Here is a 65,867-nt window from a genome sequence, read left to right as displayed (position 1 = left end):
CTTACTATCTATTTAAATAAAGAAATTTAGTTAGTTTAAATTATATATAAATATTATATAAACAAGTAATAATAGAATTAAATAAATAGCTTATAACTTACTATCTATTTAAATAAAGAAATTTAATTAGTTTAAATTAAGTAACAATAGAATTAAATAAATAACATATAACTTACCAACTAAAAGAAATTCCAAAATAATTTTAATTTAATTAATTTAAATTATATAAATAACAGAAATATAGGTATATATAACTTACACCCTAGTATTATTAATTAACTATTTAGTTGGATATAAATGTAATACAAAATATTTACTGCAAATTAAATATATTACTTACAATCTGGTCATTTAAATTAAGAATATAATTAGTTGGATTATATAAAATATTAAACAAATAAATATGATATTGTAACTTACCAACTGTAATACAATTAATTAATCAAATAGTTATTAAACAAAGAATTTAGTTATTTTGAATATTATGTAAAATAAAATAAAGTAAAAAACCAAATATTTAAATAACTAATAACTTACTGACTATAGTATTATTAATTATTAAATAAGTTATTTAATTACATGAAATATAACAAAAATGATAAGTAATTCCATTATTATTCAATTGTAATATAACCTATTAACTTACGAGCTAAATTATTTAATATAATTTTTTGTATAATAGTTAGTTTGCTTAAATTATTATGTAAGGTACAATTATAGATAGTATGCAAACAAAAATTTAATATTTCAGCCTGTTCAATATACCTTCAGATTCCTTGGTACTAGTACTTCCTTCAAATTCTTCGGAAACTAATTTTATTACATTGCAAATTTGTTTAAAAATTTTATTCTAATTATACGCTATATATATTACATATAATTATTACCCTTATCATTACTGTGAGCCATTACTATATAATTATCTCAAGATAATGTAAATATTCTTTAATATGGGTATATATGGTAATATTTATACAAAATGCATTATATGCAAAAGCCGTTGATCACAAGTACAAGCATTGCATATGTTACGAAATCGCAGTAACTGGTTGATCATTTCGTTTTAGGCAATTACTATTTATTTTTTTGGTGTTTCTTATTCGTCTTACACTGCATCTTATCACATGATTTGTAATTTCAAAGCTCCTAATTACAATTGATTATATTGTTAGGGTATTTATTATTATATCATTTTAGTTAGAATTCTATATGTTTCGACATTTCGTTTACAATTAACTAGGGAGGTGTAAATAGTTCATCACCACCACCATTACCATCACTACTACTTTTATCCTCATATTGCCTCTATTAACATGATTGTTTTATGCTGTGAAAAAAATCAAATTAACATTTTATTCATTAATTTATAAACTATTTGAGCAAATTTAATAATATGTATATTATTATTCAATAGGTGCAATAGACGTTAGATTGGCAAGAGGTTATTGGCTATTCTTTCAAGTCATTCATATTCTCTAATTGCTTCAGGAACAGTTATAAAATCACTTCTTTTAAGTGTTACAATTTCAAGATTATTCCAGCTGAATATTAAAATTCTGATGACCTATTATTTTGAATATTTTTACATTCAAGAGTTATTTAACATTAATTTTAATATATGTAGTTTTTATAAATAACTGTTTTTTGTAATTTTGAATAATTTTAATTTATAATATAATATCAAGTAGCATTGTTTTATTTAGTAAAAATACTTTTTAATTATTGTAAAATTATTATAAAAGAATATACAGTATATATGTACATACAGTTATTAACTAGTTAATTAATTTTCGAAGGTACATTAACTGGTTAATTTTTTTTTTTTTTTGACTAATACTTTATTAGTGCTGGAGTCAATTAACATCTTAATCAGACCCATATTCACCATATATACATACAGTGTGTCAATAAAGTATCTATTTTCTACAAATTTATATTGAAACCTACACCAAAAAAGACCATGCTAGTTTAAAACTTGTCTAATCTAGCGTATGTCCATTATGGCAAGCGGTAGTGGTCAAAAGTGCGTAGCAAAACATAGCGTGTACACGCTACAAAACATAGCGTATACACGTTATATTTCACGGCGGGTTACCCCTGTTCTGTTGGGTTAACCTGTCAATTTCAGGGGTAACCTGCTGAGATCCCCCAATTCCCTCTGTCATCAATTTACAGAGTTGCCACATCGAACGGGCATTCTCATGGTCGAACGAACAAATAAACAAACGAACGAGCAATTAAACGAACAAGCAAATAATTAACGACATAATCAAACAACATAATCAACGAACAACATACAACAACATATAACAACAACATTCTTGGTTCATGACATAAATAGCGTTAGTAATATAAAACATTAAACGATATAAAATAAAAATTAACTTCTCTAAATTTTCCCCAAATTATATCCACTTTTACCTTTAATTTCAAACTTCGATAGCTCTCGCTACGAATTATTACCTTCCAAAAGTATATATTTAATTCATCTTAAATTTCCATTTTATTCAATCAAAATTAATTAAGCGAACATTAATTAAAGTTTAGGGCGAACCTATTACCTCTAATTAATATTAAACTTCATTAACAAATAATTAAATGAAACTTATATTTTTATTGAGTTCTGTGGATGAGAACTGTGGAATTACTTTGAATTCCGTTCTCTATTTATACAAATTTTACGCTACTTTCTATTCTATCTATATACTATCTTTTATGTTCTTTTTACATATTATCTTTGAACTATCTTTCTAATATACTATCTATATTTTAAATACGCTATCTTTTAATATGCTATCTTTTATATATATATTATCTTTTATAATATCTTTGTATTATCTATATTTTAAATACGCTATCTTTTTATATATGTTCTTTTTAATATGTCATCTTTTATGTTCCATCTTTATACTATCTTTTTATATTATCTTTTATATTATTTTATGTTCTTTAATCTTTCTGACATTATTTTATATGTTCTTTCAATTCGCTTTATGTGTTTTGCTTATAATCTATCTTTTGTGGCTTATAATTATTCTTTCTAATCGTTCTCATTGTTAAAGATTGCTAAGCCCCAATTGATCGACTCTATTTATCCTATTGGTTCTTTGTCAATCATTTGATAAATATTACATCATGTAGATCATATCTCTTCCTAAATGTTTATCCTTTTCGGCTAATTATTTATCCGTCTACGCCAATTCACAATTAATTTGTTCGTTCTTGATATTTGGCAATTACATTTGGTGGTTGAATTTTATCATATTTTCATGCTTGATATTTGACTGTTTACACCGCCATAAAAAGCAACGTGTATACGCTACATAATTTAACGCGTATGCGCTTTATATTATAATGGTTTATTAATTTATTTTGGACCAAATTTTAAATTATTAAGGGATCGAATACCTGCCGTTTCAAATATCAGGTACCCGCCGTTCTACATATCAGGTACCCGCCGCTTCACATATTGGGTACCTGCCGCTTCACATATCGGGTACCCGCCATTTCACATATCGGGTACCTGCCATTTAATTTTTTTTAAAAAAAAATTTTTTTTTTTTATTGGCTTTTTTTTATAAACAAATTTTGTAGAGAATTTTTATTTTTAATATAGGCAAAGGCTTTGTTTGATAGAATTTCATTGGGAATTTTTTTAATAAGAAGATTTTTTTTGATAAAAAATTTCGTTAGAAAATTTTTTTCATTGATAGGAACATTTCTGAGTTTTTTTTTGATGGATAATTTTGTTAAAAACTTTTAATTGATAGAAATTTCATTGGAGAATTTTTTTTAATGAGATTTTTTTTTTTTGATGTATACTTAATTTGTTGGAGCAATTTTTTTTAACAGGAGAGATTTTTTTGATAGAGAATTATTTAATAGAGAAGATTTTTTTTTGATAGATAATTTCGTTAGAAAATTTTTTAACAAGTGAAATTTTTTTTGATAGAGAATTTCGTTACGAATTTTTTTTTAATTGAGGGAGTTTTCCTTGATAAAGAATTTCTTTTGAGAATTTTTTTAATGGGTGAAAGTAGGGATGGCAACGGTCGGTTATGGTCGGTTATGGTCGGTTATAATCAGTTATAGAAATTTAAACAGTCGGTTATGGTCGGTTAAAAAATTGGTTAAACGGTCGGTTAAATGGTCGGTTATACTATTTTACTTAAATAATTAGTCAAATGGTCGGTTAAACGGTTAAAAATGGTCGGTCAAATGTTTAAATGGTCGGTCAAACGGTCAGTTAAATGTGGTTAAACGGTCAGTTAAACGGTTATGATTATAACCGTTGCCATCCCTAGGTGAAAGTATTTTTTGACGGAGAATTTTATTAGAGAATTTTTTTTAATAGGGGGATTGTTTTTGATAGAGAATTTCATTAAAGAATTTCGCTGAGAATTTTTTTTTTTTTTGATAGAAATTTCATCATAGAATTTTTTTTTGATAGATAATTTCGTTAGTGTAAATTTTTTTAACAGGGAAGACTTTTTTTTGATAGAGAATTTCGGTAAAGATTTTTTTTTTAATAGGAGAGTTTTTTTTTGATATAGAAATTCTTTGAGAATTTTTTTTAATAGGTGGTAAGAATCTTTTTAATCAGGAATATTTTTTTTGATTGAGAATTTCATTAGAGAATTGTTTGTTGAAAATTTTTTTTATTTTTTTGATGGAGAATTTTGTTTAGAAATCTTAATAGAAAATTTTATTGATAATAGTTTTTTTTTAATAAGTGTATTGAGAATTTTGGCTTGAAATTTTTTTTTAATTTTTTTTATAAAAATTGATTGAAAATTTATTGGAAAATTTTTTATTAAATTTACAATTTTAATAAATTTTTACTTCTCTTCATCTTCCCATCACTTCTTTTCATCTCCCATCGCTCCTTTTCGTCTTCCACCACTCCTCTTCGTCTACCATCACTCTTTTTCGTTCTTTTCGTCTCCCATCACTTCTTTTTGTTCCTCTTCATCTTCTTTTTGTCTCCCATAACTCCTTTTTATTGCTTATCACTCCTCTTTGTCTCCCATCACTTCTTTTCGTCTCCCATCACTCCTTTTCATCTCTCATTATGTCCTATTTCTCCTTTTTGTTTCCTATCACTTCTCATTACTCTTTTTTACTACCTTTCATCTTCTATTACTTTCCATTACTCCCACTGTTATTTCATTTTTTTATTAGCATCTTTCTCCTTGATTATTGTAATTTACTTATCCTTTTATTTATTGTTATTGTTTCTTTTATTTTTACACTTAAATAAAAATAAATATATGGTGATTTTTTTCTTTAAAATCGTAAATGGGTGACTTAAATTTTAATATTTGCAAATAAAATTTCATTAAATAAATAATTATCATTATTGATATCAAAAGTTAATATGCTGACTGCCAGTTCTTATAACGGGACCCGCCGTTTCTTATAGCGGGTACCTGTTGTTTCTTATAACGGGTACCCGCCGTTTCTTATAGCGGGTACCCGCCGTTCCTTATAACAGGTACCTGCCGTTTCTTATAACGGGTACCCGTCATAACATATAATGTATATAACGCTATGAAATATAGCGTATTAAACGCTATTTTTTGCAACAGGTTACCCCTGAAACAGACAGAACAGGGGTAACCCGCCGTGAAATATAACGTATACGCGCTACAAAACATAGCGTATACACGCTATGTTTTGCTACGCACTTTTGACCATGGCGGCTTTCCATAGTCCATCACTATCACTACTTTTACTATTGATATCATTATACCCTCTAGAAGCTTGAGTTTCAGCAGCACATTTCCTATTTACATTGATAATACCTACATTTTCTTTCTCTTTAGTACTTACTTTACCTGTTGATACATCTTTATTTTCGCCATTAGAAACCTTCAGATCTGCTAAACTATCAGCTACATCATAATATTGTTCGTCTTTTGATGCTCTAAATGTGTGATTGTTTGACTTAATCCGCGCCCGTGGTCTCAAATCCCGTTTTCACCTACTGTCAGTTCATCCTGACTTTTTAATTGTAATAATCCTTTTCCTAATTTTTTTTTTTTAGTTAGTAACGCATTTATTTAGTTTATTATATAAAATATAACGTATAAACTTTCTAAATATCTAGAACCATTAATGACAGACCATTAATGACTCTATAACTAACTTTAATATAATTTAAACTTAAACTGTAGATTCTAACTTGTCGAATTCTAGAAATTGTTCATCCAGTTACTAAAGAAATTTTTTAAAAAATTTGATTTCTTTAGTATATAATCTAATGTGATAAAGATTAGTGCTTCGATCCGGGTAGAAACCGTTATCCAGATAAATTAAAAAAATTATCCGGGTTTTATCTGGATTATTCGGTTCGGATATAAATCCGGATATATCCGGATAGAAACTGAAACCCGGATAAGATTATATATAAATAATTTTTTTCATTGATCGATCTTAACAAATAATATCAGTGGCATTAACTTAATTAAATTTTGACTTAATATTTTTAACGAAATTAGTGACATTTTATTAATTTTAAACAAAATAAAATTTTAATTTCGGCCAGCACTACGAATTTTGCCTGAATTATGTCAATTTTTTGAAAATTTGAGAAACGTAAAATTTTGCAATAAATACATTATTATAAATATAAAAAGCACATTAAAATCGCAAAATAATGGAAGATTAGGCATAAACTAATTATTTTTATTATATTTATATACCATTTTGTAACATAAAATTAATCAATTCAGCCTAACTATTAGAAAAAATTTTTTTTTTAAATCATGGATCAACAGTAATTTGGGCCAAACATATAATGGCGGCCAAAATTACAAAAATCCCAAATTTTATTAAGCTGGGCCGGATACTGCTGCCTCTTGACAAATATCAATTTCACAAAATTCGGGCTGGCATTATAGATGGCCTGAATTATTGAATATTCTAATAGTAATTTTAGTAAGATAGATTATGATTTTAACAAATGGTAATTTAATAGATAATAATTTCAATAAATAAGGTAATTTAAATGATTAAAAAAAATATTTTATAATTTTTTTTATCCGGATAACGGTTCAAACCAGATATTTTCTCTCCGGATATTTTATCTGGATAAAACCGCGGTATCCGGATAGCTATTTTTTTTTTGGATATCCGGATACCGCGGTTTTATCCATGCATGGATCGAAGCACTAATAAAGATACAGATGTAAATTTTCTAATTTAGGAGGATTGGTTTGTCCTAAATTTTGTAATAGAATTGTACTACATTCATCTATAATGATTGAAAGATGATTAAGATTTTGTTTAATATTTTCAATTAAATTGAATACATGATATATCTTCTACTGATTATTATTTATAATCTGATTAAGAAATTTGATATTTTTACATGTTATAATTATTGACCTACTAGGGATTGACACTGATTTTTTAATCTCAGGATTATGAAATTCAATTGCAGCATAATCCACAATTAAGCTCTCTTAATATTAAGAAAAAAAAATTGCATGAATTTTTCTTCAGTGATTGTCAAAATTCAAAATACAAAAAACCAATTTATTAACAAAAAATTATTATTAATATATTGCATGTGACCTTATGGTTAATTATTTTCAATACTATCAATTCTTTCATTATTAGTGATTAATTATAACGCTACACTTTGCGAATTATTTGGATTTATCGGACACCCTATATTTTGGTAGTTATTTGATTATGAATATTGAACAATGTAAAGGTTTGATTTCTCATAATCAAACATAACACGGATTTGTTCAATTAAAATTGATTATATTTTCCATATTCACATAATAAAAGCTCCCTTTACCTATGCCTTAAAAATTAAAGATTTATTAATAAAATCACTTAAAAAAGCTGCATCCTTTGTCTCTTAATGACTTTAGAATTATAATAATAATAAATTATATGCTTTATTAAATGAGAATGAAACAAAATTATAATTTAGTTACAGAAAAAGTTTCTAATTCCGTAATATAAAAAATTTTTTCTGTAGGTAAAATCCTTTCATAAATATCATGATTAACAATATTTAAATTAGTATTAATCATTGATAATGAACTCCAACCAAAATTAAAACCACAAGTTTCAATATCTTGAATAGCTTTATCATTATTTATTATACGACCTATTTTTATATTATGTATATCTTCACTATTTTCAAATGAAAAAATAAAATTATCTGATGAATCATAAAATATTCCATCATATTTATTCCAAAGATTATTTCCTAAAGCACTAAATCCAATAGAACTATATCCACCAAAGATTCTATTCGATCCTGAAACTTTGATTAAAACTAAACTTGCTACCCTTCCATTACACTTATTTTTAAATGATTTATTATTAATTCCATCACGACTACCACGATAAATAAGATTAAATTTATATAAAGGATCATTACCAGTACGAGTAATCATAATATCTTTTTTGTCAATCCAATTAACTATTATTAAATTTATAAGTTCTGATTTGATAATATTTGATTCAATTTTTCTCGTTCTGAGAGGTAAAGTTGGTAAGATATTATTATAACAAAATTCTTCAATTTCTTTTAAAAGATTATTGGGAATAATAGCCTTATAAGGTTGAACTTTATCAATTAATTCTTCATGAGAAATTCCCACAAACCGAATAAGAGGAATAAATTGATTTAAAGTTTTCTCCAATGTTTCGTAATTCTCATTATTCCAATTATTTCTATCACTTCGCAAATCAGGAGTTTGTTCAATACCCCATTCGATTAAAAAGTTCCAAATTATAATCTCTCTAACTTGTAAATCATCTCTTTTAAGCAAGCTAAAAACGACATTATCATCTAATAACAGACAAGATTTTGAAGTAATAAATGGAAGTGGATCCTTACAGATAGACTCAAGACAATAATTTTGTAGCTTCTTACAACTGTCGAGTCTAAACACATCATTAAGAACGAGAACGAAATTTTGATAAATCCAACTAGTTCGTTTTTCAATTAAATAATTTTGAACATATTCAAATAATTCTTCAAGGAGTAATTCATCAGATGCAATTAACAATCCAAGAATATTTTCACCCGGTTGTTTAGTTAAATCAAGCTCTCCGGTATAAATATATCTTAAATTAAAATTTATTAAAACAAATATAATGTAATAAAATAATAATATTATTATCCTTACTTTATAATTATGTCAAAAATGGCTGGAGTAATATTTGGTTTATTAAATATAATCATATTATTTTTCTTTGTAATCCAATTAGTAGAAAGTGCACTCTTGAAATAAGAAGAACGAGCACGTAAAATAACTGAGTGCGCATAAAATTCTTTTTTATTGTCGTTTTCACCAACATGGATAATGACATTGTAATCGTCAGCATTATTTAATATTAAGGAGAGGTCTTTTGAAAGATTGGAATAAAAAAGTGATGTCATTTTTTTTTCTTTTTTTAAAAACCAAGTGGTGTACGCTTACAGCATATTAACTGGTAATGATTTTTTTTTTTTAATTTTAAAAATAAATAGGTTGCACAAAGCTAATTTGTATCACATCCTTATAAGTTGATGATCAAATGATCAACATGGATGGGAAATTATTAGTCCGGGCTTCACAAGGTTTAGGCGATTCACTAGTTTGTATTACTTAATGGCATATCTTCGAATGTATATCATGAAAATCATGTAAATAAAATAAAATGAAGATTTAATATCGCTTAAGAAATGACGAATGGTAACATTACTTGCATATTACTAGACGTTATTATGCTTTTTTTTTCATAAATAAATTTTTTTGTACATACAAAGAGTATTTAATTAAGAAACAAAACATAAGAAAATAAAAATAAAAATTAGTTATAAAATCATTTACTCATATTTTATTTTCTTATTTGGTTAATTAGAAAAATTCGCCATTTTGATTCATTTAATTGGCGGTAAATTTTATTGTGCATTTTGAAGAAAATATAAAAATATTTTTAAATCGGGATATTAGTTAATTTTATTAATTTTGTTAATTTCAGAAAATAATTTGGATATACAGTACTTCTACCACTTTAAAAAAGTAAGAAGTAGACTTTTTTGGATTCATTATAAAGTTTGATGCCCGAAACATTTCGCTCAAGTTCAAGTGATAATCCATATTTTAAATGCAATACAGAAAAACATAGCAAAAATAATTATACACCTCCTTTACTTTGTCCTCATTAATAATTTACGATTTTACGGATGACTGGTTTAAAATAATTATTTACATCAAATTCTCACATTTTCAAATTATCAATTGTAAATTTCAACGTGGCGCAATACCATAGAGAAACGCGGCAAAAATACTCCTTTACTTCGCCTTCATTGATAATAATTTGAAATAATGTAATTACGAAATAATTTGGAATACGTATTACTATAGAAAATTTTTCTTATCACTTTCCATTGGTGATCAGGTGGCAACAATTTAATTAAAGGCTTGCCAAGAATGCAAAATACAAGAACGAAATGATAAATTATGATAACAATGTTCTACAAGAATTTGATTGGATTACTACTGTTGAAATTTATCAACAATCAAAATAATTACAAAAAATATAGTGGATAGTAACGATAGAATGTACAAAATAATAAAAATTTTTTTGAAAGATTTGCCCACGTATAGTGTTTATTTTAACAAAAATAGTAATGATTATTTCTGGAATGTAACCTCGATGCAATTAAGAGGAGGAATCATGGGAACACGTTTGAGAATATGACGAAATGAAGCCACTATGTTAGAAATCATTGACGAAATTAGAAGAATTCATAAATTTGAATCAATATATATATTTTATATATATATATATAGAGAGAAATGTCAAATAATAAGATCCATTAATATATATTTTATCAAAATAATGCGCAAAAATTCAAAAATTTTTTATGGAAAATTCAAAGCTTGGAAATTAGTACAAGCAATAAATTTAACACGATAAAGATACTAAAGGGTTGTACTCAAATTATGGGAAAGGTGCTTTAACATACGTATTAGTCGTTGTCAAAGGACCTTAATATATCGACGACTCGACGAGACTATATTATTAATGATGATGGAAATTTACAGAAAAACAAAGATTAAAAAAAATTGAGATGTAAAAATATTAAAAAGAGGTAACGCTGAATAAGATATAGGTAATATTGTGACAAATATTTCTTTAGATCAAACATAACACACTACACAGAAAATTACTTTAGTATAGTTAAATTTATTTTTATATAGTAGAAAATTTAGTTATGAACGTTTAGATTAGCCTGTATAAATTAATTTTGAATTGTTAAGAGCCGCTTGATCGGCTTTTTTTTTTGGTTTTTTCCAACCGATCGGTAAATTTTTTCGTTTCCCCTTTTTTTAATTTTCTTTTTTTTTCTTGAACCGATCCTTTACAAATAGTTCTTTCTTTTTTTTCAAACTTTTTTTTCAAATTTCTTTCGAAACACCTTTTTCTTTTCCTTTTTCTTATCTTTTTCAAAAATTTTTCGTTTTTTTTCCTTTTTCTCTTTTTTTTTGTTTTTTTTTTCATTCTTTTCCCGTCTAGATTTGGTTTTTTTCCAAAACCGAAAAATTATTACTTTTTTTTTATTAAATAATCTTTTAAGACTTATATTATTTTTTTCGGTCTTTTTGTTGACCATATTATTAATTTTTATTTTGAATTTTTTTTTGGTCTTTTTTTTGACCGAATTATTGTCCTTTTTTTCGGTACTTGTTTTTTTTAAATCCCATTTCTTTCTTTATCCTTTTTCTTTTCCCCAAATTTTTTTTTCTTTCTTCTATTGCATCCATTAAATAATAATATACATACTGTATTTAGTGTATTATTAAATTTACCCAAATAGTTTATAAATTAAAAAAAATGTTAACAGAAAGGCAATATGAGGATAAAAGTAGCAGTGATGGTAGTGGTGGTGAATTGGTGATGGTGAACTATAAAAGAAACGTATAGAAATCCTAACTAAAATAATATAATAACTAGGGTGGCGTCAGGAATCAAGTTGGCACGCCCTTTAATATTTTTTCAGTTAATATGTTATTTATTGTGAGTTGTGTATTTATGTTTTGTTTGTAATAATGTAGAATATATTAAGAAAAATCTGTTTATGGATTCAAGCTTTTCGGCATTCTTATCTTCAAGTTAATAAAGACTCTAACAATATAATCAATTGTAACACAAAAAAATAAAATAAAGGTGATTAGTAATTACCTATTAAAGACGATAAAGACGAAATGATCAACCAGTTACTGCGATTTCGCAATTAATTATAGAGCGCAGTATTATATTTAGTTTAAGTGTATAAATTCTTAAAGTATTTTATTAGTGTAACGACCGTAATTTACGTTAAACTATTCTTGTGTAAATATTTTTTTGTGTAAATATTATTTTGTGCGATTTTAATTTTTGTGTAATTTTATTTAATTTGTTCTTGCAATAGGCGATACTTGAAAGGTATCTGGGAAGAGTTGTGAAATATTATAAATACGAAAGGAATTCGTTCAGGAAAAAGAGTGAACCCTTTATTGACGTGCGTTATTATAGTATATGTGTAACTTGGGATATATTAATATTTTGTTGTTATAAATAAAGGACGATCTTTTGTAGCTTTGAGGTGGCAAACGTGTATTACACGGGCTCAAGTTCTACAATGCTTGGCATAAATATTATTACCATATATACCCATATTAATAAAAGCGTTTAACAATAAAAAAAAGAAAAAAATATTTACATTATCTTTTCCAGTCAGAGATAATTATATAATAATGGCTGAAAGTAATAATAAAGGTAATAATTATATAGTATATAATTAGAACTCTAAAATTTTTAACAAACTTGCAATGTAATAAATTAGTTTCTGAAGAATTTAAAGAAAGTAGCATCAGGGAATCTAAAGGTATATTAAACATGCTAAAATATTAAATTTTTATTTGTAAATACATTTAAATACTACCTATAATTATTTATACCTTACATAATATATAAATATAATTTAAATTAACTATATTATACAAAAAATTATATTAAATATTTTTAGCTCGTAAGTTAATAAGTTATATTACAATTGAATAATAATAGAATTACTTATCATTTTTGTTATATTTCATGTAATCAATATAGTCAGTAAGTTGATAGTTATTAGATTTTTTTTTTACTTTATTTATTTTGCATAATATTCAAAATAACTAAATTCTTTATTTAAATAACTATTTAATAATTAATTGTATTACAGATAGTAAGTTACAATATTATATTTATTTGTTTTAATATTTTATATAATTCAACTAATTATATTCTTAATTTAAATAACCAGATTGTAAGTGATATATTTAATATGCAGTAAAATATTTGTATTACATTTATATTTAACTAATAATTAATTAATTAATACTAGGGTGTAAGTTATAAATACCTATATTTCTATTATTTATATAATTTTAAGCTAACTAAATTCTTTAAAATTATTTTGTAATGTCTTTTAGTTGGTAAGTTATATGTTATTTATTTAATTTTATTATAATTTATTTAAACTAAATTCTTTTATTTAAAAAATTATTTATAGATGGTATGTTAATTATTTAATTCTATTATATCATAGTATTTACATATAATTTAAACTAACTAAATTCTTTATTTAAAAATTATTTTGTATTTCTTTAGTTGGTAAGTTATGAGTTATTTATTTAATTTTATTATGATTTTTACTTCAAATCACCAGGGTGATCATCACCGTTGGCCAGAATTATCAATTATACCGGCACTATATTTTTTAATGCTGGTCGATCGTCATAATTTCAGCCACCGGTGATCATCACCCCGTCTTACATATAATTTAAACTACTGTTATTTATTTTATTCTATTATTACTAACAAATTCTTTATTAAATAGTTTGTAAGTTATTTATTAATTCTATTATTACTTGTTTATATAATATAATATTTAATTATAATTTAAACTAACTAAATTCTTTTATTTTACTTTATATATAACTTGTGTTTATGATAATGTAATTGTTGTTGTAAATAAATCATTAGATTAATAAAATTTGTTAGTTAATTAATTTTAATAATTTAGACTAGAACATTCCCTTATTAATATTCTAACAATTATTTTCTTTAAAAAGACAAAACAATTTTAAATAGAAAATTAATCATTTATTATACTAGGTTTGAATCATAATCTACTGTATATAACTAAAAAAATACAAGTGTAACCGTAACCTTTAAACTAGCATGTATAAATAGTTTAAATTGTGTAACTTGAAATCCCATGCCATATAATTAAAGCCCGTGATATGCCTCCCCTGATGCAAAAATTACGTTCTTGACCCACTTCGTATTAATATTATTTTTTTCAATTAATCTCTTTGTGTGATTGTGTCTATAAAAGAAAAATAACAATACGTCAGTGTTTTTTTTGCAGGTCAAGAAAATAAATTTTTGTCATACATGATCATGCCTATTTTGACCGGGTCAAGAAAGTAATATGAGGAGGGTCGAGAACGTGTAATTTTTGCCCCTGTATGATTTTAAAATTTCGCATCCTATAACAAAAAAAGAAAATCTTAATATACAAACTTTTTAATAAATGTTTACTATGTGTATTTTCCCCTGCTCTGCAAGTTTACTTAAAGCAACAAAGATGGTTTCTAATATTATTTTTGACTTATTGAATTTTCGGGAAGGGGGGTTTCATTAAATCAGACGTATTTAATTCTGGTCAGAATTAAATGATCGGCATAAAAATATCCTTTTTTGAAATAAAGGCGAGATTTAAACATCACGCAAAGGGACGAGATCTAAATTTACACTTATAATTCAATACATATTATTTTATTAATTTTTGTCAACTAATTATTACTTATATTGAATTCCTAATTATAAGCAATTTACTTAGTATTACAAAAATTTTCTATTTAAACAAACTCATTGGTCCCGGTGCGAAGCAACGGGTAACTGCTAGTTTGTTATAAAAAAAAATAAATAAATATTAAATAATTTATATAAATCAGAAAGGTTAAATTTACGTATATATATGTATGTAATAAAATGAAATTACTTATTAAAAAAAATTTTATATAAATCCATCTAACTTATTTCGAGCATCTTTATCTCCTTGCTTAGCAGATTTTTCATACCAATAAATTGCTTTATCTAAATCTTTTTCAACTACGTCACCTATTTCATACATCATAGCAAGATTATATTGAGCCACCTTATGTCCTAAATTTGCTGCTTTTTCATACAACTCAACTGCCTTTTGCTTATCATTATCAATTCCAATACCAAGATCATAACAATATCCTAACATCATTATTCCACCTGAATATTTTCCTTCAGTTGATTTTTTAAATAATTCAAAAGCTTTATGATGATTCATTTCAACACCGACCCCACGTCTATAGAAATTTCCAAGATTATGCATAGCTAACAAATGTCCATTATTTGCAGCTTTTTCATAAAATTGAGCTGCTAATTTAAAATCTTTTTTAACGCCTAATCCATTTTCATAAAACCAGCCTAATTTAAATTGACCCATTGCATACCCTATATCGGACAATTCTTCATAATATTCAAAAGCTAGATTTTCATTCTTTGTAACACCATTTCCATTTTCATAACATTCTCCAACAAAAAATTGTATTAATAGGCTATCCTTATCTAGTGCATTAATAAATAAATCGAAAGCTTTCTCATAATTCTTAGTTGTTTCAATCCCCACATAATTAAAATATCCAAGTAAAAAAATAAAACTTGTATTACTAGATTCATTAGATAATAACCAATCATAAATTTCTTTTGAATTCACATTATGATTATTAAGATAATTGAGAACATGACGTCGCTTTGCAACATTTCTTTCATTAATCTCTTTAAAAATGAGATCAACTACTTCATTAACTAATATGCTTATTTTCTCAGATGAAATTTTATCTCTGAATTTATCTGCAAACATCATATCTAGTTCATTTGAATTCGTATTACCAAAATTTTTGATCACTTGAGAAAATTCCCCAGATAACGAATTTCCACTATTAACTGAACCTAGATTATCATTTGGCTTGATATTAGTTTGATTAGACATATCATTCTGTTGATAAATTGTTATTCTGTTTGAATTTATAACAAATTTTCTTAACCTATCAACAACTTCATGTATGGATGGTCGTTTACTTGGTTCACCATTCCAACAATCTAATAATTAAAATATGTATCTGATTAAACAATTATTTCGATAAATAATAAAGAAACGTTATATTTAATATATTGAAATCATATTTACCAGTATAGAGATTAGAATAATCAATAGGAGTATCAGGAATAATCTCTTCTCTTTTACCTTGCAAAATACTATAGATTAAACTAACCTTATTTGTCTTTTCATGAAATGGTGAATTTCCACTTGATATTTCCCATAATAATACTCCAATACTGTATACATCGCTCTTTTCATTTAACTTTAAATTTTCATCCACTAATACTTTTGGGTCAATATAAGGAATCATACCAAGCAATTTTGATTGTGTTTTTGTTGCATCATCAATCCTTTTCGATAACCCAAAGTCTGCCAACTTGATGGAATTCTGATGAACCAACACATTACGAGAATGCTATTATAATGTACAAACAAAAGTAAGCTAACTTTATGGAATATTATTATTATCGTTTAATAATAAAAAATTACCAAATCTCGATGAACGATTCCTTCATCATGTAGACATGATATAGAACAAGCTAATTGATAAGCCAAGTTATATTTTTCGATCCAAGTAAGTCTACTAAAGTTATACTTTAAATAGTCTCGAAGAGTACCACCGTCCGCGTACTCCATTACCAACAAATAATTTTTTGATTGGTCGAATTTATTTTCTAAAAAAAAAATTAAAAAATTAATAATAATTATTTATTTATTGAATTTACGCAAAAAAAACATTTTTAAAAATAAATATACGTAATTGTAAAAATTATCAATACCTGATTCAAATTTTGTAATTCCGCAAAAGCGAATAATATTATTATGAAAGCTTACGTCAAGTTGAAGTTTGAGCTAAAATAATAAATGTATAATCATTTAAAAGTTTTTTTTTTAAAAAAAAAAATTTGAATTACACTTCTTTAAATTTACAAAGAATATGCAAAAATAAATAATATATATATACATAGTATATATATTTTTATAAAATTACCTCATTAACAATTTCTTTTATGGTGACGTTATTAAGATTAAAAAAAGATTTTAACGCTAAATAATCTTCAAAATGTTTCCAATTTGCACGATAAACTTTTCCGAATGCTCCGGATCCAATTTCTTGAATATTTTTAAAATTTTCATACTCATAATATTTTAAATATTCTTTATCAATCGCTTCTTCAATCCAATTTATCCATTCATCTGTATTCCCGTTATTTTTCATTTCGTTATTATTATTATTATTAATATTAGACATAGTGAATGAAGTAAGTGAAAAAATTTATTGACAAAACAGGACGAAAAAAAACTTATGGGACCTTGTGATAGAGTTTACTTTTTTAGTAACAAACATTGAAGTCCATCCGCGGCAGGGATAGCGTTACATAGGCGTTATTCAAAGTAACACCCGAAAAAAATCCCGTAATATCACTTCCCGTGATGATCAGATGTGACATTTCACTAAAGTACAAAGATACGTTTTTCCGCTCCTTTCAGCCCTTTTACCATAAATATCGTCTACAGTTTTTCCATTTGCTATATATAAATATTATTTTATCTTATTCATTGTATAGTTGATAATATTAAAATACATACTAAAATACCGTTTTTATTGAAAACTTGGAACGAAAAACTTTCGACAAGAATATATAATAAAGGATATATTTTACCTTATTTACATTAAAATAATGTATTTATTTAATTTTAGTATCTCACAAGAAAACCAGTTGTTATTAAACATGACTTTGAAGTATAAATTTTCTTTTTTAAAAAAAACAATTTTTTAATACTAAATCTTTTTTAAAACTAAATTTTTTAAAAATAATAAATAAGATATCCCTAAAAAAAATTAATAGTAAATTTTGTAAACGAAACGAAACATTTTACAAGAATTGCATTGTAAATATTCTTTTGACCTTTTAATTGTTCTTTTTTTAAAAAAAATCGTGGAAATTTCCAATATAAATGGTACACAAACAAATATGACCCAATAAAATTTATTGGATCATCACGGGAAGACGGGAAGTGATGTTGCGGAATTTTTACGGGGGTTGTAGCACATGATCATCACCAACTGTGTGATCTGAACAACAATTTGTCAGCCAGAATGTTAAATAACTTTTATATGTATCATTTTTTAAAAAAAAAATTAAAATTATTTTTTCTTTAGGTACTTCATTTGTTTAAAATGATTGTCAACCGGTCGGTCAGTTCAAAAGACACATCAATTTTAAATGTTTTAGTAGAAAATTACATACCAATATTTTAAATAATCTGAGAAGTTACGTAAGAGAACAATTTATAAATATTTTTTAATTAGTTTTACATGAATTATTTCTAATTTTAAATATATTAATCGATTTTTAGCATATTGATACCTTGTTTAGCAGATTGTTCATACCAATAAATTTCTTAATCTACGTCTTATTCAATTCCAATTCCTTTTCGCACATAAAAGCATTGTCGTCGTAATTCGCAGTTTTCTTATATATTTTAGTTAACTTTTTCTTTTCTATATTTAAATAAATAAGTATAACGAAGATCAGCATTAGCTTTAACGTTAACGAAACCGTAGATTGTTATGATACTGAAATAACTGAATATTATTCGTTTTTACAGAATTACAAAATTTTTAATAACGATTGTAACAAAATATGTAAAATTAATTTCTTTCCGAAGTCAAGTACATGTACTGTATATGATTACTCTTTTTATCTGTTAGAACAAAGTTGGTTAAATAAAAAAGTTAATTAAAGAAATTTTAATAAACTTATTGAGACGTTAAATATATTTTAGTATTTTAAATTTTCAGCGCGCAGCGACTTTTATATTTTGGAACTAATTTCTTGGAAAATTTTCATATTCGTATGTACTTTTAACATCGATAAATTCATCATCAATCTACTGATTTGTCAAATTTTATTAACTGAGTTTTTGACTTATTATCACGTGAGTAGGATTACACGAGCAAGCAATAAATCATAATCAAGCTTTATTTGTCTGATAAATAAAAAGTAAAAACTAAATATTATTAATTAAATTCAATGTAATATTACGAATACGAACTTTTTACAATATTGAGAAAATCGGTAGAAAAATAGTCTGTTAAGACTTTTAAACGCCCCTGTCCAATAATAACCATATGATAATCATCTACGGTCACGTTAAGATCTGCTTAAGATTTTATTGTCCGAAGCGTAAGCGTAGGACACTTCCATACTACTCCATACCATGCATGTTGGTGTCTGTCCGCACGCGTGTATGGCCAATAAAATCTAAGGATCAGGTGTAACCTTAGATTTGTTTACGTGCATCTTTATGCCCCTGATTCTAAAAATATCTTTATAAAATCACATGACACATGACTGTTTACACGTTAAAAATATCTTCAAAAAATTTAATTTTATTATTTTGTTTTTTTTCATCCCTTACTTAAAATTCTTTTAAGTTATTTCTTAAAAGTTTTTTACGGCATTCAAAAAATAGTAATTAATTTTTTTTTATTATTTATAATTTTTACAATGTATTTGTTTTTTTTAATTAAAAATTAAAATAAAAATAAAAATAAATAAAAAATAAAACAATTGTATTCATAAATATTATATACCACTGAATTTTTTATTGCTGTGTTGTTTTCGTTGATATTAATTGCTTGTAAAATCGTAAATCAAATGGTTTCCCAGCCACTTCGTGATACATTACGAAAACGAAAAAACAGATCGGATGAAACTGTTGAGCAACGTGAAAATAGACTGGCTCAGGACAAAGAGAATAAACGCGTAAAAAGAGCAACTGAGACTGCAGAACAACGTGAAATACGATTGCAAAAAAGACGTGAACGTTACCATATGAAAAGAAAAGAAAGGCTTGCTCTATCAAATATTGAAGAGCAACTCAACAGACAGGATGAACCAACGCAAGATGATTCTGACGAATCTCGACTTTCTGAAGCTGATAGGAAACTCCTACATGAATTTCGCACTAAGATTAATAGCTTCGTAAATAATTGTTGCCCAGTGTGTAATGAACGATTTCCATCCATCGAAATTATAAGTGGACAATGTCGTCGCTGTTACTATGACAAAAATACTGTTAAAAAGTTTTCTGCCGATAACAATATGGATCCTGGTGATGTGCCAGAAGAATTACGTGATCTTACCGAAATAGAGGAAATGTTGATTGCAAGGATCTTTCCTATTGTTTCAGTATATTGTCTTCGTGGTGGTCAGTATGCTTATCGTGGTAATGTTATAAACTTTCCACAAAACGTGGAAGAATTTGCAACACAGCTCCCCAGAAATCCGTCTTCTCTTGACGTTCTCATTGTGCGTCGTAAATCTGCAAATAGTTTGATATACAAAAATTTCACTGTTCGTCGCACTAAGGTCACTCGCGCACTTTGCTGGCTAAAACAAAATAATCGTTATTATACTGATATTGTTATTGATGAAGAAGTATTGCAATCCTTACCTGAAGACGGACCAATTGATGATCAGCTTCCGCAAATTGACGATGTGGAACAACGCTTTAACGATGATGACGATGTTTATGAAGATATGATAGGGAGTAACTTTGTTCCTGCTCCACTTCCATCACCTAATGAAGAACAAGCCATCGGCGACACTCTTAACAGGATGCAAGATAATGATCTTCCTATTATGTGGCCAAGTATAGATGGAACTCCTATCAATGAGTTTCAAACACCCGGTTATATTGCATGTGCCTTCCCTACTTTGTATCCAACCGGGAATGGAGATCTTCGTTCTAATCACGTTAGAGAGGTTAAACCTTCCGAATATTTTTCGCATTTACTTAAATATAAGGATGGAAGATTTGCCTGTCATCCTCGTTGGAGATATTTTGCGTTAAATTCGCAAATGCGATGGAGGGCGCTGCAAGAAGCAAAAGTATATGTTAAGCAAGTTTTAGATGATAAGCAGTATACCGTTGAAGAAATAAAAGAGATGATAGAAAAAGACAATCACATGGCTGACAGAATTGTAAGATTTGGGGAAGCCTTACGTGGAACTAGACAGTTTTGGACAAAGAGGCGATATGAGCTTGCTGATATGATAAGGCAATTAGGATCACAAGGAATGATATTTTTTACATTCAGCGCAGCCGACCTACATTGGCCTGAGTTACACAATCTTATGCCGCATGGGGATGTAGAGGATGCTGATAGATATAGGCGACAAGATTTGATTGAGAATCCTCACATTTCCGCTTGGTTTTTCGAAAAACGTTTCAAATTGTTCTTAGAAAAAGTGTTAATTCCCAAATGGAATCTTGAAGATTATTGGTATAGATTTGAGTGGCAGCACCGCGGCAGCCCTCATGTTCATGGCATTGGGAAAAGGAAGGATGCTCCATCTATTGATTGGGAAAAAATGAAGGAAGATGAAGACATGATGAATAATGTGGTGCGTTACCTAGATTCATTAGTTACAACAAAGAATCCTGATCAAGACGCACCTGTGCCTGCTCAACATCCCTGTAAAAAACGCCCTGAAGAATTGAGTGATGACCTGCAAGATTACATTGAGTTAGTCAACAAACTGCAGCGTCATACTAGATGTAATCCTGCGTATTGTCTTCGTGTGGATCGCGCAGGTAAAAATATTTGCAGATTTGGTTATCCAAAAGAGATCACTAATGACACGTACTTACGAGATAATAAAGGACAACCTGAGTTAATAACGGCAAGAAACGATGAGTATGTCAACCCTCATGATCGATTGCAACTCCAAGGTTGGCGAGCGAACGTTGATTTAAAACCGATACTCAGCATGAATACGGCTTTACAGTACGTGTCAAAGTACGCCAGCAAATCGGAACCACGCTCAGCCGCTTTTTCTGAGATCTTGAACAAGATTCTCAACGAAAATGCTCCTGATGCTTCGTCTTTGCCTGTTTTCCAAGGTTTATTACTCCATACTGTCGCTGAACGTGATATTTCGGCACAGGAAACTTGCCATCTGCTGCTCAGTATTCCTTTATATCATTCAAGTCGCCGGTTTGTCACTTTAAACCTTAACAAATTAACGCATCGATGGCTTTGTGGAACGGGAGACAACAACGAAGAATCATTTTTGGCCGATAGTGAAGTTGGCCAAACAGTACAGTCTCCTTTGCAAAAGTACTGGGTTTGTCCTGCTGAACTTGATGATGTTTCACTTTTCCGGCTTCACCTACAATATAACTTTTGGAAAGGTCAGTGGAAACCATGTAAAAAAGAAAATATAGTTCGTATTTGGCCACGACCTTCACCTCAGATTGATGGACCTCAATGGGAAGAATTTTGCCGTGTAAAAGTTCTTCTTCATGTGTGCCATCGTGACCTTTCCCAATTAACCGAAAACAATACTATATCATGGTCAGAACTCTATTATCGCCATCGTGAGATAATTGAAAACGATCCTGTTGACATACTTGGTCCTCCAGTAGATAACTTAGAGAACGAATCAAATGATGAAGATAGTGATTACGAATACGAGGAATTTGATGATGATGAAGAACAGCGGCCTGACTGGATGATCTTATCAGAAATGAGACCGGACGCGATTTTAGAAGGTTCTTCTGAATTGGGTTTACGTGAGATTGATAGAAATTATGACTGGGTTGGCGATGTTAGACAGCGTTATACCAATATTGATCTTGCTGATTCTCCCAATTTCATACAAAATGCTCGTAATTTGTATGTTGAACAGAATGATAATGTCACTGATCGTGTTGTAGACCCCCATACATTAAATGAAAAACAAAAAATAATCTTTGAGCGAGTTGAATCTCATTATCAAGCATTAATATTGAATCCTGGTAACGTTGACGCGCTCAATGTTATTGTAATGGGAACTGCAGGCACTGGAAAGTCGTATTTAATTAATATGATTCGATCTCGTTTGCAAGAAATTGCAAGAAATAACAATATAACTGAGCATTCACCTGTTTTAGTGCTTGCGCCAACCGGAGTAGCGGCCTTCAACATTCGCGGCATAACAATACATTCAGCGCTTTCAATTCCTATATCCAACAATAAGCTAGATCTAAATGGTGAACGCCTGAAAAAGTTACAGAAAAAATTAGAAGGCGTAGAATATTTAATTATAGATGAAAAAAGTATGGTAGGGCGTCGTATGCTTGCCTTAATCAACATGAGATTACGCCAAGCTTTCCCTCAGAAACAAAATAAAGTCTTTGGTGGACGCTCAATAATATTGGTTGGAGATTTTGGCCAGCTTCCGCCGGTACGTGATGAACCAATGTACTCAAAAATTTCTCGAGATACATTGTCAAATGAAGGTATCAAGACATATAGACAGTTCCGTGAAGTTTATAAGCTCGATGTTATTCAACGTCAGTCAGGTGATTCGGATGTACAGCGCAAGTTTAGAGCCATATTATTGCGAATGCGTGATGGTGAATCAACACTAGATGACTGGAAAGAACTTACTACTCAATTCAGCAACGGAACAAATATTACATCAGCAGAATTCTCAGATGCCATATGTATCATGTATCGGAAGTCCGATGTTGCTGAATTTAATGTTAATAAGCTTAAATCGTTAAATTGTCCTGTTGCTCTAATCAAAGCTATCCATACAGGAGGTAAAGAGACGAGTAAAGCTGATCCTGAGCTGGCAAAAGGACTTGAGGCTCAATTATTATTGGCAAGAGGAGCAAGAGTTATGCTTAGGATTAACTTATGGACAGAAGTTGGTTTGGTCAATGGATCGTTGGGTACTGTCCAAGAAATCATATTCGAAGAAAACCAGTCCCCTCCTTCACTTCCTATTGCTGTTCTTATAGAATTTGACAATTATTATGGGCCGGCTATTGTTACTGAAGAAGGTAAAAGGCTTGTGCCGGTTTCACCAATTAGATACAGTTGGGAGGGGAAAAAAGTAACTTGCTCACGCTTGCAAGTACCTATTTGCCTTGCGTGGGCTATTACTATTCATAAAAGTCAGGGTTTAACTTTACAAAAAGCGGTGATAGATATTGGAAAAAAGGAGTATGCAGCTGGACAATCATTCGTGGCTATTTCACGAGTCTGTGCTCTTAAAGATATTCTCTTTAGCCCATTTTCCTTTGAAAGACTCCAGCGCATCAAATCTCTCAAAAGATTAGAAGAAAGAATAGAAGAAGAATCAAGGTTAATGACTCTTCAAAATTCACATTAATAATTATTTTTTTTTTTGACAATCATGGGAATAAATTGAAAATTTGCAACGTAATACAAAGTATGATAATAAAATGACATTTTTTAGTGATACAATTACTTTAGTGTTACATTTTTTTACTACATTTTTAGTGTTACATTTTTAGTGTTACATTATTAGTATTACATTTTATAGTTTAAATTTATGAACATGTGATTTATGACGCTTCGGACGCACCAACGGTTACCGTTTCCTAGTATTAATAAAGTTAATGCAGAGGTTTTATTATTAGTTGAAAAACAAATTCGCAAAATTTTTTTAAATGTGCTTTTAATTTAATTGATCAATTATTTCCTTTAGAAAATCAAAATGGTCAAAATGAAAGAAATTTTATTTATTATTAGAGTATACTAACGGTAGATCCCATTATTTGGAAGTAAAATTTTATTCGGGGGTTTTTTTATTAATTAACATTAATTATAATTATAATATAGTATTATACGAAATTGGCAGATGCCATCTGTTATTATCATATTACACATTAAACTCATTAAAGGAATCGCGCGTCCATGATTTGATAATTTACTTATTTCATTAAACTCAAAATAATTTTCTAAATTAGTTAACGTCTATTACATTTATATTAATCCGATAAATAATAAATTAATATCAAATTAGCTGTCTTTGGACTATTAAAAATGTATTTTGCAACAGTCAATGATTTCTTACATTTATCCAAATATAGTAAGTTACTGTTAGCTAAAAATGGATGTCACATTTATATAAATACCAGTTTGGATAAAATAAAGTGCGGATGAGTTAATTCCGTAAGATAATTATTACGGAAATTTCCGTGTTTCTTTTAAAGAAAAAATTACTGGATAATTTTTTTTTATTTTTTTTTCTTTAAACAAAATTTACAACATCTGATAGAATGATGTTAAGAATGTTAATTTATGATGGATTTAAAGTTAGCTATATTAACTGTAAAGTGTAAGTACTTTTACATGGACAATTACTGAAGCAAAAATTATCAAAATTATGATTACATCAAATCCTTGTCAAAAAACCGCTTTTTGGCTCAAAAAACTTAGTACCAATTAGTTATACATAACAAAGTAATGTTATATGAAATTTAAAATCTTAAGTGTAATAACAATAGTAATACCAAGTTTAAGACAATGTAATTGTTACGAGGTAATTAGACATAAAATACAGCGTCTAAGAACTACGGTATTTAATTAATTGCCGATCCGCCTAAAATCGGCACTGCGTTACTAATAAAATTCGGGGTTAAATTTGCCGATTTTGTGCTAGAACACAAACTTCAAAAAAGGATATCTCATAGATGACATATTGACTATAAAAAAAAAATCATATGATATACTGAAAAAATACTTGAAAAAAACGAATTTGCAAAAAAAAGTTATACATTCGTATGCAAAATAATGAGTTTACTATGCGCGCGCGTCAGATTTACACCTTAAAATATACGAAATTTCAATATTTCATTTTACTATATTGCATTATTTACAATAAAAACCTATAATTTTTAGCTTCTAAAGTTGGTTTTAAAAGCTTTTTTAAAATATTTTTATTATTAAAAACAAGTGAAAGTTGAAGAAAACCAGTTACAGAAATATAATTATAAAATTTTTTGGCAAATATGACTTGTCATAAAATGAAAGAAAATATTGTTTTTATGATATTTCTGTTTGTAAAATGGGTGAAACTTATTTCGCGCGCGAGATGCAAAAAATGCTTTTTTTTATTATCGCTATTATCCCCGAATTTTATTAGTAACGCAGTGCCGTTTTTAGGCGGATCGGCAATTAATAAAGTTAGTTTGTTGACTATTTAATCAATTTATTTTTAATTTTAGTTGGAAAATTAACATTCTGTCATTATTTTCTTTTAAAATGCCACACAACAATTTTAAAACATTTAATGGAAATCAGGAAATTTAATCATTTATTATAAATCTTATAATTATAATTTTATTCTAAACAAAAATACAATGCTACATAAATAATTCAAATAATTGAAATTTATGTTTTTATACAAATGATACAAATTCATTAATAGAACGAAAATTGAGAATCGGCTCTAAAAATCAATTTAGAGGCATCTATAATACGTATTCATCCGAAAATAAGCAACAACTTTTGCACGTAATGCGAGCCAAGATTTAGTAATGCGGGCCAAAAAAAATGCCATAATTCCGCCCATGTTGCTTATTTTCGGGGTTGCGTTGAATACGGTAATGGTTACTCTCTTCGCCGTCATCATCATCATAATTATCGTTATCATCATCAGTATTATCGTTAGAATTAGATGAAAAAGATACGGAAGAATGATTATCATCATCAAAAGAAACATCTTCTTTAGAACGATTATACCAGTAAATCGCTCTATCTAAATCTTTTTCAATACCGACTCCTTCATCATAAATTATAGAAAGATTATATTGAGCTACCTTATGTCCTAAACATGCAGCCTTCTGATATAATGCAGCTGCTTTTGGCTTATCAATACTAATTCCAATTCCATCACTATAGCAATTTCCTAACAACACAATTCCATCTAAATCTTCTCCTTCCGCTGATTTTTTGAATAATTCAAAAGCCTTTTGATGATTTTCATCAACACCATTTCCAACCATATATAAATAACCAAGAGCTTTCGAAGCTACCAAATTTCCATGATATGCAGCTTTTTCATACCAATATGCAGCTATTTCTAGATTCTTTCTAACAACTAATCCGTATTCAAAGAAACAACCTAATTTAAATTGTCCCATTGCATAACCCTTACGAGCCAATGTTTTATAATATTCGTAAGCTACATCTTCATTTTTTGTAATTCCTCTTCCAAATTCATAACATTCTCCAACATAACGTTGTGCTAATAAATGACCCTGTCCCGACGCATAATTAAATAAACCAAATGCTTTATACTCATTCCTACCTGTTTCAATTCCACAATAAAAAAAATATCCAAGTAAAAAAATGGAATTTAGGTTGTTTTGATCATTTAATATCCAATCAAAAATTTCTCTTGAATTTACATTATGATTTCTAAGACAATCAAAAACATGTTTCTCATTCACCATATTTCTTACATTAATTTCCCTAAAAATAAGATCAGCTATTTCTTTAGCTACAATGCTTAATTGCACAGATAAAATATTAACATTAATTTGTCTATTTGTAGTCATCCTATCTATGTCATTTGTATTCATATTATTAAAATTTTCGATCATTTGAGATAATTCTCCATGTAATGAAATTTTAGTACTACTAGGAGTTAGAATTTCCCTTAGCCTGGAATTAGTTTGGTTAGACATATAATTCATATCATTCCGTTGACAAGCTGTTATACTATTACTAAAATTTAAAATAAATTTTAGCCTATTAACAACTTCATGTATATTTGGTCGATTGATTGGTTCACCATTCCAACACTCTAATAATTAATAATATTTATTTAATTAAACAATTATTTTGAAAAATGTTTATACAGTATTTAATATTGAAATTATATTTACCAGTATAGAGATTAGAATAATTATATGGAGTATTAGGAATTATTTCTTCCCTTCGATTTTGTGAAATTTCATAGATTAAACTAACCTGATTTGGCTCATAATGAAATGGTGGGTACCCGCTTGATATTTCCCATAACAATACGCCAATACTATACACATCGCTCTTCTTATTTAATTTTAAATTGTTGTTCAATAATACTTTTGGATCAATATAGGGAGTCATACCAAGTAATTTTGAACGTGTTCTAGATGCTTCGTCGATCCTTTTAGATAACCCAAAGTCCGCCAATCTGATAGAATTCTGATGAACTAACACATTACGGGAATGCTAATACAAATAAATGCAAGTTAGCTTCTATGAATAATCATATTATTATTTTATATTAAAAAAAAAGATTACCAGGTCTCGGTGAACGATCCCTTCGTCATGTAGACATGATACAGAACAAGCTAATTGATAAGCTAAATTATATTTATCGGTCCAAGTAAGTCTATTAAAATTATTTTTCAAATAATCTCGAAGAGTACCACCGTCTGCGTACTCCATTACCAACATATAATTTATTGTTTGGTCGATTTTATTTTCTAACAAAGAAAAGAAATAAAGTTTTATTAGTTTTTGCAAAAAAAAATAAAAATAAAAATAAATTTTAAGTAAATATTATGAATTTAGTAATTTATCAATACCTGACTCCAATTTTGTAATTCCATAAAAGCGAATAACATTGCCATGAAAATCTACATCTCGTTGTAGTTTAAGCTATATTATGGATTTTTAAGAAAATATAAAATGTATTTAAAAGAAATGTACAATTTAAAAAAATTTTTTTTTTTTTAATAATAAATTTACCTCATGAACAATTTCTTTTACGGTGATGTTATCAAGATTAAAAAAAGATTTCAACGCTAAATAACGTTCAACATTTTTCCAATTTGCACGATAAACTTTTCCAAATGCTCCGGAACCAATCACTTGAATATTTTTAAACGTTTCAATCTCGTAATATTTAAAATATCCTTTAGCAAGTGCTTCTTCGATCCAATCAACCCATTCATTGTTATTTTTGTCATTTTGGATTTTGCAAAAATGGTTTTTATTATACATAGTGCAATGAAGTAAACCAAAAAATTTTATCAACAAAAATGGTTCTTTATGGTCAAAAATTAATTGATGATCATTCAGAATAGTTCTTATAAATAAATTTCCATATAATCAAATTAGTAAATGTATGGTCCAAAAAATCACCGGCACGTGACTTTTTGTGTGGCAGTGTGGCGACTGTGGCGTATCAGTCTCATTTTGCATTTCGTTAAAAAATTTGTGATGATCATTTGGAAAGGACCCAGAAATATATATATAAATAGTGCTTCGATCCGTTTCTAGTCCATCCGGATGAATCCGGATGAATCCGGATTTTTTTTTCATCCGGATATCCGGTTTTGATCCAGATTTTGATCCAGATGAAAAATATCCGGATTCATCCGGAATCTGGATAGAAAAAAAAAATTTTTTCTAATATTTTTTATAGATTTTGTAATAAATAAATAGTCTATTAGTTTCGCAACTGATAAATAATTTTGTAATATATAAATTTTGTCATGAACAACGATAAATTGATGATTAGTAAAAAATTATTTATTTATTATTAATTTATTTAATATAATTAAAGTGAAAATTATTTTTACATTTTTATTAATCTTATTAAGTAAAATCATAATTTAAGAAGCGATATTGTTTTTTAAGCCTGATTTTATCAAAATTTGAATAAAATTTGTAACTCAGGCCAAATTAATAGTGCCGGCCCGAATTATGATAAAATAAGCTAATTCAAATTCAATAATCAAATCGGAAAAAAGGCTACAAAATTTAAAAAAACCTACCAAATTGTATTAATAAGTACCATTATCTCTAATATGGATCGTCATATGCAATCTAAAAAATTTTATATATGAAATCTGATCCGGATTCCGGATTTCACCTGGATTTCTGACCCGGATTTCAATCCGGATCAAACTGGATATAATCCGGATTTTTTTTTTGTGTAATCCGGATGACGGATTTCATCCGGATCGAAGCACTATATATAAAAGGCGTATTTGAAGTTTTGAACTAAAAAAGTCATGAAAATCTTTCCTTTTTTAGATAATACCAGTCAGAATTTTATTTCCTATTATAGTAACCGACTGACATTATCATAATTCCGGCCCTGAAAAAATGCGTACAGTTCATAGTAAAAAATTTTTCTCATCACCTGACCCTATATATATATTTCATCTTCCCCAGTAACACCATCAAAAAAAGCTCGGGCATGTGATTTTTGGGCATGTGATTTTGTTACATACGGTGCAGTTTGTGGCAACTGATCTATTTAAATATTTATCGCGTATTATTTAAGCTATTATTTAAAGCTTTCCTTTCTTTTCGCGTCTACATTACCAATACCAAAGAATACAAATTTTTATTTTTAAAAAAAAAAGTTGGCTTATTTTATTTACAATAGCTACTTGCAGAAATATATGAAATTTGTAGAATAAACCTAATATCTTGGAAATCACCAAGTAAGCAATAATACCAGTTCAACAAACTAATTTGCAACTGTTATTTGACAGCCTAATTAATGCTACCTTCTCTTCTAGAAAAGCAAAACTAGTCTGCATCAAAAATTAGTAAGGCAAAATAAGTGAACCATGTCATTAACATGGAAGGCATATTGATAGCACTCATTATTTAAAATAATTTATTTTAAATTAATGTATTTTAATAAATTAAAATTGAATAAATTTTATTGTCAAATTAATATTAAATAAAATAATTACAATAATTTATTAATTTAAAAGAATTTGTTTTACTCTTATGAATTAATATCTATAAAATTTCATTATATTCTCAAGCAATCATCTTTGGAGTGAAGTATCTTAGGGTAAGGAAAGTTACTTTAGGCTGAAATACTTATCTTTGAAGATAAATTGATGTTGGAGTTTCTTAGGGTTAGGGTAAGGAAAGTTGTTTTAGGCGGAAATACTTATCCTTGAAAATAACGTAGACATTGGAGTATCTTAGGGTTAGGTAAGGAAGGTTAGTTTAGGCCGAAACTTTTACTTTTGGAGTTAGTGTTGACTTTAGGAAGTTAATTTAGCAATAACTGCGTATTGCAATTTCCATAGCCACACTTAGCCGCAGTCAAATCACATGAATCACGTGCCCAAGATTTTTTTGACTGTTACGCTGGGGGAGTTTATATATTTCTGGGTCCTATTCGGAATAGTGTTTGTAAATAATTTCCAGGTTACACAACATAATCTGGTTGTGTAATATTTTATTTTTATTTTTATTTCACGAAGTGAACGAAGTTACAGTAAAAATTACAAAGACTTTAAAACAAAATCAATAGCAATTCGAAAATTGAAAACCAAACCGCTACAAGGTGTCACCTTGGTGGTAAAAATGGAACGGGAAACGGGGAGTTCTAAGAACGCCAGGACCCACCAAAGTAAGGATGAAAGCATGATTTCGGCTATCAGAACCCTATAAAAAAGGAATGTTCAGAAAACATACATAAAATGTACATTATACATAAAATGTTTATAGAATGTCCATAAAATACATAGGATATATGCAAAGGGGACTCATATACTTTTTTGTACATTTTATATACAGTGAGCCCATTTTGTATATTTTTTATATATTTTATGGATATTCTATAGACATTTTATGTATATTGTATATTTTACGTATATATTCTAAACATTCCTTTTTTATATGGGAAGGATTACTCCCCCCAGTTTTGCGACCTAATGGTCTACCAATTGGTCATGATAGCTCGATTGTGCCCGAGGGTGGTGAGCTACCAGAGCCAAGGCAGCCGTTTCTCTGGCCTGACCTTAGACAGACACGTGGTGGACGTTCCGCATAATAATCTTTTAATTCCGCTGGCTAGACGATTATGTAATATAACAAGATTTGTTCTATTGTCCCATGGAAAAGTAAAAATAACATTGACTAAACAAAATTTGTTCAGAAAATGCCAAAAATGCAAGAAATTTTTTTGGAAAAAAATTTATGATAATATCAACTATATATCACAAAAGTAGTATTATAATTTTGAAACCATCCATAAAAATATTTTTTATAGGGAATTGCTAACCGTCGCCTGGGCGATTGTTGCCTGGGTTTTTTTTCAAATATGTCACATGATGTACAATATATAGTAAATCGGCTGATGGCTGATTTTTTTAACTTTTGATTGGTTAAACTTAAAATTTTATTGCAAAGATGTTTTTTAAAAAAATTTTTTGCAAACACATTTATTCAAAATAAATCTTATTTTAATGAAATTTTATTTTTATTTACAAATATTAAAATTTAAGTCACACATTTACGATCTTAAAGAAAAAAATCACCGTATTTATTTTTAATGAAGCAATACAAATAAAAAAAACAATAACAATAAATAAAAAAAAATAAGTAAATTACAATGATCAAGGAGAAAGATGCTAATAAAAAAAATGAAACAACAATGGAGTAATGGAAAGTAATAGAAGATGAAAAAGAATAATGAGAAGTGATAGGAAACAAAAAGGAGAAATAGGACATGATGAGAGATTAAAAGGAGTGATGGGAGGTAAAAAGGAGTGATGGAAGACGAAAAGAAGTGATGGGAAGATGAAGATGAGTGATGGAAGATGAAAAGAAGTGATGGAGACGATAAGGAGTGATGGGAGACGAAGAAGAGTGATTAAAGGTAAAAGGGGTGATGGGAGACGAAAAGATGTGATAGGAAGATGAAGAGAAGCGATGGGAGACGAAAGAAGTGATTAGAAACAAAAAGAAGTGATGGGAGACGAATATTAGTGATGGAAGACGAAAGGAGTGATTGGAGACGAAAATGAGCGATGGGAAGATGAAGAGGAGTGATGGGAAGATGAAGAGGAGTAATGGGAGACGATAAGGAGTGATGAGGGACGAAAAGAAGTGATGGGAGGCGAAAAGAAGTGATGGAAGACGAAAATGAGCGATGGGAGACGAAAAGAAGTGATGGGAAGATGAAGAGGAGTTGATGGAAGACGAAAAGGAGTGATGAGAGGCAAAAGGAAATGATGGGAAGTAAACAGGAGAGAAAAAGATAGAGATAATAGAAAATGAAAAGTTGTAATAGAAAATAATGGGAGACGAAAGGATGGAATAATGAGAAGTAATACAAAAAATAAAAAATTAAAATGATCATGATAGGAGGTTGGGTAATGATGAAACCAAGTAAAAAATAAAACCATAACAGATAAAGTAAAAAAAATTGAAGTTTAGTAAGGAACGAAATATAAGATAGAAACGAAATAAAAAAAATAAAAAAATAAAATAAAAAAACATACCATTATTAATTGTAGAACCGAAAGAACTAAAATATCTAAATAAAATCGTTGAAAACCGAAATATGAAACAGAAACAAAATAAAAATAATAAAAAATAAAGAAACGAAACGTAAAGTGAAAAACAACTGAACCTTAATTACAGAACCGGAAGGACTAAAGGACCTAAAAATAATGAAACAGAGTAGTAAGAAACCAGAATGTAAGTTAGAAATAAAAATAAAAGAAAAGAAAAATACCTTGAGACCGAAAAAACAGACCGAAAAAACTGAAAAACGAGATTCGATAAACAAATAAACATGACGCGATCATGTGGCCAATCTGGCCAATCAAAAATATTAAATCTGTCACGTGATCGAGGTCCCAGGCCCAGGCGACGGTTAGCAATTTTCTATTTTATATATTATATGTAACAAAAATTATGTAATAGTCATAAAAAATTTCTATATAAAGGTCAAGATAATTTTGTATGTAAATTAGAAATTTTTTTTAAAATTTATTCAGATTTGTCAAATTAGCTGTGTGATAATTTCTAATAATTGATCACAGAAAGAAAAAAAAAACAAATAAATAAATAAATAAAAAAAATAAAAATAGCTAACAGTCTTTACAAAATTTAATTATTACATATTTCATTATTAAATTATATAGTATATAAACATGGATAATGATTGAAATAAATGTTGCTTTTGAATATTTTGAATATTTGTTATATTAAATATTAACACATAATACAATTTATATTAGAAAAATCTATACATTAGCATTAATTTCAAATTTTAGAGAAAAAAATATTTCAAATAATTATGTATCTTATATAAATTATTCATTCTGTTTATAAATTATTTACCATATTTATAAATAACCGATCACTCTAGAAATCAAGTGTTTATTGTGAGACGTCAATAATGCATGATAAGTTACACAAATTATAAATTTATTGGTCATCTGTAACATCTAATAAAATACTTTTAATTGTTGAAATAATGCAATATTTATATGCTTATTAATTTTACAAAACAAAAAACCCAAATAATATCATAGTAATTTATTTTAGGGAAAAAAAAAAAAATTTTTACATTAGCAACTCAGCAAATCATTACTAGAGATGTATATCGGTACAACATGACATGAGGCCATATGATATATCTCAACGTATTATTTAATTAAAGAAAGAACCTGTACAACAATATTATGTCTTTGAATCGATGATCCAACATTTTCTTATTAATTTACCACCTTTTTTGAGCCCCTTTCCCCTTAAAATTTTTTTCCAAATATTTTTTACCAGTTTCATTTTTTGACTTTTTAACACTGAACATAAATAAAATTATTATATTCAAAGAATTCTAATGTATTGTAGAAATATTAGAAGATTAATTAATAAAAAGAAGAGGAAAATTAAAAATTTTAAATGTGAATCTGAAAGAAACTTATATTTAGATATAAAATCAAATTAGTTTTAGTTAGATATGATAAATCTGGTTTCCTTTTTTCCATCCAGATTTATTATATCTGATTTCTTTTGATATTTGGATTTAAATCTGAATATTAAATACTGGATCTAATCTTTAGTTTTAGTATTTCCAATGGGAATGTTATTTATAAATAAAATTTCATTATCTTAAATTTTTTGTTAATTAAAATTTGTTTATTCTGCTTAATGTTTTAAGATGCTTTTGCATTTTAATAATAAATTTGCTGTATGAACATTGTTTATTTAGAAATCTAATCAACTAAACATTATAGATGAAAAATTTATGATAAATATGAAAAATTTATAAGAAAATTATAGCATATTTTTGATTGTAGTTTCCATCACAACTAGGGTTGGATCAGTCCCAGCAAAGACCAGTCCTATATCGGTCTTGGGACCAGTACTCATGGTCTTTGGTCCAAAATTTGGGGACCGGTCCAGACCAGAACTGATTATATAAATTTATCACCTAATATAAAAATGTTAAATTACATATTATTAATAAAGTTTTCATTTCAGAAATATCAAAATTTTCATATATTGGTATTTTGTAATATCATTATCATTTGATTTCTCATTGATGCTTTAAAATGTTAAAGTACGAGAATAAAAATATGCAATTAATTATTTAAATCAAATAGATTACATGATTTTCAAAAATACATAGAAAAAAAATAAAAAAAAATAAATATAAAATTTATAATTAGCCCTATAACTAATCAAGCTACCTAAAACTATCTAATTTATTCTTCCGCTATTATAAAAGTTTCGGAGTGGATGATTCGCCATTACATGACCCATCAATTTTTGTTTCGTTACTATAGTTATTGACATACTGTATTTTCGTTAATTTTATGCGTAAAATTTACAATTTTGACCAGGATGGTCATTGTACTACCTGATAATTTAGTGATGGATATTATATATATACAAAGTAATGAAGTTTAGATTTTGTTACTAATGGTTATTATACTTTAGATTTTAATTTTATATAACTTGTGTTTAGGATAATGTAATTGTTACGGTAATTTATAAAATTTGTTGGTTTATTCATTTTTAATTTTAGGTTAGAACATTATCATTCTGTCATTTTCTTTTAAATTGCACAACAATTTTAAACATTAAACAGAAATTTAATCATTTATTATAAATATTATAAATTACAATGATTTTGTTGTAAACAAAAACCCAATGCTACATAAATAATTTAAATAAATAAAAAATTATATTTCTATTAAAATGATACAATTCATAGATAGACCAAAAATAAGTTTATATAACTCGGTTCTAACTTTTCTTATAATTCCTTAATCTTCATATATGTTTAGTAGATTGCTCATACCAGTAAATTGCTTTATCTAAATCCTTTTCAATGCCGCCTCCTTTTTCATACATTGTAGCAAGATTATATTGAGCTACTTTATGTCCTAAATTTGCAGCCTTCTGATATAATTCAGCTGCCTTTCGCTTATCAATATTAATTCCAATTCCATCATTATAACAATCTCCTAACAACATGATTCCATCTAAATCTTCTCCTTCAGCTGATTGTTTGAATAGTTCAAAAGCTTTTTGATGATTTTCATCGACACCATTTCCATTTATATACAAAATGCCAAGATTAAACATAGCTACCAAATTTCCATTTTTTACAGCTTTTTCAAACCAATATGCTGCTAATTTTGGATCCTTCTTAACATATAATCCATTATCATAAAACCAACCTAATTTAAATTGTCCTATTGCGTAATCTTTATTAGCCAATTTTTCATAATTTTCAAAAGCAAGATTATCATTTCTTATAATTCCATCCCCAAATTCATAACAATGTCCAACCAAATATTGTGCTAATATATGACCCTCTTCAGATGCATTTATAAATAAATTAAATGCTTTTTCATGATTCCTAATCGTTTCAATTCCAGCATAATAAAAAAACCCAAGTAAAAATATGAAATTTGAAATATTTTGATTATCTAATAACCAATTATAAATTTCTTTTGAATTTATATTATGATTATTAAGATAATTAAGAACATGCTGTTCTACCACATTCCACTTATTACCCACCTTAAAAATGAGATCAACTATTTCGTCAACTATTATGCTTAAATTTTCAGATGAAACATTATCATTAATTTGCTTAATTGTACTAGTCATCATATCTATTTCATTTGTATTCATATTATTAAAACTTTCGATCATTTGAGATAATTCTCCATGTAATGAAATTATAGTACTACTAGGAGTTAGAATTTCACTTAACTTGGAATTAGTTTGGTTAGATATATCATTCTGTTGACAAGTTGTTACACTATTACTAGAATTTGAAATGAATTTTAGCCTATTAACAACTTCATGTATATTTGGTCGATTGATTGGTTCACCATTCCAGCACCCTAATAATTAATAATATTTATTTAATCAAACAATTATTTTGAAAATGTTTATACAGTATTTAATATATTGAAATTATATTTACCAGTATAGAGATTAGAATAATCATTGGGAGTATTAGGAATAATTTCTTCCCTTCGATTTTGTGAAATTTCGTAGATTAGACCAATCTTATTTGACTCTTCATAAAATGGTGGGTTCCCACTTGATATTTCCCATAACAATACGCCAATACTATACACATCACTTTTCTCATTTAATTTTAGATTGTTGTTCATTAATACTTTTGGATCAATATAGGGAACCATACCAAGTAATTTTGAACGTGTTCTAGATGCTTCGTCGATCCTTTTAGATAACCCAAAGTCCGCCAACCTGATAGAATTCTGATGAACCAACACATTACAGGAATGCTATACAAATGAAGGCTTGTTAGCTTCTATGATAACCATATTATTATTTTATATTAAGAAAAAAGATTACCAGGTCTCGGTGAACGATCCCTTCGTCATGTAGACATGATACAGAACAAGCTAATTGATAAGCCAAATTATATTTATCGGTCCAAGTAAGTCTATTAAAATTATTTTTCAAATAATCTCGAAGAGTACCACCGTTTGCGTATTCCATTACCAACAAATAATTTTTTGTTTGGTCGATTTTATTTTCTAACAAAAAAAAGAAACAAAGTTTTATTAGTTTTTGCAAAAAAAAGAAAAAATAAATTTAATTAAATAAATTTTATTTTAATAATTTATCAATACCTGACTCAAATTTTGTAATTCCATAAAAGCGAATAATATTGCCATGAAAATCTACATCTCGTTGTAGTTTAAGCTAAATTATGAATGTATTATAAAAAAAAAAACAATAAATATAAAAATAATACGCAAAAATAAATTATTATTATTGAAGAATATTGCAAATTCAAATAGAAATTACCTCATTAACAATTTCTTTTACGGTAATGTTATTAAGATTAAAAAAGGATTTTAGCGCTAAATAATGTTCAAAATTTTTCCAATTTGCACGGAAAACTTTTCCAAATGCTCCGGAACCAATTTCTTGAATATTTTTAAAATTTTCAAATTCGTAATATTTTAAATATTCTTTAGTAAGAGCTTCTTCAATCTAATTGATCCATTCATTTGTATTTTCTTTATTTTGTATTTCGTTAATATTGTTATTATTAGACATGGTGTAATGAAGTAAAATTTGTTGACAGAAATAATCGGAAAAAAAACCCCTTGTGTATAAATAAGATTGTCACGTAACAAACCTAAAATTATTTGATGATTATCCGAAATAGTGTTTATTAATAATTTTCCAGTTACACAATACAATCTTATCGTTATGCATTTTGATACGGTTAAACGATATTGAGTATGATATATACCTCCGATGTTGTATAGTATAGTTGACAAAAATCTATACAGTATAGTTTTTATCTATACAGTATAATTTTTTATCCATACAGTATAATTTTTTATCCATACAGTATAATTTTTTATCTATACAGTATTTAATAGTTACTCGGCACGATAGTGCCGCAGTTATGAGGTCACGTGTGCCGTAACTGTTTTATCAGGCTTACATTTTTTTATACAGCTTAGTAACTGTTTGTATAACATAAATCACCAATTAGTAAATGACTGATAAAATTTTTTATTTATACGATTTATATACGGTATATAGCTTTTATTTATACAGTATAGTTTTTTTACACTATACTACTATACAACCATCGGAGGTATATATCATACTCAATAACTACTGTATATTTTGATAACCATTAATAAAAATAAAAACGTTGTTATGCATTTTAACTATACCTTTATGTAAAAGTTGGAAAAGCGGCCAGAATCATTTGAAAAATTAGAAATAATTTCGCAAAAATATGTATCTCGTGTAGCATGCAAAAAATAGTAAGGACGAATACTAAATAAAGACTATATGAAGCATATACAATATACTTTTAAGATAAGAATTCTCTGATAGTTGCATAATAAACTGTCGGTATTGATTAATTTTTAAAAAGATAATTTAACGACTTGGCTATTCTCTTTTTATTAGCACTGAAGAAAATTTGTTGTTTCTTCTGCTTCTTCTTGGTTGAGAAATTAAGGGGTCATTGTATGACTTGTAGATTATCTAGCGGTGATTATTTTAAATTAATAGAATTATGAGGAAAACGAGAGAGACAAAGAAATACTATTTATTTTTTTTTAAAAAAAAATCTTCCACACCGGATAGCAGTAATAGTTTATGATGGACTTAAGGTTAGTATTAGCCATGTTCAGTTGGATAACTCCTGAAGCAAATAATTTAATGCCAGAACTATGTTACATTCTGCAAATTCAATTAATTCTTTTATTATTTTTGCTACATTTGCTTGGCATTGTACAACTTTTTAGTTATAATTATATAGACTGCATAAGTTTAGTAATGATAATTCAAGTCCTCAAGAAACAGCTTTTAGCTCAAAAAAAAACTAGCCAATTGCTCTTGTAGAATTAACCATTGACGAATAGCAATACAAAACAAATAAGTTTAATTTTGGTAATTTGCCTTTACTAATGTTCTATCACTTATTTCTTTAGAGTCATCATAAATATTTTAACGTTTTAACAAAAAAATTAATCATTTATTATACAAGATTTAAACCATAATTTTTGTTAAAAAACAATACTACAAATTTGGAATGTTACTTTTCTATGTAAATAAAACGAACATATTTTTTAAATAATCTACATAAATTGTTTCTAAATTTTGAGTATGTTTAATTTATTTTGAGCATCTTTATCTCCTTGATTAGCAGATTTTTCATACCAATAAATTGCTTTATTCAAATCTTTTTCAATACTGTTTCCTTTTTCATACATCAATGCTAGATTATATTGTGCTGCCTTATGTCCTAAATTTGCAGCTTTTTGGTATAATTCAGCTGCTTTTTGCTTATCAATATCAATTCCAATACCAAGTTCATAACAATATCCTAACATCATTATTCCACCTGAAAATTCTCCTTCAGCTGATTTTTTAAATAATTCAAAAGCTTTTTGGTTATCTTTATTAACACCATTTCCATCTTTATATGAATGGCCAAGATTAGACATAGCTATCAAATTTCCATTATTTGCAGCTTTTTCATACCAATATACAGCTAATTTTGAATCTTTTTTAACACTTAATCCATTTTTGTAAAACCAACCTAATTTAAATTGTCCTATTGCATAATCTTTATTAGCCAATTTTTCATAATTTTCAAAAGCAAGCTTATCATTTCTTATAATTCCATCTCCAAATTCATAACAATGTCCAACCAAATATTTTGCTAACATATGACCCTCTTCAGATGCATTTATAAATAAATTAAATGCTTTTTCATGATTCTTAATTGTTTCAATTCCTACATAATTAAAATATCCAAGTAAAAAAATGAAATTCGGAGTATTTTGATTATTTAATAACCTATTATAAATTTCTTTTGAATTTATACTATGATTAGTAATATAATCAAGAACATGTGGTTTTGACACATTTCTTTTATTAACTTCCTTAAAAATGAGATCAATTATTTCATTAACTATTATGCTTGAATTCTCGGATGAAATATCACTATTTAAATTTGAAATAAAATTTTCTAACCTATCAACAACTTCATGCATGAATGGTCGATTGTTTGGTTTACCTTTCCAACATTCTAATAATTAATAATAATAATTTGACTAAATAATTATTTTGATGAATAGTAAGAAAAAATGTTATATTTAATATATTGAAATTATATTTACCAGTATAGAGATTAGAATAATCATTAAGAGTATTAGGAATAATCTTTTCTCTTCGACCATACAAAATTTCATACATTAAACTAGACTTATTTGATTCTTCATGAAATGGTGGGTTCCCACTTGATATTTCCCATAACAATACGCCAATACTATATACATCGCTCTTCTCATTTAATTTTAAATTGTTGAACAATAATATTTTTGGATCAATATAGGGCACCATACCAAGTAATTTTGATTTTGAATTAGATGCCTCGTCAATCCTTTTTGATAGCCCAAAGTCCGCCAACTTGATGGAATTCTGATGAACCAACACATTACAGGAATGCTAGTACAAATAAAGGCAAATTAGCTTTTATGAAATAAACATATTATCGTTTTATATTAAATAAAAAGATTACCAAGTCTCGGTGAACAATCCCTTCATCATGCAGAAATGATACAGAACAAGCTAATTGGTAAGCCAAGTTATATTTATGTTTCCAGGTAAGTCTATTAAAGTTATTTTTCAAATAATCTCGAAGAGTACCACCATCTGCGCATTCCATAACCAACAAATAATTTTTTGTTTGATCAATTTTATTTTCTAACAAAAAAAAAGGGAAATAAAATTTTTGTTAGATTTTGCAAAAAAAAAAAAGTTTAAATTAATATAATTTAATTATAATTATTAAATATTTTATCAAATACCTGATTCAAGTTTTGTAATTCCGTAATATCGAATAATATTGGCATGAAAATTTACATCTCGTTGAAGTTTAAGCTAAATTGTGAATGTATAATAATTATTATTAAGAAAAGATAAAATATTTTATTTTATGTATTTCAATAAATTTACCTCATTAACAATTTCTTTTATGGTGATATTACTGGGCTTAAAAAAAGATTTTAACGCTAAATAATGTTCAAAATTTTTCCAATTTGCACGGTAAACTTTTCCAAATGTTCCGGAACCAATTTCTTGAATATGTTTAAAATTTTCGAATTCGTAGTATTTAAAATATTCCTTAGTAAGAGCTTCTTCAATCCAATTAATACATTCTTTTATATTTTCTTCACTTTGTATTTCGTTAATGTTAATATTGTTATTATTAGACATAGCGCTATTAAGTAAACAAAAAAAATTGTCGACAAAAATGGTTAAAAAAAAACTCTTTATGGAATTATGGAAACCTAAAATTAATTGTTGATCATTCGAAATAGTGTTAATAAATATTTTTCCGGGTTACACTATTGTGTAATATAATTATGACGATCTTTTGTCTTTGTACAATTTTACGTAAAATTTAATAGTAATATGTCCAATCGTTTAAAAATTAGAAAATTTTTCATAAAATGTAGGCCATGTTTAGTATGCAGGTAAAAGAGTAATGACAAATAAACAAGGATTATATAAAGTATAAAATGATATTAAGATTGATAGGCGCATAAAGAAATAAATAACTAAAATGCCAAATCTTTAAAATATAAATGAATAAAATGGAAAGTTATACAAACTACAAACAAATTTCAGAATATATATATAAATTTATATTTATGCAAAAAAATGCACCATATTAATATTTAAAGATTAGGGTATCAAAAAGTTGCAATCGAGGAATTTGATCGATCTTGCAGGTGCGTGATCGATCAAAATCGTGCAATCAATTTTTGATCGATCATTAAATTTAAATGATTGAACTTTTATTAAAAATTTCTAATTTTTACTTTAATTTATTTTATTATGTAGAAATTAGAAAAAAAAATTAGTTTTTTATGCACCAGATTTTCATGATCGATCAATTCGGATAAGTTTGATCAATCAAATTATCAAATTTGTTTGATCAAGAGATAGTTCAATTTTAATCAAAGCCAATATTTTGTGATCGAACCATTGATTAAGTTCGATGTTAATTGATTCGATTAAGAGCCTATGATAATACTTTATTATACTATTAGAATGTAAAAACATTCAATTAAGATCAATATTGAATTATTAATTAATTTTAAAAAGAAAGTCTTCTTGGTTATTCTGTTTTATTAGCAACTGAAAAAAAATTATTGTTTCTTCTGTTTCTTCTTAGAAAAGAGATATTGTGTAGTGCAGAGAAGTTAAGGGATCGTTATTTTACTTGTAGATTATCTAATTTTATAAAAGAGTTATTCTGCAGTGACAAAAGAAAGTATTTATATTTTTTAAAAAATTTACAACACCGATAGTAGTAAATAGTAATAGTTTATGATGAACTTAAAGTTATTAGCCGTATTGATTTACTGGATAACTCCTGAAGCAAATAATTTAATACCAAGATTATATTTACATTCTGCCAATTTATTTATTATATTTTGTTACATTTGGCAAGTGTCAATAAAATTGTATGGACTATGTAAGTTTAATAGTACATCAAATCCTCAAGAAACTATTTTTGATTAAATTGTAAAGGGTAAGTTTTATAACAAATAGATAGACTGTTTTGTGCGGTCAACAAAACCACAGCCCACAGGTGCATTGGTTAAGTAATTTGAACGAAACGTATATTTTCTCGGTAACCCGGAATTACAAAATTTTAATACAATATTTAATAATGATTTAACAATTGTAAAATTTATTTTTTTATTATATTTCGTTAGAAATAAAGTTGATCAAATAAAGAGATTATTTATCAGTAACGCTGACGGAGATATTGAAGAATAACTTCAATCGATTTAATTTCTGAGACTATATTAGAATACAATTTAGTATATCAAAATTTTCAACGTAACAATTATTATGACACACTTTTCCAAATACTGTACTCCGGAAATAATCTTTTAATAAATCCTCATATTCTTAATTATCAATCCAATTAATCAATCCATATATATTTTCCCGCTATCGTTATTATTGTTATTATCAGATGATGAGTTTAATCGGTTAAAATTTCTGTTTCAGCCAACTTTAACCATATATTTAATGCCGATCAAATTAATCTTAATTGGTCTGTGAGTTACATGATCTCACGTGCGTTACAGCGTTACAATACCGTGATTAGTCATCATAATTACATAATGTGTAACATACAAAAAAAGGGCTCATCAGCGGTCGTCTTTTTTTTTTTTGGTATTTTTTCACGTCTGATAAAAATAAAATGAAAACCACCAAAAATTCAAATGAATTAATTAATTGGGTTGAAGATTTTATATTAGTAAATAATATTAAGTATTACAAATATGAAAATTTTTATAATATTGAGAAAATTGGTAACCAAATTTATCGTGCAAATTGTAAAAATTCGGAACAACATTTTGTATTAAAGTCCTTTAATATTATTGACAATGACATTTTAAAAGAAGAACTCATTCATGAGGTAATTATATAAATAAAATATTATCTTGGTTTATTTTATATCTTGGTCTATAATATTTTAATATTGAAAACATTATATAGCAATTTATCATTTTTTAATTATATTTTATTCATAATTTAGTTTAAACTTCAAAGTAAAGTTAATTTTCATAATAATTTAATTAACTTTTTTGGAATTACTGATAAAGGTATAAAATATTATAAATAATTAAAAGATTTTGGATTAAATTTTTTAAAATATGTTTACTAATTTGATAAATTATAATAATTATTATTTCCTTTAGAAAATCAAAATGGTCAAATGAAAGAATATTTATTAGTAATGGAATATGCTAACGGTGGTTCCCTTCGAGATTATTTGAAAGAAAATTTTAATAATCTTACTTGGAAGGACAAATATGAATTGGCGTACCAGTTAGCATGTGCTATATTATTTTTACATGATAAAGGAATTGCGTATCATGATTTGGTAATTTATTTATTTCGTTAAATTCATTAAAATAAATAAATATTAATTAAAAAATTTTATTTTTTTTTAGTACCCTGGGAATATTTTTTTTCATCAGAAAACCATCAAATTAGCCAATTTTACATTATTAAATAGAATCAAAAGAGTTTCTGAAAACCAATCAGGTTCATTTGATAAAATTCTTTATATCGACCCAAAAAGGTTAAATGACAATAATGAATTAATACAATCATATTCATTAAATGAAAAGAGCCATGTTTACGCTTTTGGAATGATTCTATGGGAAATATCAAGTGGTCGACCATCATTTGAAGACGAATCAAATGATGCTAATTTAATTAAGAAAATTTTACAGGGTTACAGAGAAACAAACGTTTTAGGTACTCCCGTTGATTATTCTAATTTATATACTGGTAAATATAATTTTATATTTATAATTTTACATTAATATCAATTTAATATTAAAATCTTAATTTTTATGTAACGTAATACACTGCTTTTTAATTTTTTAGAATGTTGGAATAATGAACCAAATAAAAGACCGACAATGAGACAAGTGATTTATAAATTAAGAGCAATGGTTACAAAGTCAACCCAATTATTTAATTCAAGCAATGTTATTCGATCGGATACTAATGATTGTTTATTGTATGGATATGGAAAATTGTCTCATATGATCGAAATAGAACCTACAATACAACAAATTCACGAAAACATATTTGAAGAAGATTTAAGTATCATAATTGATAAATTTGTTAATATTTATTTTAAGGAAATAAATGAAGGAATAGAAGAAAGTGTATGTAGGGAAAGTGCTTTCGGTTATATTGATGATTGCAAAATTAGTATACAAGAAATTTACCATTGGCTTTTAATTAATCAAGATTGTTCAAATTCTATTTATTTACTTGGATATTTTAATTATCATGGAATTGTAACTGATATTAATAAGGAAAAAGCACTTGAACTTTATGAAAAAGCTGCAGTATTAGAAAACAATATGGCTCAATTAAAACTTGTTTATATGTATAAAGATGGAGAAGTTTGTGATAGAAATTATAAAAAAGCCTTTGAATTATCTAAAAAATTAGCAGAAATTGGGCTCTTGGGTGGATTAAATTTATTAGGGTATTGTTATTGTAGTGGTATTGGAACTGAAATCAATATGCAAAAGGCATTTGAATTATATCAAAAGGCAACAATTTTAGAAAATCCAAAAGCTCAATATAACCTTGCTTTGATGTATGAATTTGGAGAAGGTGTTGAAATAGATTTTGATAAAGCTTTCGAATTAGCTAAAAAATCAGCAGAAGGGAAATATTTATTCGGAATATCTCTATTAGGATGTTATTATAATCTTGGAATTGGAACTAATGTTGATATAAAAAAGGCATTTGGATTATATAAAAAAGCAGCTGATTTAGGGAATTACGATGCTCAGTATCATCTTGCCTTATTGTATGAATCAGGAAATGGAGTTGAAAAAGATATAAATAAAGCCATTTATTGGTATAAACAATCTGCTAAGCAAGGATTTCAAAATGCTCAAATTAAATTAGAAAACCTACAAGAATAAATTCTCTAGAATTTTCCATACTTTATTATAGGTTAAGTTTATACAATTTTATGTATTTTTATTTTAATTTATATTCAAAATTTAAGAAAAATAAATAAATAACTTAATAAAAGCTGTTCATAAGATTCTGTGTTAACATTGTTACTAACTTTAATATGCATTCCTTTTTTTAAAAAAAATAAAATAAAATAAAATAAAAATGATAAAAAATTCATTTAGTAAAATCTTCAGTTGCATCTTATTTCCTTGGATTTATTGGATTACTTCTGAAATCTTATCTTGATACTGAATTGGACAAAGCAATTATTAAAAGCAATAATAGAAAGCTTTTAAATATACCTTTAAATTTCATAATTTTCATTTATATCAAACTCATATTCCCTTGTAATATATTCCAAAGAAAAAGAATCAAGTAATTAATAAATTCCTTTACGTACTGATTCTATCATTAAAAAAATAACTTAATACCTTTATTGTTGACTGATTCATCAATAAGTTTATTATCTAAGATGATAATAATTATTAAATGTTAAAATGTTTTAAATATTGTCCAAATTTATATAAAAAATAATGTTTACATACTTGGTTTCGTATTCGTATTAAATGTTATTGATCTGCTTGTATAAATTGCTTTTGGATGAGATTTTTCATTAAAATCTGGTCCAAGCATTTTTGATTTTATTAATTCTAATCTTATTTCTTCAGCTTGATCAAAATATTCGGCATCCATTCCCATATTTGACCAAGAATTAAAAAATTCACAAACTTCCGTTGCCGAAGGTCTCATTTTAGGATCAGGATTCCAACATTTTTTCATTAAATTAGTAAAATCGTCCGGAGTGTCGTCAGTAATATTAGGCCGTTTCCCATCAATGATCTTATAAATTAAACCAACATCATGTTCAATATTAGCAAAAGGCTTACAGCCAGTTGTCAATTCCCACATAATCATGACCATACAATAAATATCAGACGATTTAGAAAATTTGATGCCTTTAAATATTTCTGGTGCAATATAAGACATTACTCCATATATAATGTTATCTTGTGGAATGTCATTTGCAGGTCGTGAAAATCCTAAATCTCCAATTAGATATTGATCTATTTTATATGAATCATTTTCAATTATTTCAATCAATATACTGTATTTCCACTATGAAAATCTCGATGTACGAAATCTTTTTCATGAATAGTTTGTAGTCTAAAACAAAAAATTGGTTATTAATAAAATTTTATTTAAATAATTTTAAAATCATTATTAATTAAGTTATAAATACCCATCTGAAATTCGCCACAAAATATGCAATTTTTTCTTCCAGGTAATCTCTGCAAAATTCTTTTGTAAATAATTATGCATTTGCATATTTCATTATAAACATAAGTTCTTTTGTTATAGGATCTTTTGCGATACCATGACATTTAATAATATATTCAAATTTACCATCATAAAATTGATAAAGTGATTTTAACTAAAATTTTAAAGTTCAAATTAGTATATTATATAAATATTTTTTTTTAAAGTAAAATTAATTTTAAAAATTAATTACCTCATTCAGAAAATATTTATTTGGTTCTTGAGAACCCAAAATTTTTTTTATAGTCACAACGTTTCCATTAATTAAAGCTTTATAAATAATACCAAATCCTCCATCTGCTATTTTTTAAAAAAATTTTAATTTGTGAATATGAAACCCATTTTATTTTTGGTCTTGTAGAGTGATAATCAAACTTATCACCTGGCTACTAATTGGTATTTAGGATTTTTCCGCCAGTTATAAACTGGCGGACCAATTAGTATATCTAGGATGATAAAAAAGTTATTTACTGATCTAGTTTAGTATATAAATGGGCCATCATCCTTCGGATGATAACCCATTTATATACTACTAGATTAGTAAATAACTAATACTTATCACGAATAAAACTATATATATTTAATGGATTAGAATTTTTGTTGGTATTATTAATATTATTAATATAATTAACTATTTCATAATATTTATCATTATTATCAACATTTGTAAAATGTAAAAATTTGTCAATAATATAATTTCCACTGATTTCAATAATAAAAATTCTTTTACATTTACTACATTTAGATTGATTTGTATATCCAAAAATAATATTTGTTGTCAAACAATATCTACATCCAATATAAAATATAAAGCAGCTTGAACACAATTTTTGACAATCACCTTCGAATTCAAGGAGTTTATTACAAACTATACATTGATTATAAGCATCCCACCATAGTAAATAAAGAATTAGAATGGCTTTTTCAATCAAAGTTGATTTAACACATTCAAAAGAAATTTTATAGCAATTTGAACATAGTTTATACTCAGAATCAATTGAAGTCTGTTCATAAATTAATTTTCCACATAATTTACAATCTTTTCTACTTTCAATAATATTTTCATAATCACAAAATCTATTATTCTTTGTATAATTTATAACTATTATATCAAAGAACAAAATTGTAGTGCAAATTTCACACCATTCTTGTCGTTTATGTTTACATGTATTTATAATATCACATATATACATGTCTTTGATTGTATATTTGATATTTTTAGCTATAAAATTAATATGAAAACGTAAACAATAATGACAAAATTTTGGTTCAAATGAATCTAATTTATCGTATTTCCTATTACAATAATGACATTCATCTTCATTATTATTAAAAGGAATAAACATAATTGGTAAACTTGGTTTAAAAGAATTTTCATTATTTCCTAATAAACTTGTAATTTGAGAATATGAACTCCAGAATATCAATGGTTTTAAAGGAAAAAGATCGAGTTTTTTGATAAACTTATATAATTCAAGTGGATTAGAATTTTTATCATTATTATTCATATAATTGGAAATCTGTTTATAGCTATTTGTGTTAATTTTAGATATTTTTTTTTTAATCTTTATCATTTTGATTGTAATAAGTGATACTCTTTTGCATTTCTTACATTGAGATTCACCTATAATTCCAAAAATAATATTTGTTGTCAAACAATGCCTACATCCAGTATAAATTATAATACAATATGAACACCATTTTTGACAATCAGTTTTAAATTTTAGCGTTTGATTGTAAACTATACAATAATGATTAACATCCCACCATGGTATCGGAAAAGTTATGGAACACGTCAAACATAGGATTGTAAATAAATATCAACTTGATAATTTTTCAAATTCTTTGTCAGTACCTCTCGCAAAGGCCATTTTGGGTCTTCCAGTTGGTAAAATGGAAGCGGCTAAAAAAGAGAATGTGAAAGTTGAGGACCACGAATTAGGAAAATTTCTAACCTATAGAGATCTTGTTTCAATGGGATTTGTGAACCTGGTTCCGGCAAAAGCACACTACCTTATTCGTTTACCTTACCTATGGGTATATGCAATCGCTGAATATTCCACTGACCCTGAATTGTTGATGATGCATTGGAAACCCATGTTACAATATGATGATCCAAATAATTGGCAGAATTTTGAAGACTTTAATGCCAAATTCTTGGCATTGCGCCTCAGTCTTTTTCGTTTACTAGGATATGAGAAAATTAATTTGAAGACACTTTTAAAGGGTGCGGAATTCTCGCATGAATTTCCGAATTTTGAAGTTGTCTTACCTAAAACTAAAGATATCAAATTGTACAAATTACTACATCGATATCCAGGTAATTAAGTTTTAGTTTTTAAATGTCGCATCAAATTCAAACTCAAATTTAATATAATTTAGCCACTAAAACTTACGAGAAACAAAAAGCGAAATATGTAAACTTGACAGAAATGAGAAATGGTTATTTCGACCTTGATTTACTTGATGATACCAAGAAATACACTGGTTGTATCTTTCTTAATGCTGCTGGAGCACCCTGGGATTAGTGCCTCGACCCGTATCCGGATCAATCCGGATTGATCCGGATTTTTTTTTTTCGGATATCCGGATTTTCACGGGTTTCATCCGGATTATAAACCGGATGAAAAATATCCGGTTTGACCCGGAATCTGGATGAAATTTTTATTATTTTTTTTTTTATTAATAATAATTTTGCTGATCCATAAAGATCTATATCTAAATAATATTATGGCTAATTATTTTTGCGCCTAATACCAATTTTTTTATTAAAATTTATTAAATTTATATTTGTTATTAAACTTTTTAATACAGTAAGTTTAAGAAGATTTTTCAATTATAATTTATTTATTGAAGTTTGTATCAGATTTGTTTATTTAAATTTATACATTAACAAATAACAAATAATTTTAGATTTCACATTCAAATGTTCAAAAGAAAAAAAACTTTATATTATTTTTGCTACAACAAAATAATAATTATTGTTTTAAAATGAAAAATTGTTCAATATTATAAATTTATATAATTATAACAACTTTTTTTAAAAATTAAAACTAGTGTTATGTAATTTGATTCAAATGATTCTTTAATTTTTGAAAGAAGAAACAAATCCTTAAAAAATTGCCTTACTAACCCAACACATCTATTTATAGTAATCTTTAGCTGTATATAAAAATATCTTGTTTAAAATTTCATAATTAGTTAATTTACAAAGAAATGTAAAACAATAGTCTGAGAAATGCTGAAATAATATGAAATTGTTTTAAAGAAAAGTATTTAATGAAATTGGAATTATGTAAATTTCGTGGTCTTGGATAATTTTGGCCAAATTTGTAATTCTGGCCAAAATTAACATCACGCACGTGACACCGGGAAAATAGTTTAGCCACCGGGCAAAAAATTTTTTATTGGCTGGCATGAAAATTTAATGTTACACAATTTGTAATTCTGGCCGGCGTTATGAATTCTGGCCAGAATTATTGCCGATCATTTGTAAATCCAATCCGGTTTCCGGTTTCTATCCGGATTATCTGATCCGGATTCAAAATCCGGGTCAATCCAGATATAATCCAGATTTTTTTTTTGTGTAATCCGGATGACGGTTTTCATCCGGGTCGAAGCACTACCTGGGATGTCTTTGTGCTTCTTAAAGATGGAAGTTCAGAATCTGAAATTTGTTTAGCTCTGCAAGCTAAACTAACTACTACTTCAAAGCTTATCATTAATCAAGATTTATTCGATAATGAGTATAAAAAGGTAACAACATTGCTTTATATATAAAGTATACATACAAATCGTTAAAATTGTTGGGTTAACGAATAACTTTCTTATGTAATAAGGTTACTGAAAATATGGAGAAAATTGACCCAAATTGGGTTTTGTTATTCTTAACAAATGCAGATCAGAAAGACAACCTTTCTATAAGTGATAGACCAAATAGCGCATTAGTATCTATGGAAAAAATGCAAGAATTTTATGGATATACATATGCAAGTCGAGCACAATTTGCATCTGGTATGTTTGCAAAATTTGGAATTCCTTTTTTTTATTATAATATCTGCTAATGCATTCTCTATTCTTTTACTTAGCAAACGAAAAATATATTTTAATTCAGCACCTGTTGAATCACTCAAACATATTGGATTTAACGATATCCGTATTGAACAAGGAAAACGCCCCTTCAATAGTCTGAATGATATAAAAAATAGGCTCGACATTAAAGAGGATAAATTTAAAAAGTTAAAATTTGATAGGGTTGAATTTGATTAAATAATCTCTAAAATCGTCTAATTATTAATTAAAGTAAAATTATTTAAATAATAATTTTTAATTAACCGTTTGAAAAGAACTGAACATACAGATTGTGACGTATATTTAGCAGTATCCCCTTTTCCGACCATGACTGACCATTGTCATCTCTACTGGCAACTGATAAAATTAGAAAGTGCTTTTATAGGATTTTATTCACTTGAAGAATAAAGATTATTTTACCAATTTTGATACTAGGAAATCATGGGAAAATGGAATATTAGAAATTATAGCAACTTATTTTTTGTGTGCTGATCTCACAGTATAGGGATTGGAACCGTCCAAAAAAACCTTAACCAGTTAAAAACCGGTTAACCAAGGGTCTTAACCGGTTAATAACCGGTTAATAACTGGTTAATATTAAAAATATTTTAAAAACTTTTTTTACTGCAAATTGTACCAATTTTTGATTTTATTTGCATATTTAGTTATAGGAAGACTATGTATCACTAAAATTATTATAAATAAATAGAAAATAATTCGGCATTAAAACTTCAAGTTTAGGAACACGTGGCCGCAATTTACATATTTCTGGGCTGCATTATATAAATCTGACTAGAATTATGGTAAATATAGTTTTAACCGGTTAACCATCTTAACTGGTTCCAATCCCTATCACAGTAATGATAAAAGTAAAAATCATATATATAGTATGTTCATTGGCAATATAATAAACTAATTTCTGGTAGTATATAGCTCTGAAGAATCTGAAATAAATAGTATCAAGGAATCTGAGGGTATATTAAACAAGTTGAAATATCAAATTTTTATTTGCAAAATAATTTAAATACTTATCTATAAATAAACCTATATATAATACATAATACACAAACTAACCATATTATATAAAAATTTTATTGAATAATTTAGCTCATAAGTTAATAGGTTATCTTATAATTAAATAATAATGGAATTATTTATTATTTTTATCATATTCTATGTTAAATTTTTAGTTTTGTTTTACATACTAATATTCAAATAACTAAATTCTTTGTTTACAGCTGGTAGGCTATAATACCAGAATTTTACAAATAATTATACAGTATATATTAACTTTAAACATGCATAAGTTTATTAATATATATGTATATGAATATAAAATTTTTTAAGTCACTTAATTTTATCATAAGATTACAAGGAATTAAGTTACCAATTATACTGTTATACTATAACTTATAAATAAATAATATTTAATTCACTAAATAATCAATCTTACTTTCATCGTCAATATCTATAGTGCCTTTTAATTGTATTGAATTAGACACTTCCAAGTCGATTAATTGAGAGTCACTAACTATTGAAATAATAAAATTAATAATTATTCAAGTAAAAATAAAATTTTTAAATAAAATAGAAAATACCTTCATTATTAACATATGAAGTAATAATGGATGAATTAACGGGTTTTGGTAATAAATCGCTAAATGTAAACGCTCTACTGGTATATACAGCATCAGAATTCTTTTCATACGAAGTTGAGATGTTTGGTATTTCTTTATCAGCTTCTTCAAATGCTGCTTTAATTTCTTTTCCTTTATAACCGTATTTTTCTTTATTATTTTCACTACCTGTAATAAAACTATCCCAGAAACCAAATATTTTTTTTAATTCTTCAGCTGCTGGTCTTTCATTTGGATTGGCACTCATGCATTTATAAGCTAATTTCTTATAAAATTCAGGAGTTCCTTTTCCAAATTCTGGTCTGAGTCCATTACATATGGCTAATGCTAAACTTAAATCATGTTTTTTATTGTAAAAAGGTGGTTTTCCTGATGATAATTCAGCCATAATTACACCTAGACTATAAATATCGGATGATGATGTATATGGTTCTCCGTTTAAGACTTCTGGTGCAATATATGGCATTACTCCATATACTACTTTATCATCTGATTTTTGTTCATTTGCTGGTCCAGATAATCCGAAGTCTGAAATAAAAGTAACAACAGTTTGTAAAATATTCCCACTATGAAAATCTTTATGGCAATATCCTAATTTATGTAATTGTTTTAAGTCAACTAATATATACATTAAATATTTAATTTTACATTCCCACATAATGTTACTAAAGTTATTTGAAAGAACATTTCTCAAATTTCCTTTACTAGCAAATTCTATAATCATCATAAATTCTTTAGTTTCTGGGTCTTTAGTTAATCCATAAAATGATAATCCACTTTTGTTAGAAATTTCCCAATGTATTTTAAGCTATATTTTAATAAATTTAAAATAAAATAATTTAATACTATTAAACACCCAAATGAAATAAATTAAATAAGATACAAAATAGTATAAAAACGTACTTCATTTAAATATTTATCTGACATATTCTGTGATCCATTTAACCTTTTCAAAGCAATTTCCATAGATTCAGGTTCTAATTTTTTCCAACTTCCATCACTTTTTTCGTCATAATATGATTTACCATTAATCCAAGTTGCAGAATATACTTTGGAAAATCCACCTTCACCAATTTCTTTTATATCTGTAAATCTATCAAATGGTACCCATTCAAGAAATGAATAATTATCATAATCACGACTATAATTTTTCGGCTTACACATTGTATCTTTTATAAATTTATCAATATCAGAATTTCCGCTGGTCCATCCTTCCATTATTCTAAATGGGTCACATTCTTTACACCATAATTCTTCAGTAAAGGGATTATTACAATATGAACAATTTTTGTAATTAGAATTTCCACCTGAGATATTTAATTTACTAAATTCGGGTTCCATTAGTTATTTTTGTAATATAAGTATTTAAAAAAAAAGAAAAATAAAATTTTTTTTTTATATTTATAATGAGAAATCAAAAGCGGAAATTACTCCGATCATTGCACAATCCAGGTGATCATTTAATTTGTTTCCGGGCCGTATTTTTTCCGATTTATTGATCTGCATTACCGCCCTTTAATATCATTTTTAGATTTGAGACATCTTCCAAAATTCTTAGTTATAATTGAATAGATTATCGTATAAATTATTTATAATTTTAAAATTCTTACTGATGAAAGCATAAACAATCGTTTGTAAAAATTAAATCAAATTTGAAATAAAAATTTCAGACAATCTGGAACCAATTTTCCGTTACATTTCTGATTTAAACCTAATTAATGAATAAAACTGAATTGGTATTTTTATTTACTTGAGCATAAATATTGTTTATTTATGAATAAATTTGAAATAAAGAATATTCAATTATTATATTAATATATTTTTTATGAAAGAAAATAAAAATTACATAATAATTAAAAATGAATTACCAAATTTACGCGGGATGTTTAAACCTTAAGTTTTAAAGTTTTACATGTTTATTAAAAATCTCTATTATGATTATATCAGTTGTGTCAATATCATCATAATTTGAGCATTAGTTTTTTTTTACTCTTTTGTTATTTTTTTTTTATTAAAACTTTGTACTCTTAATCCTATAACAAAATGTCTATTGGAACAATATATTGTCAACATTTTTCTTTTAAATAATCAAAATTTTTGCTAATATTTCAAATTCACTTTTATATCACTTGATTATTTTATTTTTTTGTTTTATATCAGATATTTTACTCCGGCTACATGACAGATTTTTAATAAATTGTCTAATCAAATGACTTTTATTTTCTGTCCGCATAAATGGACTTATAAATTAAATTTATCAAGGCAATCATCACTTTCTTATGAAGATTATGAAGATATGCATTTACGCTATAACAGATAAATTAAGTTTAATATTTTTTTTTTTTAGAATTTTAAAACATTTATTGGAAAAAAATTAAATATTAAAATTTTTAAGAATACTAGAATATTAAAATATGACTTTAAGCCGAATAAATTGTATGAAAATTCCGATCTGTGTCCCAGATTTTCAAATGTAACCAAATGCAGGCCATAACGATCTGTGTGACGTAGGACGTTGTTACTCATAATTTTTTTTCTTGCTGACTTAACAAATTACACAAAATTTATTTTTTTGGAATGTGTTCATGTTCTACTAACTATAAACGGAATAAAATTTCTTTTTTTCTTTTTTTTTTTTCTTAAATCTTTTTAACCTTTTTGACGTAAATTAACTTCCACAGTAAAAAATTTGATATTTACGATGTCTAATAACACTGAAATTAAATTTATTGATAATTCAAAGGAGTGGATTAATTGGATTGAAGAATCTATTGTAAAAAAACAAATTAAATATTATGATTATAAATATTTTAATAATATTCAAGGAATTGGTCTTGGAAGATTTGGAAAAGTATATCGTGCAAATTGGAATAATTCTCATAATTATTTAGCGTTAAAACTTTTTTTTAATTTTGATACCATTACCAAAGAAATTGTTAATGAAGTAATTTATATGATTATTAGTATTTATTTCTTATGAAGTATTATAATAAATTATGTTTCTAATTTATAATTTCATTTATTTTTTAGCTTAAACTTCATCGTGAAATGGATTTTCATGAAAATATAATTCGCTTTTATGGTATTACATCAGGTGCGATATTACAAATATTTTTAAAAAATATATACATATTATACGCATATGAAAAAAAATCTAAAATAATTTTTTTTTCTTTCAAAAGAAATCCAAAGTGATGATTCAAAAAGATATTTGTTAGTGATGGAATATGCCGACAATGGTACCCTTCGATACTATTTAAGTGAATACTTTGAAAACCTCACTTGGAATGATAAATTAAATTTGGCATTTCAATTATCTAATGCAATATCATACTTACATGATAAAGAAATCGTACATCGTAATTTGGTAGGTTATTTATTAAATTTATATTATATTAAATTATACTGCAAGATTATAGTATCTAATACATATTATATTTAATAATAGCACTCAAATAATATATTAGTTAATAAGAATACCATCAAATTGACTGATTTTGGATTATCAGAAAGGATTGAAGAATTATCTAATGTTCAATCAAAATTGTTCGGAATGGTTACTTATATCGATCCACAAATTTTTAATAGAAGAGATAGCAATAATCAATTACAAATATATACATTAAGCAAAAAGAGTGATATATACAGTATTGGCATACTCTTATGGGAAATTTCTAGTGGACGTCCACCTTTTTGTAATGAGCCATATGATGTTGGTTTGGCTATGGAAATATTACAAGGTCTTAGAGAGAAGCCCACTCTCAATACACCTAAAGATTACATAAAAATATATACTGGTAAATATACTAATTAAATTTAATTATTATATATTATTTTAAAATAACAATATTTATAAAAGTTTATTTTATTATATTTTAGATTGCTGGAATAATGAACCAGATAATCGTCCAACTATCAATCAGGTTGTTATGAAATTAAATACAATTATTTCAGAAATTCAATTAAACGATTATAATGAAATTTCTGAAAACGTAATTAATAATAATTTACAAATATCTCAAATTATTCAAAATTTTAGTAGGATTGATATAAATGAAATAGATCCTTCAATTTCATCAGATCTAATCATGAATGATTTTGAAATAATGGTTGTTGAAATAATTTCTCTTTTTGAAAATATAGAAATAAAAATGAGAAAATGTAAAGTTGTTAAATATCTTGATAATCATAATGTATCCTCACAAGAAATTTATAATTGGTTACTTAATAATCAGGAAAATTCTGATTCTATTTTTTTACTTGGAGTATTTAATTATTTTGGAATTGAAATTAATGTTGATGAACAAAAAGCATTTGAATTATATCAAAAGTCTTCAAATTTAAATAATACATTTGGAATAACTAGTTTAGGTTATTGTTATGAAAAAGGAATTGGAACCTTTGCTAATCAACTAAAAGCATTTGAATTTTATCAAAAGGCTGCAAATTTAGAAAGTGCACGTGGACTTTATAATCTAGGAAATTGTTATCTTTATGGAATTGGGGTTCTTATTAATGATCAAAAAGCATTTGAATTATTTCAAATGTCAGCAAGTTTAGGAAATTTACTTGGAATATGTAATTTAGGATGGTGTTATAAAAAAGGAATTGGAACTAATATTGATTATCAGAAATCATTTGAATTATATAAAAAGGCTACAGATTTAGGAAATTATTTGGCTCAATATAATCTTGCTTTTTTTTATAAAGATGGAATGGGAATTAAAAAAGATATAAGTCAAGCAATTTGTTTGTTTAAAAAATCTGCTGAACAAGGATATCAAAATGCTAAATATAAATTAAATGAATAAATTATATAATAATAAATTTTCATTATATATTCCATAATTATTTTTTTTAGATTTATTGAAGAGATATAATTGAATATTATGTAAATCACAAAAATATTAATTAATAAAATTTACAGTTTATTTGGTAGTATTACCAAACAAAAAGCAGCAATAATGAATAAATAAATTTTAATATAATTAACATTCTAATCTTACTACATTTTATTTATATATATAGACTACATGGAATATAAATCCAAATAGTTGAAAGCAATTACAAATAAAAATTAGCATTTACCAGCGCCCTGATTGTTCATCTCATTCAAAAAATATATTAAAGTAAAATATTGTACATAACAAAGTTGACACACAACATTAGAGATGGCAATGGTCGGTCATGGTTGGTTATCAGTTGGTCATAACTGGTTAAGGGCCTTCGACCAACTGACCAGTTTGGCTAACCGTTTTTCTGACCATTTAACCAACCATTTAACCAACCATTTAACCGATCACTTTTTTCTTTTTAATGAATTTTAATCAAGAAAAAACATTAAAAAGTGTAATTTAATCAAAAAAAAGTTGTTATTTAACTTTTTTTATTGATTAAGTTCATAAAAAAGTGTTAAGTGAATAAATTTGGCTAAATAATTGGTTAAATGGTCAGTTAAACAGTCAGTCAGAAGCCTTTGACCAACTGATATTGGTCACAGCCATAACCAGTCATGGCCGGTTAATAACCATGATCCCTACACAACATGACTGCCAGTGAGAAATTTTCTTTAAATAATACTAAAAATAAAGGTTGACAATATAAATTAAAAACAATTATCTACTTAAATGAGTATAAAAATTTTCAATTTTATGAATTGATAATGATTTTTTATACTTATATTATTATTTTGATGATTTATCTAATAACTGGAAAAGTTATAAAAAAAAGATTTATTTAAATTGCAAAGTAAGAAACTTGTAAAATATTTACTACTCTAGTCTTAGTGTTTAAATAATTCTAAGTAAAATAAAAGAGAATATAATATTTAATACTTGGATAAGCTATAAAAAAAGGAATTATTTAAATTACAAACTAAGAATCTTGTAAGATATTTTACTACTCTAGCCTTATTAGTGTTTAAATAAATCTAAACAACAATTTCTGTTAAATGCATGACATCAAATATCACTAAAAAAAAACTATAAATTCTTATAAAAACACACTGTTTTAGTATCTAAACAATTAAATAAATAAAGTTAACTCACATAAATAATTTGCAAATTAATTCTTTTTATATACTATATTACACACCTAATAAAACTATACAATCATCCAAATCTGGTGAATCTTTACTTTCAAGAATTTCATTCAATTCTTTACTAGTAAAACCAAGTAAGCGACTTGTATTATATGCCTGTGGATGAGACTCATTAGAAAGATTATTGTTATGCCCAATTGGCGCATTTATAAATTCCATAATATTGTATTTTAATTCTTCATTAATATCTTTAATTTTCTTATCTGAAGAACGAAAAATCCAATTTTCAATAATACTTAAAACTTCTTTAGAAGATGGCCTATTTAATGAGTCTTCATCCCAACACCTTTTCATTAAATCTACATAACATTGTGGAGTATCTTCAATAATTTCAGGACGTTCACCTTTACAAATACTTAAACTAAGTTGGATATCATGTGCTTTATCGTTAAATGGTGGTATACCAGATGTAAATTCCCACATAATCATAGAAAAACTATAAATATCACTAGCTGGAGTATAAGATTTGCCTCTTAAAACTTCAGGTGCCATAAATGGTAATACACCATAAATACTATGCTCTTTCAAAAATGATTTTACAGGTCGACATAAACCTAAATCACTAACATAAATTTTATCATTATCTTCATAATTATGATCTAAAATATTGCCATCATGAAAATCACAATGAATAAGATTTTGTTCATGTATATTATTAAGTCCAGAAATAATTTCATATAACATATATAATTTTTGACTCCATTTTTTTTTGATTACTCTCATTAAGTTTCCTCTTAAATTACCTTTATTTGCACAATCCATTACTACCATATATTTCAAAGTATTAGGATCTTTTGTAAATCCATAAAAATAAATAATTTTATCTGAACTTAAGCAACTTTTGTGATATTTCCACTATAAAAAAATAATAATGTATTAGTATAAATAAATTATAATTTAGATATTTAATCTAAAAAGTAAATAATATATTATCATACTTCATTTAAAAACTCATTTAAATTTTCATTTAAATTATTATGACATTTAAGAATTACTTCTTTATATCCATTATTATTTAGCCAATTAGCTTTATATATAGTACCAAATCCTCCTTTATCAAGATATTCAGCATTTTTAAATTTATCATAAGGAATCCATTTTAATTTGTTTTTCAAAATAAAATTATCCATATTTATATTTCCACTTTTTCCAAATCTATAAATTTGAATAATTGTAATTATATTAAAGTTTACATTAAAAGTTACAGTATTAAAATCAACACTTACTCTAAATTTAAGAAGAAATTTAATATAATATACGGCATTAGTTTTTGTAAAATATATAATAATAACCTACGACTTACCAACTAAAGTAACAGAAATTTAAATGAAAGAATTCAATCAACAAATAAATACTATATAAAATATAACAATAGAAACAACAAATAGCTTACGAGCTACATTATTAAATAATTTTTATAAATAAAGAATTTAGTTAGTTTAAATTATATATAAATATTATATAAATAAAGTAATAATAGAATCAAATAAATAGCATACCATCTATAAAATAATTTTTTAAATAAAGAATTTAGTTAGTTTAAAATTGTATATAAATATTATATAAATAAGTAATAATAGAATTAAATAAATAACATACCATCTATAAAATAATTTTTTAAATAAAGAGTTTATTAGTTAGTTTAAATTACATTTAAAGATTATCTAAATAAGTAATAATAGAATTAAATAAATAACATACCATCTATAAAATAATTTTTTTAAATAAAGAATTTAGTTAGTTTAAATTATATGTAAATATTATATAAATAAGTAATAATAAATAACTTACGCCCTATATTATTAAATAATTTTTTAAATAAAGAATTTAGTTAGTTTAAATTACATGTAAATATTATATAAATAAGTAATAATAGAATATCTTACACCCTATATTATTAAATAATTTTTTAAATAAAGAATTGTTAGTTTAAATTATATGTAAATATTATAATAATAGAATTAAATAAATAACATACCAACTATAAAATAATTTTTAAATAAAGAATAATTTAGTTTAAATTATATATAAATATTATATAATTAAATAAATAACTCACGCCCTATATTATATAATTTTTTAAATAAAGAATTTAGTTAGTTTAAATTATATGTAAATATTATATAAACAAATAATAATAGAATTAAATAAATAACATACCAACTATAAAATAATTTTTTAAATAAAGAATTTAGTTAGTTTAAATTATAAAATATTATATAAATAAGTAATAATAGTAATAATAGAATTAAATAAATAACTTATAACTTACAATCTATTTAAACAAAGAATTTAGTTAGTTTAAATTATATGTAATATTATATTAATAAATAATAATAGAATTAAATAAATAACTTATAACTTACAAACTATTTAAATAAAGAGTTTAGTTAGTTTAAATTAGTATATGTAATACATATTATATAAATAAGTAATAATAATAGAATTAAATAAATAACATACCATCTATAAAATAATTTTTTAAACAAAGGATTTAGTCATTTTAAATAATATGTATATATAATATAAATAAGTAATAATAAAATTAAGTAAATAACTAACATACCATCTATAAAATAATTTTTTTAAATAAAGAATTGTTAGTTAAATTATATGTAAATATTATATAAATATGTAATAATAAAATTAAATAAATAACTTACACCCTGTATTATTATATAATATTTTAAATAAAGAATTTAGTTAGTTTAAATTATATGTAAATGTTATATAAATATGTAATAATAGAATTAAATAAATAACATACCATCTGTAAAATAATTTTTTAAATAAAGAATTTGTTTAAATTATATGTAAATCTTATATAAATATGTAATAATAGAATTAAATAAATAATATACCATCTATAAAATAATTTTTTAAATAAAGAATTTAGTTTAAATTGTATATAACTATTATATAAATAAGTAATAATAGAATAAAATAAATAACATACCATCTATAAAATAATTTTTTTAAATAAAGAATTTAATTAGTTTAAATTATATGTAAATATTATTTAAATAAGTAAAAATAGAATAACTTACGCCCTATATAATTAAATAATATTTTAAATAAAGAATTTAGTTAGTCTAAATTATATATAAATGTTAAATAAGTAATAATAGAATTAAATAAATAACTTATAACTTACAAACTATGTAAATAAAGAATTTAGTTAGTTTAAATTATATATAAATATTATATAAATAAGTAATAATAAAATTAAATAAATAACTTATAACTTACTAACTAAAATAAATTACAAAATAATTTTTTAAATAAAAAATTAGTTAGTTTAAATTATATGTAAATATTATATGAATAAGTAATAATATAGTTAAATAAATAACTTACTCTCTATATGTTTAATAATTTTTTAAATAAATAAATTAGTTAGTTTAAATTATATATAAATATTATATAAATAAGTAATAATAGAATTAAATAAATATAACTTACTCTCTATATTGTTATTCAATAATTTTTTAAATAAAAAAATTAGTTAGTTTAAATTTTATGCAAATATTATATAAATAATTAATAAAATAATTAAATAAATAACTTACTCTCTATATTGGATTGTATAATAATTTTTTAAATAAAGAATTTAGTTAGTTTAAATTATATGTAATTATTATATAAATCAGTAATAATAGAATTAAATAAATAACATACCACCTATAAAATAATTTTTTAAATAAAGAATTTAATTAGTTTAAATTATATAAATAATATAAAATATATGTATTTATAACTTACACCCTAGTATTGTTAATTAATTATTAGTTAGATATAAATACATTACAAAAATATTTACTGCAAATTAAATATCACTTACAATCTGGTTATTTAAATTAAGAATATAATCAGTTGAATTATATAAAATATTAAACAAATAAATATGATAGTTTAACTTACCTTCTGTAATACAATATTAAATAGTTATTTATTAAATAAAGAATTAGTTAATTGAATAATATGTAAAATAAATAAAGCAAAAACTAAAGATTTAAATAACTAATAACTTACCAACTATAGTATTATTAATTATTTAATGAGTTATATGAAATGTAATAGAAATGTTAAGTAATTCCATTATTATTCAATTATAATATAACCTATTAACTTACGAGCTAAATTATTTAATATAATTTTTATATAATATAAGGTACAATTATTGATAGTATTTAAATTATTTACAAATAAAAATTTAATATTTCAGCTAGTTTAATATACCTTTAGATTCCTCGGTACTACTTCCTTCAAATTCTTTGGAAACTAATTTTATTGCATTGCAAATTTGTTAAAAATTTTAGAGTTCTAATTATATGCTATATATTATATATAATTATTACCCTTATCATTACTGTGAGTCATTACTATATAATTATATTAAAATTCTCTGTGACTGGAAAAGATAATGTAAATATTTTTTTTTCTTTTCTTTATTAAACGCCTTTATTATAAAGATAGGTATATATGGTAACAATATTTATATTATGCGCAAAAGCATTGATCACAAGTACAAGCACGAAATCGCAGTACTGGTTGATCATTTTGTCTTAGGTATTACTACTGTAATCACCTTTTGTTTATTCTTTTTGTGTTACAATTGATTATATTGTTTCCGAAAACATGGACGAATCCGAAATCTGAAACGAAACTCTGGCCGAAACTTGAGATCAATGTCCGAAACTATTTTATAATTCTGGCCAAATTTTTTAGTGCCGGCCAGAATCATATGTCACGTGACACAGGATAAAAGTTTAGCCAACCGGGACACAGAAATTTTCATGCTGCGATGAAATTTTGTGTTACATTAATGTTACAAATAATTTATAATGATGCATAATGCCGGCCAGAAAATTTCGGCCCAACTTTCAACTTTCGGCTAGAGTTTCGTTTTGGAATGATTGGCCGAAGGCCGAATCCTGAAATTATTCCGAAATTGTCGAGTTTCGACATGTATTGTTAGAGTATTTATTATTATATGATTTTAGCCGGAATTCTATATGTTTCTTTTACAATTGACTATCATAGGGAGGTGTAAATCAAGAGTTCACTGTTCACCCTTAAATTTTTTTACAATTAATTTCAACGCTTTCATCAGGATTTAATTGTAGCTATATAGTACCATAATACAATATGTAGAATTAGTCAAGACGAACAACATTTATTATTTGAACTTTTGAGATTTAAAAGTAGGATTTTGACCTTACATGGACCCTAAAAAATGAATGATTTTCGAAAGTTAATAAAGAAAGTGCAAACGAGTTTAAGCTGATTTTAAAATGTAAAAAAAAATTTTTATTATTGTCATTTTCTTTCTGAGTATCTACTAATATCCTTGTTCCAATAATTCCGAATACTGGTTAATTTAAAAATATCACTATCGTTAACTATATTCTTTATTGTTAAATCTTCTCATTACGTCCCTCTTTATGCAAGCATACTTTGCAGAAATCCATGATTTGCTATCATGCAGTTGAGCAATCGCCAATAAATCACAACGATATAGTATCAGACACGTTACTATCGTAGTGTGATTTTATTTTTTCAATATATAAACTATTTTGGTAAATGTATATCATTATATTTAAAAGTGTATATCATTATTTAAAAATGTATATCATTATTTAATAGACGTTGGATTGACAAGGGGTTATTGGCTATTCTTTCAAGCCATTCATATGCATGCCTTGGGAACATTGTAAATGCACTTCTCTCAAGTCAAGGTTATTCCAGCCGGAACATCTACTTTCATAAAATTCTGATGACCTAAAAATCAAATTTAACCATAGTTTTGAATAAGTTTTTGTCCATCAAAAGATTGCAATAATGAATGTACAATATATGATATTGAGGTAATATAACGGGTCTGGTACGAAATCCCGACAGGCACGAAATCCCGAACTCTAATGCTGGTCAAACACATCACGTGACTCTGCATAATTCTGCATAACGCGGGCTATTTGTCGGGATTTCGTACCATTCGGGATTTTGGACCGTCGGGATTTTGTACGATCCCCAGTTTTAAACAACATATTATATGATGGTGTGTTCATTATTTTTTGATTATATATTTGAAAATCAAAATTAATCATTAGTTGAAAAATTAGCATTTTTAATAACAAACCGCGATCAAATTTACAAAATATTTTAGCTACCACTGATGTCAACTGTAAAATTCCTGATTTCATCATTTAAACATTGAATTTCTAATTTTTTCATAAATCAAAATTTTTTTGTTCACTTCTAAGATTTTTTTTTATAATTGTTTGATCTTTTTTTTTCGTCAAGAATCAAACTAAAATCAACAATTACAAAAGATTTTTTTTTTGTTTTTTTTTTAAGTAATTAAAAGAGTACAATAAATTAGAGCTGCGACCCGTCAGAATTTCTGGATCC

General features: G+C 26.0%; 14 protein-coding genes across 14 annotated transcripts; 4 read left to right on the top strand and 10 right to left on the bottom strand.

Annotated features, from left to right (window-relative positions):
* Positions 1 to 5,679: 5,679 nt before the first annotated feature.
* Positions 5,680 to 6,129, bottom strand: OCT59_023948 (uncharacterized protein; the record flags this gene model as incomplete). Its single annotated transcript, XM_066135071.1, has 2 exons — positions 5,680 to 5,946; positions 6,127 to 6,129. The coding sequence occupies 2 exons, from the start codon at positions 6,127 to 6,129 to the stop codon at positions 5,680 to 5,682; spliced, it is 270 nt and encodes an 89-aa protein (XP_065991133.1).
* A 1,808-nt stretch (positions 6,130 to 7,937) lies between these two features.
* OCT59_023947 (uncharacterized protein) lies at positions 7,938 to 9,214 on the bottom strand (the record flags this gene model as incomplete). The annotated part of the gene is made up of 2 exons (XM_025332223.2): positions 7,938 to 9,096; positions 9,159 to 9,214. 2 exons carry the CDS (start codon positions 9,212 to 9,214, stop codon positions 7,938 to 7,940), a joined length of 1,215 nt encoding a protein of 404 aa, XP_025175216.2.
* Positions 9,215 to 15,067: 5,853 nt separating this feature from the next.
* Positions 15,068 to 17,441, bottom strand: OCT59_023946 (uncharacterized protein; the record flags this gene model as incomplete). The annotated part of the gene is made up of 5 exons (XM_025326631.1): positions 15,068 to 16,188; positions 16,277 to 16,604; positions 16,679 to 16,863; positions 16,969 to 17,041; positions 17,181 to 17,441. The coding sequence occupies 5 exons, from the start codon at positions 17,439 to 17,441 to the stop codon at positions 15,068 to 15,070; spliced, it is 1,968 nt and encodes a 655-aa protein (XP_025175217.1).
* Positions 17,442 to 26,533: 9,092 nt separating this feature from the next.
* On the bottom strand, positions 26,534 to 28,997 carry OCT59_023945 (uncharacterized protein; the record flags this gene model as incomplete). Its single annotated transcript, XM_025330497.2, has 5 exons — positions 26,534 to 27,810; positions 27,893 to 28,220; positions 28,293 to 28,477; positions 28,580 to 28,652; positions 28,743 to 28,997. The coding sequence occupies 5 exons, from the start codon at positions 28,995 to 28,997 to the stop codon at positions 26,534 to 26,536; spliced, it is 2,118 nt and encodes a 705-aa protein (XP_025175218.1).
* Positions 28,998 to 36,047: 7,050 nt separating this feature from the next.
* On the bottom strand, positions 36,048 to 38,489 carry OCT59_023944 (uncharacterized protein; the record flags this gene model as incomplete). The annotated part of the gene is made up of 6 exons (XM_025326632.1): positions 36,048 to 37,132; positions 37,216 to 37,543; positions 37,614 to 37,798; positions 37,895 to 37,967; positions 38,073 to 38,261; positions 38,472 to 38,489. 6 exons carry the CDS (start codon positions 38,487 to 38,489, stop codon positions 36,048 to 36,050), a joined length of 1,878 nt encoding a protein of 625 aa, XP_025175220.1.
* Positions 38,490 to 39,748: 1,259 nt separating this feature from the next.
* Positions 39,749 to 42,023, bottom strand: OCT59_023943 (uncharacterized protein; the record flags this gene model as incomplete). Its single annotated transcript, XM_025331161.2, has 5 exons — positions 39,749 to 40,833; positions 40,925 to 41,252; positions 41,326 to 41,510; positions 41,615 to 41,687; positions 41,763 to 42,023. The coding sequence occupies 5 exons, from the start codon at positions 42,021 to 42,023 to the stop codon at positions 39,893 to 39,895; spliced, it is 1,788 nt and encodes a 595-aa protein (XP_025175221.1). The 3' UTR covers positions 39,749 to 39,892.
* Positions 42,024 to 44,031: 2,008 nt separating this feature from the next.
* Positions 44,032 to 46,441, top strand: OCT59_023942 (uncharacterized protein; the record flags this gene model as incomplete). Its single annotated transcript, XM_025330498.2, has 5 exons — positions 44,032 to 44,250; positions 44,371 to 44,437; positions 44,534 to 44,718; positions 44,789 to 45,131; positions 45,231 to 46,441. 5 exons carry the CDS (start codon positions 44,032 to 44,034, stop codon positions 46,292 to 46,294), a joined length of 1,878 nt encoding a protein of 625 aa, XP_025175222.1. The 3' UTR covers positions 46,295 to 46,441.
* Positions 46,442 to 46,742: 301 nt separating this feature from the next.
* Positions 46,743 to 47,030, bottom strand: OCT59_023941 (uncharacterized protein; the record flags this gene model as incomplete). Its single annotated transcript, XM_025311085.2, has 2 exons — positions 46,743 to 46,798; positions 46,877 to 47,030. The coding sequence occupies 2 exons, from the start codon at positions 47,028 to 47,030 to the stop codon at positions 46,743 to 46,745; spliced, it is 210 nt and encodes a 69-aa protein (XP_025175223.2).
* Positions 47,031 to 47,643: 613 nt separating this feature from the next.
* Positions 47,644 to 49,156, bottom strand: OCT59_023940 (uncharacterized protein; the record flags this gene model as incomplete). The annotated part of the gene is made up of 3 exons (XM_066135070.1): positions 47,644 to 47,763; positions 47,842 to 47,948; positions 48,490 to 49,156. 3 exons carry the CDS (start codon positions 49,154 to 49,156, stop codon positions 47,644 to 47,646), a joined length of 894 nt encoding a protein of 297 aa, XP_065991132.1.
* Positions 49,157 to 49,433: 277 nt separating this feature from the next.
* On the top strand, positions 49,434 to 50,176 carry OCT59_023939 (uncharacterized protein; the record flags this gene model as incomplete). Its single annotated transcript, XM_025326633.1, has 2 exons — positions 49,434 to 49,968; positions 50,031 to 50,176. 2 exons carry the CDS (start codon positions 49,434 to 49,436, stop codon positions 50,174 to 50,176), a joined length of 681 nt encoding a protein of 226 aa, XP_025175224.1.
* Positions 50,177 to 51,499: 1,323 nt separating this feature from the next.
* OCT59_023938 (uncharacterized protein) lies at positions 51,500 to 51,917 on the top strand (the record flags this gene model as incomplete). Its single annotated transcript, XM_066135068.1, has 2 exons — positions 51,500 to 51,662; positions 51,763 to 51,917. 2 exons carry the CDS (start codon positions 51,500 to 51,502, stop codon positions 51,915 to 51,917), a joined length of 318 nt encoding a protein of 105 aa, XP_065991131.1.
* A 1,229-nt stretch (positions 51,918 to 53,146) lies between these two features.
* OCT59_023937 (uncharacterized protein) lies at positions 53,147 to 54,786 on the bottom strand (the record flags this gene model as incomplete). Its single annotated transcript, XM_025318809.2, has 3 exons — positions 54,260 to 54,786; positions 53,318 to 54,164; positions 53,147 to 53,250 (listed from the first exon to the last, which is right to left on the bottom strand). Exons 1-3 carry the CDS (start codon positions 54,695 to 54,697, stop codon positions 53,147 to 53,149), a joined length of 1,389 nt encoding a protein of 462 aa, XP_025175225.2. The 5' UTR covers positions 54,698 to 54,786.
* Positions 54,787 to 56,057: 1,271 nt separating this feature from the next.
* Positions 56,058 to 58,167, top strand: OCT59_023936 (uncharacterized protein; the record flags this gene model as incomplete). Its single annotated transcript, XM_025330499.2, has 5 exons — positions 56,058 to 56,300; positions 56,387 to 56,450; positions 56,539 to 56,723; positions 56,805 to 57,153; positions 57,236 to 58,167. 5 exons carry the CDS (start codon positions 56,058 to 56,060, stop codon positions 58,165 to 58,167), a joined length of 1,773 nt encoding a protein of 590 aa, XP_025175226.2.
* Positions 58,168 to 59,441: 1,274 nt separating this feature from the next.
* On the bottom strand, positions 59,442 to 60,586 carry OCT59_023935 (uncharacterized protein; the record flags this gene model as incomplete). Its single annotated transcript, XM_066135067.1, has 3 exons — positions 59,442 to 59,800; positions 60,200 to 60,311; positions 60,395 to 60,586. The coding sequence occupies 3 exons, from the start codon at positions 60,584 to 60,586 to the stop codon at positions 59,442 to 59,444; spliced, it is 663 nt and encodes a 220-aa protein (XP_065991130.1).
* Positions 60,587 to 65,867: the final 5,281 nt, after the last annotated feature.

The sequence above is a fragment of the Rhizophagus irregularis genome, chromosome 4 (genome assembly GCF_026210795.1).
Source record: "Rhizophagus irregularis chromosome 4, complete sequence".
In the NCBI taxonomy this organism is placed as follows: domain Eukaryota; kingdom Fungi; phylum Glomeromycota; class Glomeromycetes; order Glomerales; family Glomeraceae; genus Rhizophagus; species Rhizophagus irregularis.
The sequence above is the reverse complement of the archived record's forward strand: the minus strand, read 5'-3'. Positions and strand labels throughout refer to the sequence as shown.